The sequence below is a fragment of the Peromyscus maniculatus genome, chromosome 5 (genome assembly GCF_049852395.1).
Source record: "Peromyscus maniculatus bairdii isolate BWxNUB_F1_BW_parent chromosome 5, HU_Pman_BW_mat_3.1, whole genome shotgun sequence".
In the NCBI taxonomy this organism is placed as follows: Eukaryota; Metazoa; Chordata; class Mammalia; order Rodentia; family Cricetidae; genus Peromyscus; species Peromyscus maniculatus.
The window spans coordinates 15,409,048-15,481,136 of NC_134856.1; positions in this window are offsets into that span (position 1 = coordinate 15,409,048).

A 72,089-nucleotide genomic window follows, 5' to 3' on the forward strand; every position below is an offset into this window, starting at 1 on the left:
GTCAGGACTGACTCCCTTCCACTCTCTGGGAAATTCATTTTAACAACATCCTAGGGGATTTGCATATCATTAACATTCAAGAACACCATCCCAGAGAACTCCATAATCCTGTGCTCCCTCAGAGTACCAAGCACATCATATATTAATTTAATAAACAGAGGCAGAACCACCTGCCAAACACTGGATTAAGAGTCAAGGGTTAAAAGATGACTAGGATGAAAACCATGTAATGTGAGACTGCTTACAAGGGTGGGTGGAACTTTGGAACAATTAGAAATGGCCAGATCCACCTGCCTGGACTGAGTCTACCAGGTCAACCCCGGTCCTCGGGGGAGACCTTGATCTGGAGGAGGTGGGAATGGGGGGTGGGCTGGGGGGAGGGGTGGGCGAGAGGGGGAGAACAGGGGATTCTGTGGCTATTATGTTGAACTGAATGGTGTTGTAAAATAATAATAATAATAATAATAATAAAACCAAAAAAAAAAAAAAAAAAGAAATGGCCAGATCCACCAAAAATCTTAAAAACAACAACAAAACAAACAAACAAACAAGAAACCAGTGTCTCACTATGTAGCCCTGGCTGGTCTGAACTTCACTGTGCAAACCAGGTTGGCCTCGAACTCACAGAGATCCATCCATCTGCCGCTGCCTCCTGAGTGCTAGGATTAAAGGCATGCGCCACCATACTTGGCTCCCATTGAAAGCTTTAAAAAATGTCTAAGGACCAAGTGAGTCTGAAAACCACAGGGCTGGAAGAGCAGTTTTCTCCATGGTGGGATGTCTCAGATCATTTAGCTTTATCTTGTATCTCTATAATGTATAGCATGCCCGAAATTCTTGGACCACACAGTGTTTATTTTTAATTTTCTATTTGCATATTTATTTTTGTTTGTTGGTCTGAAACTGTGTTGTCAAGGATGGCCTCAAATTCATGGTCTTCCTACTTCAGCCTCCTGAGTGCTAGAGTTACAGGTGTGCATCAAACCCAACAATGTATCTACATACATTTGTATGTGTGTGTGCATGTGTACATACAGGTGTGCCCCACTTCAAAAGTGCTTTACGGAGCATGCATTGGCAATTACTGGTGTGCCTTCTTAAGTTTAGAATTCCTTTATTTGGTTCAGTTATGACTTATCACTACTGAACATATGAATCTGTCTTAATCTCATTGCCACTCAATCAGCATTTGTTAAAATGTATCCCAGGTCTGCCTTTAAACTGAGCCAAAAACCATGGGAAGGAGATTGATGAGTACCTGACTGACAACAAGCCAAGAGGGGTGTGACTACCATAGGATAGACACTTGACTAGTCTTGTGTTCCTGGCTCAAGCATTAGGTCTTCTGATTCTGAGTGTGTCATTTACACCACTGGTACCCAGCGTCCAATTCATCTGCCATACACAGCTGCTCCTCACAGGGCCTATGGTTCCTGAACCTGGACTAGTATGAGACTTTAAAGAGCTATTAGACACTACTCTGGAAGCTTCTCTGTATATTATAAAGGGAAAAAGTGATGTCTGAAAATTAGAATGAGTTGACATATCAGTATAATGTAGAGAAGTGCCATCTTTAAAGCCATGAGGTAGATAGGAAATCTTGAGAGGAGCCTCAGTCCTGAAATCCTCTCATCTGTAAAATGAGAACAATGACATCTGCATCCCTCTAACATTATTCATTCTGAACTTGGCTGAATCAAGGAGATTAGCCTTACTAATTCAAAAAGCATCTCCTAGAAATTCAAGTAGACTATAACCAAAACAAAAAATGAACACGGTTTACATTCTAAAGCACTGACATTATAATAAAAAGAAGTGCTTATATAGCCTGGGCCTTCCAAGCTCCTCAGAGCTTCATGCTCATTATATGAATTGGAAAAACTTTCATGTTCTATGTGGGGGAGCAGAAGCCCAGTGGAAAGTTAGTTAACCCAAATCCCAGCAATTGCTACAGAACCGGTTTTCCCCAGCCTAGCCTTTCAACTAATCCCCAGAGAGGCAAAGAAAGTACATTGGCCCTCCAGCCTGGATGATAAAGCTGATGATAAAGCTTTATTTGCTGTGCAACATGGAATTGTGTCTTGAGAGCTGCACATGTGTATGCTTTCCTGAAGCCTGTAGATAAACAGGATAATTGGAAACGGCCAGTTAGCTTCAATACAACTGAAACACTTCCATTATTAATAGTAGCTTCTAAATTTCCTGTGATCAGCAGCCATCAGTTACCCCAACTGAGGGCTTGAAGTAAACTGGTGATTAGCTAGGGTTAATTATGAGGCATGTCTATAAATCTTTACTAATGGTGCCATGGGCAGGTCTGTGGCCATCCTGGATCTTCGGTGTGCCTGTACATGTAAACAGAGACAGATGCCTGCTACTCCTCCTCCCTGTAAGGTCCATATCTTCCTCCTAGTTCCTAACAACCAATTGCATGCATTTCAAACTCCATTTCCATCTCAACAACATTATGTCCAGTACTACTGAGCCTTCCCCAGGCAGGGCCCATCCACCAACCTTCCTGTTATCTCTCCCTTGGCCTCCCACATCACAGGACTTGTAGCTCTTAGGATCCACTAGGCATTAATATTCACTAACTTGCTTTAGGGAGCTACGCTTCGCAGAGCGCATTTTCACCTGAAAGGAGTTGTTTAATATAAACATTTGGTTAATATTCTGTACATTTGAAAGTATTTTATCAGCATCGGTGTAGGACCAAAAGTCATTTAAATTCAATGGGAACTGATTATGCGCCAAGAATTGGTCCTTTCCCAAGGAGTGTGTTTTCCTGCTAATATAATGTATACATTATAAAACTCACTTACACGGTTGATGGGAACATTTTGCGGACAGCAGCAGCCCAGCATTTCATCTGACTGCGTATTCATCAGCTCCAATGCTGTTGTCAAATGGGGGAAAATATTATACAATATTGCTTTAAAAACTGTCTAAATATAATTATCAGCATCTCTGGAGTGATAATAATTATCATAACAAGAGCTCATCAGAGGAGACACAGTTTGATGAGGAGCTTCTGCTACAAGCCCCTCTCCCGGCAGAGAGGGACTACGCAGTATCCCCCTTCCTTCCACCTCCCTCTGAAACCTGGTGGAGCTGGTCCAAGCTTCCTTTACTCATGTCTCTACAAAACTCATTATCAAAGAGTCATTTGATAGACAATTTGAGAAGAAGAGTTAAAAGACATGAATGGGAAACAGATGCCTAGCTGGCCACTGAGAATTGTTTAAGTACACGCCATGCTTTTGGATAAAGTCATCCCATAAACAAACTATTGTTTGTTTCCACTGAGGGCCACTGTTGGATATTTTTAAAAAGAGTAGTGGAAATTGAATCAGGGCCATGTGTATGGTAAGCCTAACACTGAGCTACATTCCCAGCCCACAGATGCTGATTTTTTTTAAAAGAAATGTTAAAAATAAGATTGATACTAGGGATTGAATTTAGGGCATACATCTAGGTAGGCCCTCTATCACCGAGTTCCCTCCCCCAGCTCAAATAGTTTTTAACAGGAAATATAACTTAATGAACAATAAATAAGATAGAAGATAAACAAGTAGGTATACACCCATATATAATCTGTATGCTTATATGCAGATTTATTTGTTCATTCTAGTATTGACAAGTATTAGAGGAAAATTCTGTTTTTATCTATTACATACTTTAGAGTGTGTCTGCCAGGTCAGAGTGTTTGCACTCCTTTTTTTTTTTTTTTTTTTTTTTTGGTTTTTCGAGACAGGGTTTCTCTGCGTAGCTTTGCGCCTTTCCTGGAGCTCACTTGGTAGCCCAGGCTGGCCTCGAACTCACAGAGATCCGCCTGGCTCTGCCTCCCGAGTGCTGGGATTAAAGGCGTGCGCCACCACCGCCCGGCCCTTTTTTTTTTTTTTTTAATAATGTTCTTTCCTGTTTTTTTTTTTTTTAAGTGGTATCACCAATTTTCATCTCTCCTGGCAGTATATGGAGTGATGGATGCTCATAGCTCCCACTGTACTTGCTATTGCTAGACTTTAGGTTGAGACAATCTGGTGGGTATGTGGTGGTATCTTACTATAGCTTTACTGCATGCAAAAGGAGACTGCACATTTTTGACTCATTAATACTCCATGAGAATTGCTCTGCGGATGTCTGTAGCTCCTTCCCGTATGGGTAGTGCTTGTGTGAATGAGTTGAGGCACTGAGACAGTGAAGCTGCTCAGTCACCGTGTCCATGTAGAAAATACACAGCACTGGAATCTGGAGCTTTCAGATAGTTTAATCATGAGAAAGGTGTCACATCAGTGTAAATTGTCTCAACAGAGTCTGCTATTTCTGGCATTGCTTTGGATTTCCACAGGAAAGACAATATGGATTATTCAAAATGGCCATTGGAGATCTAACACAGTATCAAGAGTCCTTTCTTTACAGATGGGTGGCTTTGGAAGGACTCAGAATCTTTCAAGGATCATTTACATTGTGGCAGGGATTTCATAAAGCAGATTGTAGAAATCCACAAAACAGTGTATTCCTGCTTGAACAAACAGCCAACTTCTTCACAGATACTGGAAAAATATCAAAAAGAAATCTCCTGGAAATTCCAAATACTCATTAGTGTTCTGACAACAAGGGCATCTGAGTCTGAACCGGCAGTACAACTTCATATCATCACATGGAGTCAGACTGTGAAAATGTCAGCCCAGTATGCTTCATGAAGAGAGAATTTAGGCAAGAATCTGCCCAATTCATCCTTTCTGGTGTTTCTGGAAATGGTCCAGATTTTATCAAACTCTAGAACATAATCAAGATTTATCTTCTACAACTAAACATTTCTTGATTCTGTTTTAACCAGAATTCACAATCATAAAGGAATCTATTGCCTTAAATGCAACTTTAAAAGCTTATGGGTGGCTCCAGTCACATCCTGTCCCCAGCCCCAACCAGAGGAGGTGTTCCTTCCTGAGCACACATGCTTTCTAATTGCTGTGTAAGCTAATTCTCAAGGTAGAGAGAGGCTGTTTAGGTTAGGTCCCTGGGGCTGCTGTGTAAAAGTCCCTCAAAGACATGCCTAAGACAAGGAGGTGGCATGCATCTAATAGCAGGCCAGGAGCAGAGGGTCACATGACAGCTCAAAGCAAACAGAAATGTTAGGATAGGCTCCTCTGTTCTCGCCTCTGCTCACTATGGATTCTGCCGATTTGAGGCTGAACATATGGCAGCTGCCATCGTAACCCAGAAACCATTCCCTCTGTCATGGCAACGGCATAATCAATGCACACTTATGGCTGGGACTCAATAAATGCAAAATGGTACAACATGCAATTGATGTATCTGCTTGTTTGTTTTCTTGTTTTCAGAAGCATTCAGAATAGCAATCAACAATTAATACCTGTTCTTTCAACACACCTGTCAAGTCTTCCTAGGATGTCTGGGCTTCCTGAGAATCTTGCTTTCCTCATGTCAGTTACAAGATCTTAATGCAGCTCTATCTCTTCCCCTAATTTCAGGGATGTCATTCATCCTTGAAGACATTGGATCCAATTCCATTTTCTCCCAAAGATCTTTCAAATTGATTTGAATCAGTATTGTTCCTAAGTTCAACACCCAGGGATCAACATGGAGATCCGAATTGCCCCAATGCATCTAACATTTGTAGACTAAATAATTCAGCTTGTGACAGGTACACCAAGCCATGCATTCTCCCCTATGTTTTAAGGGCAAATGTCTTAGTTTTGCCTCATTGTTCTTGGTAGTGAGTTCTCTCCTTGCTCAGCCCTGGGGGAGAGGGAGGAGTAATTGCATCTTACTGTCTACATCAAAGCAGTTCTGTCATATAAACTGTTGGAGAGGAAAAGAAAAAAAATAAAGATATTTTCTGCGAGCAATCATTGCCGGGGGATGTTACTTCAGACTTCACGGATCCTCATTCCAAGAAAAGCCATGCTGAAGAACGGAAAGGAGCTTGGATGGGGAGTAGGAGGCAGAGAAGTGTGGTTCCCATTTCTGCCTGTGAGCTGCCTACAGCTCCTCCCACAGGCCGGGTAGCACAGTATGGTGTGGATTGCCTCTAAGCTCCAGCCCAGGTCTGCATCTCTTTGCACTATGCAAGCCCATTAGCATTTTAATTTAGCTTCAGATGCTGCTGCTCTGCGGACAGATCTGGTTTCTTGCTTTTGTTTATGGTACAAGTGACAAACACAAGGGCATTTTCAAGATGGGAAATAAATGATGCAAAGTTACAAAAAGGAGATGGCTTCCCTCTGTCAGGTCCCAGGAATGTGATAGCAGAGATGACTCCTACAAAGAATTGCACATGCCCCATATGTAGCATAATCATGAGACTTGGTGTGACCAAAATGAGGCCCAGAGACGTAGACCTTGAACTTCTCTTTGCTCCGTGGGATGTAATTCTTGCAAGTCACCCAGCTGATTTCTGATTGACATTCTTTCTTTGGATTCTGAACACAATTTGCAAACTGGACACATATTGCTAGGGGTAGAGGTAGGGCTTGGTAGCTGGGCAGGCTGTTCTGTCTTACACAACTCCATGTGACAAAGTCATCACTTCCTGAGGCCAGTAGATTCACAGATCTACCTGATAATACCCAAGCATTACCACTTTCCAATTAGGTTAGAAGGCGACCTCCTCATGAGAAGTTTTTAAATTATAGAAAAGGGCTGGAGGGATAGCTCTGCAGTTAAGATCAGTTGGCCACATTGTATCTGCAGTCAGGAAGCACTGAGATGAGTGCTACCACACAGATTCCTCTCCCCTTTTTCATTCTGGGTAAAATCCCAGTCCGTGGAATGGTGTCATTCACACTTGGGGTAAATCTTCTCATCTCATTGTAGTGGTATTTGCTCTGCCTATGACCTTGGGCTATAGGGCCCAAAGGAGGCAGTGCTTCCTGTTGTATGTGACCTCTTAAAAGGAGAGAGAGAAAGGTCACATGTCCCTTCTCCCTGCTCCTGCCTGCAAGGTGGATTCGTTCCTGGTTAGATCAGAGGACAACTTCAGCTGTCTACCCATTCTGTATTCATGAGTGTATTTCCTCAATTTACGTTAATAAATTTACCTAATACTTCTTAAACAGACTCCTGTGGATTTATCGCTTTATCTGGCACCCAACTATGTGTATCTGAACCCCACTTGCTCCTACTGGGACTACTCAGGTGGCCAAACCCTAACACCAGCCGGCAGCTGCTGGTGAGTTTCTCTGCCCTGCAGAGCTCATGTGAACCCCCGGGAAAGTGCCTGACCCCTGCTCAGGTGACTGCCTGAATACAGAGGCCATGTTGGGAGCCTGTACTCATGGATACCAGGTGCAGGTTGCCTAGGTGAGTGCTTAATTCACAAGAACCCATTCAGGGAGCCTGAGTCAGCTCACACCAGACCTGTGATGCCTGCTGGCCAAGCAATGACACTACATCCAAAAAGCATCAAACAAATCAGCCATTGGTCTAACCTGGTTAATTACACATGGACCATCTAGACACATATGACAATTTTTGAGGATTTTATCTGAGGTAAATTACTTGATAATTTTACACTTTAAACTGATTAATAAATAGAAAAATAATCATTTTTTCTTAACAAATTTTGAATATTTCTCAAAAAATGGCAGACAATTTCACCACTCAGGAATTTTAAAACTTTGTTTGTATAATTAATGAAATATTACAGAACATGTAAAACCTTCCTGGGACATGTATAATGTTCACCACAATAGCAATTAGCATAGTGATACATCTGATATCATTGAAAAATTGTCTTAATAATAACAGCAAAAATGGGACTGATATAGGACTTAAATAGAAGGATTCTTTCTTTGAAATCAGCTAATTTATGACAAGAACTTTAGTCTATTAATAATAACTGGGCAACCAGATTTAATTCTATTGATAATAAATGTGAATACTTTTTGGATAAACAATAACTCTTTAGAGCAATCTTAATGCCATTCATATAATTTCTAAGGAGAAAAGATCATCACTAATTGATAGAATAAAGTCTGTGGAATCATATGTTTTTTATGAACATAAAAAATATTGTATGATTCCAAGAAATCTCTAGAAGCCTTTACAATAAAGGAGGTACAAACATTGCAACAAGTAGTAATCAATCAATTTCAAGCTCTGGAGGAGTCTCTTAGTAAGGATAATAAAGAAACTAATAAACAGAAGGGCAGAGCCATGCAAGTAATTAATAACATCACCAGATGGCTCTTATAAAATGGCTTATCCTGTCACCATCCACGAGAAGCCAGCAGATGATACACATCCTGAAGAATGTATAGAATATATCTGGCAAACTATTCATATAAAGGATTTAAAAAATATTAAGGATATGGTAGTCACCTGTGGAATACATTCAACATATGTAAAATAGATGTTAAATACATGGTCTTCTAGAAATAGAATCATACCAGATGAATGGAATCAATTAATTTCAGCTGTATTAAAGTACAGCCAGCAGTTACAATGGAAAATCTGGTTTAGAGAAGAGCTTAAGGCCCTTGAACAGCAAGATAAAATCAGAGGTTTTGAGATCTCTCAGGATCAAATTCTTGGTGAGGGCTGTTTCGCTGATTTAAATGTACAACCGCTGTACAGCAGCTTTAAATTCTTGGAGAAAAAATTCCAGAACCAGGGAAACCATCTGAGATATATACAAAGGTTTTCCAAGGGTCAAAAGAACCATTTACTGATTTTTCTTTTTTACAAAGGCTGACAATGGCTGTAAACAAGGCAATATCAGACCCACAATCAAGACAAGTATTAATTCAATCTGTGGCTTTTGATAATGTTAATATAGAAGGCAAAGGAATCCTTACACCTTTAAAGGTCAGGTCAGCATCTTTGTAGGAATGGATTCAACATAAAAATGGTGTTGAGTCTCTTAACTATGGTAATGAGGCTTGCATAGGAGAGGTGATTTCCACAGGTGGGAGGAAGCACCAAGGTAACAAATGTTTTAATGTGGTGCATTAGGTCATATAAGAAGAAATTGTACATAGGGTGCTCCTAGAAGTAATGCTTCTTATAGTAATAACTCACACAGGAGACCCCAACCTTCTGAATTATGCAGAAGATATGGCAAAGGCTGACATTGGACCAATAAATGCAGATCAATAAGAGACATGAGGCAAACCATTACCAGCAGGAAATGCCTGGGAAGGCCTCTCGAAGGCCACCAAACCGAACATGGTCCAAACATTTCCAGTCACTGTAGAGGAAATTCCTCCCCAGGACAATTAAATAACCCAGTGCCTAATGTAAAGAATGAAACTGCACTGGATGATAGAACAACTTTGATAGACAAATAAAAAATTCCAAAAGAACACCATAAAATAAATATTTTGGCAGACTTCCATAAATGAACAAAGACCAAAGCTTAAAGTACAAATTAATAACATTGTCCTTGAAGGATTAGTAGACACAGGTGTGGATGTGGTGTAATTACACCAAAATCATAGCATCCGAATTGGCCTCTTCAAGAGGTAGATGTCTAATTTCTAGGGTTTGGAAACCCTATCTCTGGTAAAACAAAGTTTGAGATGGGTTGAATGCATAGGACCAGAAGGAAAGAGGAAGGCTGAAGCCATATGTGGCAAATGTAGCAGTGAGTCTTTGGGGCCAAGATCTGTTATAGCAATGGAATACCCAAACTAAAATTCCTCCAATCTCAGGAGTGGAATATAGACCAATTTGTGTTTCTGTGAATAATATCATAAGACACTACAAAAAAACCCCCACCAACCATTCAGGCTGTACATAAACAGAGCATAACTGCTGTTGAACTCTCAGAAGTACCAACAGTTCTACCTTTAAAATGGCTAACAGATAAACCTGTCTGTGTTGGACAATGGCCTACAATACAAGAGAAACTATAAGCTTTAGAACAGCTGGTTCAGGAGCAGTTAAATGCTCAACACATTGAAGAATCTAACAGCCCTTGGAACTCTCCTGTATTTGTTATTAAAAAGAAATCTGGTAAATGGAGAATGATGACAGATCTGAGAGCCATAAACAAAATAATTCAGCCTATGGGCTCCTTACTGAATGGGATGCCCTTGCCCTCTCTGTTACCTAAAGAATAGCCTATTGTAGTTATTGACTTGAAAGATTGTTTCTTTATCATATCTCTATAAGAAAAGGGTAGAGAAAAATTTGCCTTCACAGTACCTACTTATAATAATTCTCAGCCAGTCAAGAGATATCAATGGAAGGTCCCCACACAGGCAATGTTAAATAGCCCTACTCTGCGCCAATATTTTGTCCAAAAACCATGAGAAATAATTCATGCAAAGTTTCCACAATATATAATCTACATTATATGGGTGATATCTTATTAGCTGATCCAAAGTTAGGTACCTTAGAAAACATGTTTGAAGAAGTAAAAAAGTTTTGTCTCACTGGAGATTACAAATTGCTCCTGAAAAACTACTAAGAGGAAATTCTATTAATTACTTAGTATATAAGATAGATCTTTAAAAAAAACCAGACCACAAAAGATACAACTCAGGAGATATCAATTGAGGACTCTTAATGATGTTCAAAAATTGTTAGGAAGCATTTTCAAGTTACAGACCATGACTGGAATACCTAAAGATGGACTAGTAAATTTGGCCAATACCCTAAAAGGTGACAAGGACTTAAATAGTCCAAGAGAATTATCAGCTGAAGCTGAGAAGGAATTGGCTCTAGTAGAAAAGAAAATATGAGAGGCACATGTAGATCATGTGAATCCAGAGACTCCCCAACAGGGATTTTGATGTAAAGGGAAGATATTATATTGGAATTATATTTCTACCATGTAAACTGAGTAAGAAGTTGAAGATTTATGTAGAAATGATCTCTGATTTGATTCTAAAAGGAAAATTAGGGCTTTGTCAGCTGACAGGAATGGACCCAGCAGAAATTGTATTATCTTTAACTAATGAGGAAATTTCCTCTTTATCAGAAGATAATGAATAATGGCAAAGAGCAGTAAACTTTTGGGAGAGATTAACAACTGTTATCCCAAAAGCAAGAGAATAAAATTCATAAAAAGAACTGAATGGGTTTTTCCTCACATTGTATGGCAAAAACCAATCTCTGGAGTCTTCACATTCTATACTGATGCAAATAAATCAGGAAAGGCAGGATATAAATCAGGAGATTTAAGTAAAGTGGTTCAAAGACCCTGCAATTCTGTATAAAAGGCAGAACTATATGCCATTCTTATGGTACTTATGGACTTCACGAAACCTCTCAATAGAGTTACTGACTCTCAATATGGAGAGAGAGAGAGAGAGAGAGAGAGAGAGAGAGAGAGAGAGAGAGAGAGAGAGAGTTGTTTTACATATTGAAACTGCTGAATTTATTCCTGATAATGCAAAAATGAAATTTGGCAGGTGGATGTGTTTCATTTTGCAGAATTTGGAAGATTAAAATATGTACATAATACCATTGACACCTATTCAGGATTTCAATGGGCAACTCCTATGAGTTCTGAAAAGGCTGACTCTGTGATTACACACCTATTAGAAGTTATGGAAATCATGGGAATACCTGTACAAATTAAGACTGACAATGCTCCAGCATATGTCTTAAATAAATCGAGACAGTTCTTTGCTTATTGAAATATAAAGAATGTTACAGGTATAGCACACAATCCCACAGGACAAGCAGTCATAGAAAGACCCAATTAAACTTTAAAGGATATGTTTAATAAATAGAAACAAATAACAATGACTCCTAGAAATAGATTATATAATGTGTTATTAACCATGAATTTTCTCAATGCTGATGAGAAAGGAACAACAGCTACAGAGAGACATTGGACAACAGAAAAAATTTCTGAGCTAAACCAACCAATTCAAAGATGTGTTGACCTTGGAATGGAAATGAAGATAAATCCTATGTTGAGAATGAGGTTTTGATGTTGTTTCTACAGAAGAAGAAAAGCTATGGATATCAACAAAATTAATAAAAATTTGCTTCAAACAGAGAACCCCCTTGATGAGAAGTAATAGCTCATCTACCAATATGACAACACTATAAGTTGTAAGAAAAATTCAACAAACAAGGGTTGGGGCAGGGTTCTGTTTTTATGTCTTTACAGGATAATAGAAATACTCATCATCAAGAAATCATAAGGCCTTGGACTCCTAATGTATACCACATAAAGGAAGGACCTATTGGTACCAATATACTCTACAGGGTAATATCTCAATGCCTCACTTCTATATCTCTTTAACTGTAGAATAGTTGTGGTCCCAATTCAATTATAAATCAAGCTAACTTTGGAGTTGGAAGGTGGCTCTCTCCTTCTCTAAACCCAAGCATATTGCTAAAAGAAAAATTAGGAGATTCTGTCTCATATCAGAAGAACCAACTGGTGTGAGACAGAGGACAACCAATAATCTAGGGACCGTTGGTGTCAATTTTATTTTTTTCCACACTTGTCCTTGCTTTCTGGGAATCTCTTCTTGATCTAGTGTAAATCCAAACTTTCTATTTTTATATTAATAATGTTCAAGTATTCCTCAGTGAAAAATAAGTCTTTCTAGTAGCAATCTCTGAAGTCTCCAGAAAGAAGATGGGGCCCCCACAACAATGACTCTACTCTATCCAGAAAGATGCCATTGTACCTAAGAACATTACTCAATGATCAGCTTTGGGCTGAAAACTCTTCAGGACAGTTCTAAGGTGAGTGAGATGGTCCATCATACTACACCTCTATCCAGAATCTCAATCTTATCCACTACTCTGAGACTGGTTGCAGACTCAACAGCTAGCCCTTTTGAGACTTAACTATCTAAACTTTCTTACAGGACCCCACAGAGATACTGTCACCCCCTAAACAGCAGGAAGCAATTCTAAGAAAATGACGCCCCTCTCCCAAAAGTTTTATTTTTCTCAGGGTTATGGATGGATGGTTATAGGGTTGGGGGATGGGACAACAAAATTTAGACTCAGTATTCTCCTTTAGAAAAGAAAAAGGAGAATGGATAGGTATAGTATATTAAGGTAGTGTATTGTATCTACTGGTAAACTGATTTAGCAAACTATCAGTCTTGGATAATTTGCACTGATATAGATTCTTGTATATTTGATACAAATATAAACGATTCTTATATTCCTATTTAAGATAATTTGCATATTGATACAAACACAAAACTATATTTGTTGTATTGTACACATATTCCTACTCCTGTTTGAAATATTTTGTATATTGATACAAATGTAATATTATATTTATTATACTGTATATATATTCTACTTCTGTTGAGGATATTTTGCATATTGATGCATATTTAGGATATTTTCATATTGGATATTGCATTATACATTTCTACCTCTGTTTAAGATATTTTGTGTATTGTGACAATTGTGAGTTCATTGTCTTTATATGGTACATCTACTTACAGACTGTTTATCTTGTTAATGTGAAGTTTTAGTCCTTAGGATTTTTATGTAGATGTGACTTACAGAACTGTAGTCACCCATGCTTGTCATTTCTATAGTTATGTTAGTTAGGTTTAAAGAAACAGATTTAAAGAAACATATAGATAATCTTCAAACACTTCATAGACCTAGAGAATATGGCATTTAAATGTTTCAATAACTTAGAATTCTGTTGATGTGAGGCATGATTACTCCTGGCAGCACTGATCTGATCCTGAGAGAATGTTGGGCTTCTAAGACATTTCTGTTTGGAAGTTTGTCTTCTTCTTGGCACAAAATGGCCTGCTGGTTTACATTAAGTTTAGAACCTTCTTATTTAGACAAAAAGGAGAAATGTAGCGGTATTTGCTCCACCCATGACTTTGGACTATAGGGCCAGAAGGAGGCAGTGCTTCCTGCCTTTGTACATGACCTCTTAAAAGGAGAGGGCAAAAGATCACATGCCCCTTCTCCCTGCTCCTGCCTGTGAGGTGGATTTGCTCCTGGTCAGATCAGCGGACAACTGCAGCTGTCTACTCCTTTCTGTATTCATGAGTGTATTTCCTCAATTTACGTTAATAAATTTCCCTTACACTTCTTAAACAGACTTCCATGGATTTTTTTGCTTTATCTCATTTCTGGAAGAAAGTTCCTCACAGGCATGCTCTGATGTTTGTTTCCATGTCTCAAATTGACAATCAAAATTAATCACAATACTAGTAAACTGTGTTGAATCTCTGAACTATGAACTCCTTGAGATGATATATTCATGCCATGTTAAACAACTGAATAGGTGATAATATTACATGTCTGTGTATGTACAATTACTTATCAATATATTGTTAATGTGTGATAGATAAATGTTCCAGACAAAATACAAACTAGAATATTGGATTGTCTTCTTGGCCCTTTGGGCTGTGTTTCAAAGTCAGTAAACAATTCATTTTGTCTTAAGAATCCTACTCCTTTTTCCTGTGAAAAATTGACTACAACACAGTGGGCCCCCTACTTCTGTGGGGTGAAATTCTATGTCATCATTTAAACATACATTATTAATGGAAGTCCAAAATTTTTGTTTTGGACAGGAGTCAGAGAAAAAGTAACTAAAAGGCATTGAGAAATTCCTGAATTAAAAGGAAGAAAGACCTGACTGAGATTACAAAGAACCTTCCACATTTTGAGCCTATATCATGATATATCCTAGTAATAAACTTTAAAGATTAGAAATAAAAATTTGGGGAAAATAAGGCAGGGAAAGAGGAAGAACTAGAAATTACAGGGGTGGGTGGGGGTGGATAACTCAACAGTTAACCAAATGAACATCTGTGTATTATCCAAAAAGTTCCGTTACTTGGGATAAGTTATTTGGGATAAGTCACTCAAAAAAGTCAAAAGGCAGAGTGGGATACAGGAAACCTCTATCTTGTTAGACCAATGGCAGATTCTGGACAAAATCCAGGCATGATTCAAACCAACAGTCTTGCTTACCAACCTCCAGTGGGTTCACTTTCTCAAGGTTTCCTAAATGCCCATTATTTGCCGGGAGCATGCCAATCACTCCATTGTCATGACAACAGCATTTTAACATCTGGCCAGAAACATCCATTCAAATCTTCAATGAACTTTCCTCTTCACCAAGCCTTTGTCTTCCTCGTTAAGACTGAGCATCCTGTTGCTGGCATGCTGGACCTTCTCACTTCTTCCCTCCCTGTATCTAAGCACACACAGTCCACTTTCTAACACGTGTTTCTTTTCCCAAGCTGGACTGTAGTTTGTAAACTGCCAAGTGGCTTGAGAAGAAGGACTTGTCTGGTGTGTATTTGATCTTTGGAACTTGCTTCGGATGTTTTGCTGAATTGAAGCTTTTCATTTGAACACTGTCAAATCCTTCAGACTTCTCCTTTACAGTGTCTGGGTGACTCATCTTTCCTGGGAAAGGTCTTGCTATCACTCTGAGATTGTGATGTTCTTAAACTTCTAACTGTTCTGTGGCTGAGTCTCCAGAGTCATAGGAATGCAGACACTTCTGACCCAGTAATCAGAAGAACCCTGGGGAAAGGATGGATTTTTATGAAGGGCTAAAGATGTAAAACACCTATTATATAAACCCCAAATCAGAGCACCCTACATTTTGTTAAGTGTAGAAAGCAGCATGGCCAGGCTGACTTGTCATCTGTGTATAAAGAAGAGCACAGAGACACACATGAAGGTCCCCACTCATCTAAGCTGAATTTATGGGTGGCACATTACGCATATGCATATTTATATGTGTGCTTACTTTATACATATAGAGAATCAGCCCTCAGTATGTGGGGGAATATTGCTTCCAAGATCCATGAACATATCTTTGGGGATTTGAATGAGAAATGCCTCCACAGCTCAGGCATTTGATCATTTGATCCGCTGTTAATGACACTGTTTGAGGAGTTTAGGGGGTGTGGCTTTGTGGGAGGAAGCAAGTGACTGAAGGCAGTCTTTTGGACTTTAAAGACTCAAGCTATTTCAAGTCCTTGCTCTCTGATTCATGCTTGCAGTTCAAGATGTGAATCCTTAGCTGCTGCTGCAGCCGCCTACTGCCTGCTGCTTCCACTCCACCGTCGTGGATTCTAACTACCTGGAACTGTAAACTCAAGCTCCTTCTTTTCTAAGTTGCCTTGGTTATGGTGTTTTATCACAGCAATAGAAAAGTAACTAACACAATATCCGAATCCACAGATGCTCTGGACCTTTCCATAAAATGACCTGTAACGCCCTCTTGTGGGCTTAAGTCACCTCTAGATGACTAAGGATGCTCTACATAGTTCAAATGTCATGTGGATAACTGCTCATGCATTGTTTAGAACAACGATGGGAGAGGGAGTATATGTGTTTGGGAGAGGATGTGCATGTCCATATAGATCCAATAGTTTTTTAATGCTTTTGACTCATGAGCAACCGAGCCTACAGCTATAGGACTAATGGATAAAGAGGGCTGACTGCGTACACAAAACTGGTAGTTTGAGGTTTTAAATAGTCCTGTGTGCCTAGAAGGAGAAGAAACTCTGTTGGGACCCAAAGTCTCTCCAATTTAGCAGAATTCCAGGTACCCAATACCCACACCCCATTATCTTCCTCACTGACTGAGACTCTCAGATCTGATTTCCTAATTCTACAATTTTATTATAACCATCCATTCAATTTTCTTCCCTTTCCTTTGCCCTTAGCCTAGAAAAAACCCAAATCAGAGACTCCCTCTCTGGACTTAGCTCCTCTTGACTGACAATCCTCACTATCTGGTAGCACCAGCAAATTAGCTTCTAGTTACTACTCTGACTCCTGAGCCCTACTCACACACACACCTGCATGAGCAGAAACCTCAGCCATTTTTCCTCTAATTGTCTCCATTGCAACATAGGAATCTGGACATCAGGGCTTCAGTGCTCTGTCAGGTCTTGAATCCTTCTGGATACATAGGTATTTCATAGTAAGTACAATAATAATGATTAGAACTTACTAAGTGTGTATTGTGGTTTTCATGTTGCAAAAAACATCATGCATTTCTTCATTGAGCCCTCATAGTAACGTATCCCAAGTAACAAAACTTTTTGGATGGTATACAGATGTTCATTTGGTTAAATGTTGAGTTGTCCACCCCCACCCCACCCCTGTAATTTCTAGTTCTTCTTCTTTCCCTGCCTTATTTTCCCCAAATTTTTATTTCTAATCTTTAAAGTTTATTACTAGGATATATCATGATATAGGCTCAAAATGTGGAAGGTTCTTTGTAATCTCAGTCAGGTCTTTCTTCCTTTTAATTCAGGAATTTCTCAATGCCTTTTAGTTACTTTTTCTCTGCCCCCCACTGTCCTTACCCCTCAAAAACTGTAAGTCACTGCCCATGTTGGGTTTCTTCTTGTTCCACAGATGTTTCATGGATGGCCACTACTTTACATCATGAACTCCTGTGCTACAAGGGAGACATTTGGCCATTTCTAGAGACAAGTTAGTGGCCTAGTAAGTCAGGGTGAGAGGAGATGCTGAACATCCTACAGTGCACAAAGCAGCCAGTACCACAAAAAGAATTTTCCTATCCAAAATGTCCATAGGTCCAGTGTTGAGAAACCTAGTTCTGGGGTCAAGGGTGGTAATATGGCTGATAGGTCTGCAAGTCAAAGTAGTTTCAAGTGATACAGAAGAAGCCAGAGCATCTTTGGGAGATGCAGATGTGTCCCATATTGACAATGTCACCTGATTCTTTTGCTGTCCTCAGGAACACTCAGTGTACATAAGCTATGCATTTAGCATCTTATTGAAGGGATAGATACAATGATAAATCTTGATTAAGCCTTTTGGGACATGCTCAAATTTTGTGCTAGTTGTGTGGCTTGCATTTTCTAATGAATGGAAGCTTAGTCTCAAAATACACTTGTTTTAAATATGTTCTTTAGAAGGATGATATTTTATGGCCAAGACTTATAATGTCTGCATTACAAAGCAACCCCAAACAGACAAGATTGCTATAAATGTAGCAGGAGATTGTTAAATGGCTATTGGCACATTTACTCATATATATTGAACAAAATGGCAACAGAATGCACTTCCTAAAAGTGAATTTTTTTAAAGTCAACACTCCAGCAGTATTGCATTCAGCTAACATCTAACTAATATCACACCTTGATCACGTGAATATCAGTCTTACAGTTTCAGGAAACTGAAAAATGGATGGTCTGGTATTCACTTTATCTGGTTTCTCTGAGAAAAACCATTATTTTGGTGACTGCTCCTCTAATTGTTTGCAAATTTATTTTCACGATTTCCCTCAATATTTCATAGAGCTTAAGAATTAATGACCTGATCTCTAAGGAAAAGTACCCTGTCTTCCCCCTTTCTGATGTATTAAGGCTAATTTAAAGGGAGGAATTTAATTCAATAGAGTCTCATTGTTTACTCAAATTACACATACATAATGAGATCTCTGTAGGAAAAGATGTAGAATTCCACCTTTGAGACTCCCTCAAGACCTTAAGGCAAAAATCATGCTAGTCTAACTGTTCGAGTAGGTACCTGGGCAGACATGAGCAGAATGGGGGAGAGTGCCATGCAGATCTACTGGTTTTTGTAGTTAGGTGGACCCCATCATGTAGGCAGAGAGTTACAAGTGGGATAATGAAAAAAGTTACATCTGGATCCTGGTAGCTGTGTCTGCAGATGCGCAGAGTATCCCTATGTCCCTATGTACTTGAAGTCACATCTGAGTTCTTCCTATCAGATTAAAAATGAAGACATCTTGCTATTTTCCCAATGACCACACATGGTCAGCAGCAAACATCCTAATAAATAATGAAGGAAAACCCACAGAGACAGTTGGGCCACTAAGCAGGGACAGTTGTGGAATGAAATGAAACTGGAACCCAAGGGTGGGGAACTAAACACTACAGAGAGGACAGGCCATGAAAAAAAAAAACTTCATAAAAATCCACAATGCAGAGCCCAACAGGCTGATGAGTCCCTTCTGGTTAAGCAACGTCAGTCCTCTCTGGAGGGTGCTGCAGCTTTGCATAACCTTATTTTTCAGCCCAACACATGAGAAAAGAGCAAGCCTTCACCCAGTAACATCATAGTGCAGGCACTCAGGCTTTCCAGAGAACAGCCTCGGAACGGCCAAGCCTGTAGATGCCCTTCTAATTGCTAGAAGTCAGCAGAAGGCAGTACCAGTTCCATCCTTAGGAGGCAGAAGCCTCTGTCACCCTCTCTGTGGTGGGTTATCTGGCTGTCAGTTTCCAAAATGGTGTTCTACACTTGATGAGGTAATGTGGTAATCTAAAACAGGACACAGAAATTATTCTCACGCTTGGTCCCTTTTCCGTGTTCATCCTTTGATTTCCCCAAAGCCCTCAGGACAACAGTTGAAGTAAAGATGAAAACTGACATGTCATCTACTTGGAGCGAGTTTGGGGTGATATTTTCATTTCTTTCTTGTTGTGTGTGTGTGTGTGTGTGTGTGTGTGTGTGTGTGTGTGTGTGTGTGTAGCACTTACACCTCAGTCTCTCTTGCTCCATCACTTTACTTTTAAAAGCTGAGTAGAATAATTTGAAATATAACGTGTCTTCAAAGACATTCTTAAGTTTAACAGCTATATTTTTCTTTATTGAAGTAGCTATTTGAGTGGTTATTCAACCCATGGTCTGTGGATGCTACAACTCTCTTCATTCGAGGTTGCTGGGACATATTTGCTTACACCTAAAAGTATGTCAAAACAGACTAACCAACACACAAAATTAAGACCGTACCCACACTTCCATTTCATGCAACCCAGAGGGCAACTGAATAGCATATGTTACAAACAATCTTTGGTCATTCTAGAACATTCCAGGACGTTGGTTGCAATATGTTGTCTCAGCACTGAGCTAGACCCTTCAAGATACTGACATAGTACCTGGTAGATTTTACCAACTACAGGCAATTCTGCTACCTGGAACTCAGCTATCCAGGAAATTTATCTACCTAGGAAGTAGTCAAGAGACCAGCCCAAGTAACAGGATAATATCTCCGGCCCTGACTCGACCTGGTGACTCATGCTCTGCAGGACCGTTTCCATAACTTTAGAAGTAGAGAGCCAGAAGACAGACGGAGTGTTTTAAACACTCTCACCTTCAAACTTTTCCAAGAAGAGATTGAAAAAAATCAAATAGATAAAATATTAAATGTTCCAGGGTGTGGAAGCGTCACAGGGACACCTGTAAAGAAGCGAACTGTCTTCCTGCACTCAGAAAGACAGAGATATTTAAGGTAACCCTTGATGTACATCTCCCAATATGTTTATGCTTACTAAAATGCCTGGTCGTAAATACAAAAACCCTCTTTATTGATGAGGCAGCACTAAGAGTTTGTAGCAAATGAACCTCAAATCCTCAAATGCTGGATGTCTGCAGTCTCCTCTGCTGGGCTCTGAGGGAAGCAAGCGACAGAAAGGTCTAACAGTGGGAGAAGAGTGCAGAATGTGCACAGGTGATGGTTTACTGCAGTAAACACAGAGCAAGGTTCGGGTTTGTCTCTTCACTCTCACTGAACCTCTGTGAGCGCTTGGGGCTAGAGGTTTGGAAAGGGGGTGGTAGCCATAGCAATGCAAACCCTTCTATGGTCAGCATATTCCTCAGCCCCTTTTCATGCTTTCCAGCATCTTCCATCCTTCAGCCATTCCAAGTCAATGCGTTGTATTCCAGTGTGATTTGGAACATAGAGAAAGAATCCAGTTCTGGGCTTCAAATTCCTGTCACCCTAGCTAAATGACCTTGACCATGGACACTGACTCTGAACTCCTGAGGATGATGCCAATATCTACAAGTCATGAGCCTCCTGAGACAAGTCAGGAGGACAATGCCAAAATCTTAGGAATGTTATTAAGTGTCAGTTTTACACTGAGTGTTGAGATTCCTCATGACTCCTCATTTCAGGCTGGAGAGATGGCTCTGTGGGTAAAAGCATTTGCCACCAAGCTTGAGGACCTGGGTTTGTTCCCTAGAACCCATATGGTAAGAGGATACAGCAGATTCCCAAAAGTTGTCCTCTGACTTCCACATGGATGCCTGGCCATGTACACACTCTCTCATAATAAAGAAATTTAAAATAACATAAATAAATGTAAAGAAAAAGGCTCCACATTTCTCTCTGTGTAAAGCTAGCACCTCATTATGTTCCACTGACTGTGGGAGCAAACTGCCCTTTAGCACTGGAGTGACTCGGAAGCAATGGCACGGCAAAGTAATGGCCACCACCACACATGGGAAGCCAGTGCTCACAAGACATGTTTTTTTTCTTCCAGCATATGCTATAGGAAAGTAGATGAAAATGGGTATTACTTGGTTGACCAAATGGGAAATTATAAAAACGTAGATGACATGACTGATTAAGAACAGCTATCATGATATCAGCTTGCCTAGTGCCTGAGGAGAGTATGATAATGACTGATGATTGGAGCCATCATGGCCTGTTAGGTTCTAGTTTCCAGGCTAGAAATGGGAATGGATCAGTAAGATGGACAGTGTGGTCATTCCTATAAGAGGAACTTATTTCCATTCCACTAACCAGGTTACCACTTCATTTACCAAGAGCAAGGCTTGCTGTGTCTCACTGTGAACAATACTTCACTCAAGTCTTGCTCATAATGAGAAGAGCTCACTGTTCTAATTGGCTTGCGAGTGAATCCCACTTTGTGGACCCTTGGGAAATCTGCAGATGCCCAAGGCTCATCTTGTCCTCCCTCATCACCATTCAGCCTTATCCCCTTGAACCTTCCTCACCACTGGAGCCAAATAAGCTATTTAAAAATGTAAATCTAACCACTATCTCTTCTATTATTGTCATACAAGACCCGTAGTGTGTAGCTCAAACTCTGAAGCCTGAACTAGGGTCCCCATGATGCTGTCCTCAGCTTAAATGTACAACCCTACCTCTTGACAGTTGACTGGAAGTTTCTGTTTGAAAGTGTTAGAGTTCTTATTACCCAAGCATACCTCCTTCAATACTGAATACCTCCTCCATTCTGGATGCTCCCCACATAGTTGCTCTTCCTGTACCTTCAAGAATTTGACCCTTCCTCCAATAAATCCCATCCTTCTGGCTCCAGAGTAGAAGAGGAAAATTTCCTCTGTGCTCACATTGGTCATGATGCATGGCTCCTCTTCACCAGACTTGGAACAGGTACTATTATGTGCTTTTCTTCCCATTACAAATATTTGATTTCATGGACAAAGACTGCATTTTATCTCAAAGCTATGAGCTCTTAGCACAAGACTTCATCCACTGTGTTTCTAGAACCTTCTAATAAGGAGGTCCATTGTAAAGTAAAAGGAGAAATCTACATTGACTACCAAAGGTGAGAAATAGAGTGTTTATCAAGCCAATATAAATTAGCTGGCAGTTGTCCATATTTCCCACTGAATAGAAATTCCAATCTCCAAAGTCCCTGTAGCATCATTTTTTTCCTGTATCCCAGTACAGATGATACAGGGTTACTCCAATATGTTTCACTGGGGGAAGACCAGAGGTAGAGTTGGGAAGGATTCCAAAGGATAGGAGGCTCTCCAGATAGCTTTGGAAAATGGCCAAGAGCTTGGAATTTAGAGATGGGAAAAAGTCAAAGGGGGAAGAGGAGATGGTCACCCTAGTGAAAGGGCTACTAAAGGAAGATGGAGAAAAGCCCTATGTGTACTTAGGTAACCTGATAGCTCGCTCTCTAATGGGAGCCATTCATCTCACTTCCTCCACTCCATTCCAGAACCTCCCTTGTTCCTTCCTTTACCTCAGGGAAGGGGCACAGACTTGAGTGAGTAGCAGAAATGTTGGGTCAGGATGGCTACCAGTTCTCAACTTCCAGTCTAGCAGGTCAGAAGGTGCTGAGACTGAGATGTGGAGTCATGATATCGTGAGATCATGTTTGAGAAAGGGAAATTATCCAGTTGACACCATCATGACAAAGACCTGTAGGTCTGCCTCTCATCTCACCCAGGATCCTACAGGAGATGGTTCTAAGACTGCTTCCTCATCCCTGAGCCTTGGGTCCCCTGAAGTCAGTACAAATAGTTAGCTCTGGAAACTAGAGCATGGTGCCCATGGGCAACGTGGCCACCACCATGTGAGTTACAGAGCAGGCATTTGTTCCCAAGCATCTTGGCAAATGAAAGACTAACTTGGGCCATCTGGTTCTCTAACACCCTCCTACAACACTGCTTAAAAGCAAGCGAACATATTTTCTCTTACATTTTGTCAATAAAATATTGCTCCCCCAGGCTGTCTGCTTGCCACGTTCACAGCCCTGCAGCAAAGCTGCAGCAGTTACTGGTGGCAGCAGCAGTAGAGGGAGTGAATGGAGGGGGACTTGGGACTTCGGCTCTTGTGCTCTGCTACCTGTTCTTCTTGGGGCGGACTCTCTAAACCGAGATCTTAAGGTAACTTTTCAAAGTGGGACCAAAATACTTCAAGACCTTTGCTGGCTGCCATGTCATTTCTATTGATTTTGCTGTGCTGATGGCAGAGTCGACGTCTAGCATTTCTAGTGGCCAGGTAGAGTCTGTACACATTTATTAAGATTAATTAAAAAGGAACAAATTGTAAAGTAATAACATTAACAACCAGTGGAAAAAGTGTAGACATTTTGACAGTCCCTTTGAATTTCATTACTAGATGGTAGTGACAAAAACCCCAGAGACTATTTCTGCTTTACTAAAGAAATAGGTCACAGATTCAATTACAGCCAGTGAAGCATGGACTCAATCTATCATGGCAAATTAAGTACATTTTAGCAACCTACTTTCCTTTAAAAATTTTATAGACACTTTCAGTGGAAGAAGAAAGACTATAGGGGGAAAAAAAGGAAGAAAAAGAAATAGCAGAAAAACAAGCCCCACCTTTCCTCCCCCCTCAGCTTTGAGTAAGCATTTGGCTTATTTCCTTTGGATACAAGACAGAAAATCATTAAGAAATACTCGGCTTGCTCACAATTATTACCTTTCCCTTGTTCGTGGTTTAATGATGCAGATTTGGAGCCGGGAGTGAGAAAATATTCCAAATTAGAATCTTGAGTCTTCAAGGGGTAGCTTTGTTCTGTGGGCCCCGCCCTGCCCCTTTCTTTTCAAAAAGGGCTATTTGTACTTTATAGCATTTATGTAATGTTTGCCTTCCACTCTAGGCAGGCACATCGGGTTCATTTCAGGAAAGATAAATAAATAAATAAACAGACAAGAACTCCTTCAGCCTGTGGATATGGTTTAGTCAAGCGCGAACACTGGGACAATGAAACAGCCTTTTGGCCCATCCTAAAACTGATTCCATGCCAAATAAAATGTACGAAGGCCCCCTTGCAGTGGACTGGTAGGGACTATCTGCAAGTTATAACAGCAGCAACCGCAGTCTGGAGTCTGGAGTCCTTAGCTTGCCTTTTTGCAGCTGAGAACCGGGTTGAGGAGCTTGATCTCACCAGCAGGCTTCAGGAGGCCAGGGTTAGTTTAGCTGCTAAAAGACAGAGCACTCCCCCACCCCAGCCCCCCTCCCTATCACAGACTCAGTACAGTACTGGCTCCCCTTAGTCCTGCAGCTCTGCCTTTCCTTCTGGAACTCTGACAGCCTTTTTTCTGATGTCCAGGTGCCACCACACACAAGCTAGACAAGGGTGTTTGGTCCTCAGGGAAGCAATGGAGGTCTTCATGCATCAGATTTATCTTGCTATTGTCGTTTTCTAACCCTGAGGATGAAGGTACTGGCAGAAGGCCAGGACAATCGCATGCCTAATTTTAACTACAAAACTGCAACTCCTTTAGGAATTGTGTTTAACAAAATTGGTCAGATGAAGATCGCATATGCTCAATGCCTTTCTTCAAAATGTTGCAAATCCAGGGCTGGGGAGAGAGCTTAGCAAGAAAAGGCACTTGCTTCCAAGCCCGATGACCTCCAGAGTTTGAGCCTCAGAACCTGTCTTGAAGAAGGGAAGGACCAAATACCACAAGTTGCCCTCTGATCCCCACAGGCAAGCATACTGTGAGTGTAGGCGTACACTAAATAAAATGTTAATAAAACCTTTAAGACTATTGTAAATCTGTTGGCATTCACAAACTTCTGGTTTGGTGGTGAAGAACTAAGAGAGTTTCATCTCGCTTTTGCTTTTTCTATCCAGAGGAAAGACAAAAGTGACTTGCAAAATCCCAACTGTGGGACAGTGGAGATTTTGAAGGGAAACAGGTAGAAGATTGGCAGCAGACTGTGCCTATAGGCTCTCCAAGTGAAAGTGACGAGCACACAGCAGTGCTTATCTGAATAAACTATGCTAATCCTGAGTGGATAAGAGACAAAAGGAGCTGTGCACTTACGTGTTTGCTATGTCTTTACCCTAGGTCTGTACAGAGGGGATGTTTCCCAATCAGCTCAGTGCAGTAGAGAAGCATTTCCTATCTCTTGAGTTATAACTTATACCATCGCTCTGCTGATGTAAATGCCATAATACCCAGTACATATATGTGCAAATGTGTAATATGTGCAGAAATCTATATATTAAATATGATTTATAATACAGTCTTGAAGTTAGAGGGATTAAGACATGGTTTTCCGATTTTAACGGTAAGAAAATGATACTCAGTTGAAGCTGCTTTTAATTTTGATTTTTGTCTTGGAAGGTTGATATTTGTTATTAAAGTCTCTCCTAATGCTGGGCAGTGGCAGCTGGAAATTAATTTCCGTGTAAGTTAGCTTTTTGTCATTGTGACAAATACCAGGTGTAAATCAACTTAATAAGGGGAAAGGTTTACTTGAGGCCAGGTCTCCCAGGTTCAGGCCACTGACTGTTGACTCCTTTGCTGTTGGCCTATGGGGAGGCCGAGCATCATGACATAGCATGTCATAGAGCAGGCTTGCCCACCTCACGGCTTCTGGGAAACAATGAGGAATGGAAGGGTCTGGATCTCAAGATCCCCTTCAAGGGCGCATCCTCCCCCAATGACCTAACTCCCTCAGCCAGATCTTACACCCTTCCCATGCTACCACAGGCTTGGGGCCCACCCTTCACTACACAGGCCTTTAACCAGCATTCACATCCAAACTGTAGCAATTACATTTTCTTTTCCCAGCTTTAAGGACAGGAAAGAGAAAGCCATATTTTCAAGCTAACGTATTGGCTGGCATCCTCCTCTGGTAAACCATTGACAAGGCAGCACAGAAGGAGAAGGTCCCCACCGCCACTGTTCAACAGCCTGTGCCTGACACTGGCCACGACGTGAGCACTGTGTGACCTGCATGCAGTTAAGTGCAAACACCAAGTTTTCAATTTTCCTTGAATCTTCTGCTTGGATTCTCCTTAGGGACCAATGGAAAATATCTCCATTTACAATACCCTTATGTTACCCAGAGCTTCTCATGACTCATCACAGTTAAGCCTCATGTGAGCACTTTGAGAAATATACTATTTCTAATTTACAAATGAAGGAGGGATGGAGAAAGGGCTTGGTGGGTAAGAGCTCATGCTGTCCTTGCAGAGGATCTGGGTTCAGTTCCCAGTATCCACATAGGGGTTCCCAACCATCTGTAACTCCAGTTCCAGGGGATCCGGTGCTCTCTTGTGGCTTCCAAAGGCACCAGGTTCACAAATGAAGGAGAAGCCAAGACGTTCCAAAGCCACAATGTTAGCCAAGTAGCAACTACTTAAGGCCCCCAAGTTTACTGGTATTTCTCATAGGTGCTTTGCTTTAGACAGGAGCTGCATGGGAACGCGACTGGGGGCTTACAGTGGTGTAGTAACTTGAAAAAATATTACAGAATTTCGAGGTGTTCAGAGTGGACACGGGTGGCAGGTTGTGTGATGATTTGAGAGCATTCCCTTTGATATCATAAAGAGAAAGTCGCCACACAATCAATAGTGTTAAATTGTGAGTCAGTCCTCCCATCCCTCCTCAGTGGTGAAGTTGGTACCCAAGTGACTGCAACCCCAGATGGATAGGAGAGATTGCATATTGTTGGTACCTTTAAAATCATCTACTTGACTTAGTCTTAGTGGCACACCACTGACCTATTCAGCACTCATCTTTGTCCTCAGGTACATTAACTGATGATGCTCTCCAAGATAGCAGTGAGTAAGAAATCATGCACTAGGAGGCAGACCTCTGGGAGGCAGACTAGGCAGAGTTTCTTGGTTGAGTTATTGTTTGCATCTGAGCCTCATTCTGCCTCCCCCTACTCCTGCTCCCCGAGAAGCTCAACTATCTCTTGATGAACTTGGCATAATATCCATGCACAGCTGGACCGCAATATGGCTTGAGAAGAAGTACACTCACAGCCTGCGGGGCTAGAGGAGCTTCAATTTGTTCAAACTACTTGCTGTGTCAGTCGGACTCAAGACATCAGTGTGAAAAATGGGAAATGTAGTTCCTTATATAGATAGTAATAGCAACAGTCATACCTTGAAATTCTGTCATATTTTTCAAGTTACTCGCACATGCACATACATTCCAGGAGATTCTTAGAACAGTTGGATGAAATAGGTGGAATGATTATTCTAAGTATATGGTAAAGAAGCTGGAGAGTCTGGGGAATTTTAGCTGGTCAGGGCAGAGTCATACGCCTTTATCAACCCTATGTTTTTGTGTGGATACTGTTTCATCTGCTCAGGATTGCCACTAGAAATAGGCTCTTTTGTTTTGGTATCTCCTTTTAACTACAAATATTTCCTTCCAGCAACAATGACTTAACAGACCTTATTCTCCTGGTTGTACTTGAGTGCTACAGAGTTGGAGGTTGGATCCAGTGTCAGTGAATCTTTCCTGGAATACTTTGATTTGGAAATATGGAAAGAAGCAGGAAGCTCCAGTGATGGAGGCTTAGGGTGCAACCTCCCCCCAGGTGTGCGTTTGTGTGTGTGTGTGTGTGTGTGTGTGTGTGTGCCTGCACATGTGTGTATGCATGCATGTGTGTGTATGTTGAGAAGGCCAGCTTGCAAGTGTGTATGTTGAGGAAGCTGGCTTGCAAGGAAAGACTAATGTTGACAATGAGCTAGGGAAAAGAAAGAATTTTAGTGGCATTACAGTCCCTGCTGTTCCTAAGACATGATCCATTGTGCAAATGAGCCTTGGATATATTCCATTATCCTCTAAGTTTCTTTGAGCTACAGTTTCTGTTATATATAACTGAAAGCATTCTAATGAACAAACATTCTCTCATATTTCTAGATAAATAAAATAACACATCTTAAAAATCATTTTGTGTGTGTATCTGAAAAGAAACTCAGATTTTCCTCTTTGCCCTTAGCAGCTCCTTAAGTAATTCATCTGTGAAGTTGTGGGTATCATTAAATGTGACTCAAAATAATGGATAAACTTGCTAGTTAATTAACTTGATCATATACACTTCAGGTTTCACTGTAGACACTGGTTGGTATGTAGATAAGGGTTTCCACTACTCTTCACACCCAAATAATTATGACATAGGCAGATAATTATATTTCTAACAGATAAGAATGACAGTTCATTTCTCTGCTTTACTAATCATGATTACAAATCCTTACTGTTATAGGAATATTTTTTGTTTGGAAGCAAAAATATGGAGTCAAATGGATAGGTTAAAAATATCAGTTATAGGACCAGAGAGAGGACTGTGTTAGGCTTTCTATTGCTGTGAAGAGACCATGGTACAGCAAACATTCAGAGGTTCAGTCCATTACCATCATGGTGGGGCATGGCAGTGTGTGGGCAGACATGGTGTTGGAGAAGTAACTGAGAGTCCTACCTCTTGCAGGCCACAGGAAATGGTCTGTGACACTGGGCGGTATCTTGAGCATATATGAGATCTCAAAGCCCACCTCCACAGTGACACACTTCCTCCAACAAGGCAACACCTCCTAATAGTGCCACTCCCTGTGAAATCATGCCTGCCAATTACATTAAAACAACCATAAGAGCCCAGAGGGTAAAGGCACTTGATACTAAGCCTCATAACCTGAGTAAGATACTTGGAACCACTGTAGGAAAGAACTGATATCCACAAGTTATCCTCTGACCTCCATATGAGAACCATGATGCACACACACACACATACACACACACACACACACACACACACACACACACACACACACACACACACACTGCACACACAGAGGAGAGAGAGAGAGAGAGAGAGAGAGAGAGAGAGAGAGAGAGAGAGAGAGAGAGAGAGAGAGAGAGAGAGCCCTACTTTCTGGATAATGTTAGGCAACTGTTCATTCACAAATTATTTTGGGCAAGTTTCTTCATTCACAAATTATTTTATCTGTAAAATGGGCTAATCGCATAATCATTTGTAGTTATGTAAATGAGAACTGAGTTGGTATCTGAAAAGTGCTTAAAACTGTGTTGTAGGGCAGAGGTGAGATGGCTCAATAGCTGTGTAAACATAGGGATCTGCACTCAAATCAGTAGTATTCATGTGAGAAGTCAGCCACAGCAGCTTTCGTCTATAACACCAGCACTGGGGGTAAAGGGGTCAGGACAGGCAGATCCCTGGACCTTCAGGCCAATCAGTCCAGCAAAAAAGGCAAGTTTCAGTTTCAGTAAGAGACCCTGCCTCAAAAACTAAGGTGGACAGATGTAGAGTAAGACACCTGATGTCAATCTCTGCCTGTTAATGTGCATACGTGGTCAAGCATGTGTGCACACACACACATACAACACACACACACACACACACACACACACACACACACAATTGTGTTTTTGACATAATGTAATTCTGTATAAGCACAAGCTATTTATGTTGCTTGATGAATTTTTATTTTGTAATTATTGCAGATGAGTCTGTTCTAGTTGTTAAGTGTCAAGAGAAAAAACACGATGTAGAAACAAAACATTTGAGCATACTTCTCAGAATCTAAAAACAAAAGATGTTGAAGCCCATAGTGGATAATTTTTATTGGTTTTCTGTGAAGCACATTTACAATACTACTGAGCACACAAATGCTAGAGGAGAGAGGCAGGTGACAAGCTCCTGGAAAGTCTATGCTTAAGAAAAGTGTATTTCTAAGGCTAGAAATAAAGTATGTGATCATAGATTTGGAGATGACTTCATTTTGGTTTGAGCTATACTGAAAGCAAAGGTCAACAACCTGTAGATGAGAACTGACCTATGCCTGTATCCCCACCACCAGCAAAATGCTTGAAGAACACGAAGCTACAAAAGATGGAAAATACTTCTTTTTGGAATCCATATTCTTATCACTGGATAGTGGTGGCAAAGTTCCTATGTATAGCTGGGATGGTGGGAGTGATGCCTAGATGGTGATGGACTCAAACAAAGATTTTCAGGCCTGAAAAGAGAAAGGAGGACTTTCATGTAGTTTTTTTCTTTGTAGTTTAAAAGTATTACAGGTGTGCAAGACTAACATTTTTCCAGAGCTTCAGATATTGAGAAAAGAATCAGAGTAGGTTATTTTTGCCATAGAGAAATGATGACCACTGAGATTTAAAGAGAGATAGCCTTTCATGAACACCAAGAACTCTGTTTCTCCTAAGACTGACTCCTCACATATGCTATTATGTCTAATAGCACTTAACTGTCAGTCACATCAAACTACATGTTTTACTCAGGGCTGTGATAATATAAATACTGATCATACCAAGTAGACACGATGCATGCACATACATTCCAGGAGGTGCTTACAACAGTTTGGTGAAGTAGGCAGAGTGGCTATTCTTAGTATAGAGTAAATAAGCCTGAGACTGGGGGAGCTTTGGCTGGTCTTATCCTACAGTGGGTCCAGGATAGACTTGTGCCTTTTTCCAACCCTGCCTTTTTGCATGGCTCCTCTTTTACCTGCTCAGAATTGCTACTACTGTATTGGCATCACAGAAGTGAATTTCAAAGTGTTCTTTCCCTTGCCACCCATCTGATTCAGCTCTATTATGCAATATGTTTCTAAACTTAGCTTTAACAAAGTATAATAACATCTTGCATTCCTACTGGAAAATTAGTAATAGTTTCCTCTGTGAATGGAGCCAATGAATCCCATCATGAAGCAGGCATGCAGATCTACGCATACTCAGTGTTTACACAAAGTTCAATGTACCCACATTGGGTGCAGGTTTTTCCCCCCAGACAACATTTGTTGTACTGGGATATTTAGGGTTGGCAGAGTGGAACGAATGGAAGACCATCACCCATGGATTGTATGTCATGTACACCTACTCATTTTGGGGGAGTCAGTATAGAACCTGCTCTCTGGAGGTATATCCTGCTTACATAGCAACTATAAACTATGTATAGAATTATTATGTTTGTGGGAAATTACATTGAGGAAGACTGCTGTATATACCATTGCCTTTAATTCTCATAAGGGCCTATAAGAGAAGGAGCCTTAGCACCTGGACCCTTGCACTAAGGGGGCCCCTTGCACAGAATGAGCTCAGACATTCGATGGGTAACAGTTCCTTTCTTCACGGATGTTTTTATGAAGGATCTAGCAAGTTTCCAGGCCAAGTAAGTTTCTGGTTTAAGCAGTTTTCCCTCTTATAGCTTTTTAACATCTGCTCTAGAGGTCTGAACTCTCTGGGGTTACCTTGTGAAGCCCTACTTTTGGGGTACTAGGTATCAATCGGGTACTATCTGTGAATTTGGCTGTTGAACTTTCTAAAGCTAATGCCCAAGACTCTCTGCAGGATATTTTATAATGGTGTGGGTTTTTTCCCCAGAATTGTGCATCAAACAAGATAGGTCTGAAATGCTGAAAGGGTTTTATTTATTAAAATGGCAATACTTTAGAATCTATCAACTTCCAGAAAAACATAGATACTTGTATTGTTTTCCAGAAACACTTTTTTTCCTCCTGTGGCTTTATCTTTAGAGCCTACCCTATTCACCACTCTCAGTGAGGAGGATTGTGTGAGAAAGGCTTTAGTGTAGAGACTGGGATTGGATTAGGCTGATAAACCACGCCCCTCTCCCCAGCTGAGACTGGTGCAGATTGTGTGAGAACGGCTTTAGTGTAGGGACTGGGATTGGATTAGGCTGATAAACCAAGGCCCTCTCCCCAGCTGAGACTGGTGCAGAAACAGTCACCGCTCAGTCTGAGCCAAGGAGAAGCAAGCCGCCAGTGAGGGAATTTTAGAGGAAGGTACCAGTTTTTCTCCTGGGCCACACACATGACAATGTGATTTAGTGGGACTTGGGGAACTGGATCCCTGACACTGCTGTATTAGCACAAGGAGACTCTGGAGCTACCCTGGGAAACTGGTGCCCAAACTAGGACCTCAAGGACTGGGCCTGTGATGCCGTTCTCGATCAGCGTCTGTTCCTTTCTATCTTGTGAGCCAGGAAGTATTTATTACTCCGGTATTTGATTTTGAGTCTGATCTTTTGTGTGATGTGTTTTGGCACAGCCTGGCTCCCTTGGTAAATCTTTTCCTCTTGTTCATCATTCCACTACTCTTAGCCGCCATTCCACTACTCTTACCCATGGGAGTTTGAGAGCTGGAGTTCAAACATCCGTGCCCATGCCTTTTTTCTTCCATGTTGACTTGAATAAGTTAGTAATGTATACTTGTGATAGAGTAGTGCTAGAAAACAACAACAACAAACAATATTTAGGCTATAATATAGTCAGATTATCAAATGAGTGAATGGTAACAAAAAAAATTCCACACAAATAATATTTCCAAAAGTGCGTGGATTTAATCTACAAGCCGTTGCCAATCCCATCTCCCCAGGTTCTTCCTAGAGATAAATTTATAATGATCTGCTAACAGATCTACAGCCAGGTAGAGGCAGAGAAGATTCTGTACAAATAGGTCAGAGGTAGACTAGTAAAACTCGAATGTCATAATTATTTTATGTAGGGTCTGATTTAATGCGCTGTGGAAAATTCCACTGAACGAAATCATTGCAGGCTGTAAGTAGCAGGCTGAGATACCGAAAGGCAGAGTTCATTCACTGTGATTGGGCATATTAAAATGATCTGGTTCAAAATAGAAATCATCATATTATACATTATGAGGAAATATTTCCGCATGGTAAATTTGCTCAATTTTGCAGCAGCTGTTCCTGAGCTCGACACCCTGGGGCTGGAATTCTGGGAGTTCCGAAGTAGAGCGGTCTCTTACACATCACCATGGAATGGGCGGGGCTCCCAGGCTCTCCTGCGTGCTCTATGCTCTCTCATCGGCTTTACCTGTTGTCTACACAAGGCTAATACTTTCAGGAAATGCTGGACGGTTCTATAAACAAGTTCAAAATCAGCTTCATTTTTTCTGATCTGACAGAATCAGGATGTCCTGACAGAAAAGACAGCCGCCAATGTCATCTCCTTTGTAGTTCAGCTCATTCCGATTGCTCCATCTTGTGGAAGAAAGAAGAATAGCCCGAATTTTCCCCCTTTGATTATATATTCCAGAAGAAACTGAACTCATTTGTCTTTCTCCATTGTTGCCTACAATCACTTCTCTTTTACACAATACATTTCAAATAAATTACTCATATGTAGCGTTAACTCTGATTATTAGTAAAAGAGGTCCATGATGGTTTGCATCCGTCTGTGGCTGCACTGGAGCAGACAGAGCCTAGCATCATCTAGGCTCATTTGAGACTACACTCTGGAAATCTCTTAGCCTATTTAGTTATCATCAGAACCCCAATGAAGTAGGAACACTGTCCGTTCCTCAGACAAAACTGACTTAGATTTACTTCCTTTACACAAAAGCGATGCTTTCTAGATGTCACCCTATTTTCTGGGCCACCAGAATTTGACAAGGTCAACTCTCTATTCTGGGCTCTTCTGTTCCAGCCCCTGATTCATAGCTACATCTTTAGAAGAGGGATTCATAATTTTTCAAATATACCTTCTCTCTCTCTCTCTCTCTCTCTCTCTCTCTCTCTCTCTCTCTCTCTCTCTCTCTGTGTGTGTGTGTGTGTGTGTTATCTACGGTTTACTCAGGATCTAAGAGTGATACATTTGTGTACATAAAATCACTGTCGATTCTGTCTCCAAGCAACAAAAGATGGCTTGCCTCTTGAATACTCAGCCTGAAAATTGCACAACACTGACATCTGCTGCTTGTCTGTGGTTGAGATTGGACCAGACCAGAAGGAGTCCACAAGGACACAAACCTAAATGTTTGAAGTCACTGTGTGCCTACAAAAGCTAAAGACTTTGTCTGGAAATTCCTCCTTTTTAAAAAATACTATACATAGATAGAAGGCTACTTTCAACATGATCTTTCCTTAGCATTTGCCCATGAGTCAAGATGTTCATATTATCATCATATGGTCAAAGGTGAAGTCTTGCTTGGCACTGTAGGAAAACAATTGATGACAAAGTAAATCGGTGTTTTTATCTTACATATGTTACCATAGGGAATAGAGTTAAATGATGAAAGAAGGTCTCTTCATCATAAAAGCAACTTAAAAAATCGTAATTTTTATGGATAACACAATATCTGCATAATATTTTTATAATTTATACAATTTCAAGATATATTTCCACATTCCTCATTCATTCACACAATGCACTCTCTGTGTGAGTTATTGGCTCAGGCTGCAAGGAGTCCCTTGATGCTGAATCAGAAAGTAAGAGAGAGTATGATGCAGCTCTGAGTTAAGTGTGCTGTAGATTCAGGCTTTCTGCGCTGAGTGTCTCTACTCCTGTATTTTAAGTGTTCAGTGACATTTGCAGAGTCTGTCTCATGGAAATGTTGCATAGTCTACATTTTAAAAAGAAGCAAAATGCTCCACAGTGCCCAGAGTAGCACACACTACCAGTGACCCATGCCTTCGGGTGCACTGGAGGTGGTGCTGTTTCCAGTTTCCAACTTGGGAAACCACTGATTTTCATCTCAAATATGCTTAGTTGATGGGAAACTAAAACCCAAGCATGTAGCTCATGGTTTGTCAGTCTGGAAAGACATGAGGGTTAATGGAAAGAGTCAGAGGGAAAGGCTAAAAGGGAGGGCTGGCCAGACTGTCAAGGAGCTCTAGAGTCTACAATGGTTTGTCTTCATTCTGTAAGAGGAGGTGGAGGAAACGCTGTTGTCTGTGTACTGCTTCAGAAATAGGTTACTGGGGTAGAGTAATGAGTGGTCGGAGGTGGAAGGCACAGTCATCAGTCACAGGGCACTTCCAAGGGTCCTGAAATGAACTGGGCCTTGGAGCAGGCCAGGGAGGATGGTGGGAATGTCAAGAAGGTGATGGGAAGTATCATGAGGAAAGACTTCAGATGACAGACTAGTACTGCACTGTTTGAATGAAACACGCTACTAAAGCTCACCCAAGAAGAAACAGATCCTCTGACTACACCTATTGTCAACTCAGCAAACAGAATCAATTATTAATCACCTCCTAGAACAGGTACAGATTGGATCAGACAGTATGGTTGATTCCCAGTCTACATGATTGGAAAACGGAAACATAAGCAGTGCTTCCTAGTGCATGTTGTGGGCCCAATACTATCCTAATATCAAAACTAAAGAAAAAATTTCCAAGGAGGAAAACAAAAAGCAAAGGACCAATATATCGTGTGAACATGGATGCAAAAATCTGCCACCAAATATGGTCAGGTCAAACCCAGTAGTGATGGAGATGTGGATTCTGGTTTGGGATAGAGACATGGCATTCAGATGTTCTCTGAAGAGCATATACTACTGTTTCCTCCCTTAAGAGTTAATCCAGTTGGGCCTGTCAATCATTGGACACTCCTTACCTTTTCAGGTGAAAGCAGATTCACTTGAAGATGTGCTAAGGATGTAGGAAGAATAACTGTCCCCATAATGATAAAAGAAATCTAAATGGAGTCACCAAATAATATGGGAGACAATGTTCCAGCTAGACATCTTATGCCACCAAGTAAAACCTCCAGTGCCAGGAATGGGTTACATCTCCTTGAGTCATTAGCTGAAGGGGTCTGATGGAAATCAATAGCCAGGGCTATTGATTGTCCTCTATAACCTAATGGTAAGGCCATATTGCTGATGACAATATGTAGCAGGCCTTTTTGGATCACCAGCCCCCAAATCATGTCACAGAGACTTATTATTGATTATGAAGTCTCAACCTAGAGCTTAGGTTTGTCCCACTTGCTCTTATAACTTAAATTAACGCATTTCTACTCATCCATGTGCTGTCATGTGACTCATGACTTTTACCTCTCCTCCTGTTTGTCTTGCTTCCTCTGAGTCTGGCTGGTGATCTTGTTTTTCTTCTTCCCAGAGTTCTGTCCAGAAGTTCCAGCTATACCTCCTGCCTAGCTACTGGTCTTTTAGCTTTTTATTAAATCAATCACAGTGACATATCTTTACACAGTGTAATCAAATATCTTGCAGCAATACCTATACATCTCATTGAACACAAAGATGTTGAGCTGGTGCCTCACTAGAAGCTTCACCTCTACTGACTAGCATTCACAGTCCTGGAAGGTGCTCTGCACAGTACCAAAGAAAGGCAACCACTGAATTACCCAGCTACAAACCTTGTGACCTACAACAACAGCATTTACTGGTGCAGTACAAATGTTATGGGAGTAACTCATCACTTTTTAATCAGATTTATGGCCTTCTCCATGAGATGGAACCTATAACTGATACTGCTAAAGTGACCACAAACATGAGACTGGATAGGTTTTGAGCCTAGGAGAAACCTAATGCTATTGTTCTGCTGAAGGAAAATAACCATGAAATGCCTTCTACTGACATTCTGCTATCTCCATAGATCAGTGGCTCACTCAACCCACATCAAAGAAGCTTTTATTGCAATAGATGGAAACTGACAAAGAGACCCAACAACTGGACAATGCAATGAGGGTGTGATACTTTGGAACATTCTGTCCTAAATGGGATGTCTTCATCAAACCTCTCCCCTCAAGGCTCAGGAGTATATGCAGAAAAGGAGGTAGAAAGATTGTAGGAGCCAGTGGTAATGGATGAAACAAAGAAAACAGTGTCTTCCAGACACTATGCACATGTGAACTCAGAGATTGTGGCAGGATGCACAAGCCCTGCACAGGTTCAAGCTAGACTGAGCCCCAGCACTGAGAGGGGAAAGTACACATGGGCTCCCACTCCTAACCAGGAACATATCTGCAACGGAAACCTGGTAGCAAAAGGAAAATCAATTTTCTCCAGTGGAGTCTTCAGGTATACAAACCACACTCAAGGGTAGGTGCCATGCTCAGAACTAGGTGGTCAACAGAAAATGAACGTGGTATTTTTGTGGACTTTAGTTTTGGCTTTATTTTTCTTATTGGTATTTTGTTCCTTTGTATTGATTTTAATATTTGTGTTTTTTGGCGGGGGGAGATTGTTGTTGTCTTTTGTGCTTGCTTGTTTCTTTTTTTCTTGATAGAATGAATATGGAGTTGAGCAGGTAAGGGGATGAGGAGAATCTGGGAGGAGTTGGAGGATGGGAAAATACAGAAAATTTTTAATTAAAAACTAAAAATGTAAAATAGCAAGCACTGTTATGCTGCAGCTGTCTGCAGCAGTTAACTGAATACAAAAATTATATCAAAAAAGATAAAGATGTCAGCCCTCAAAGAATGTAAAACTCATCTGACAGGAAAAATACTAGCAGTAAACAGCACAAGTAGATTCAATTTGTTAGCTGTTTGTCTGACTGTATTTATTTGTGTCTTCTGCATTACATATACATGTGTACATATTCCTACCAAACAAAGATTTCAGGATATAAAGTGTGGTGGATAATCTTCACTGTCACTTTTAACTGTAATTGAAACCACCAAGGAGGTAAAGGTACACCTCTAGGCATGTCTTTAATGACTGTCTTAGTTAGGGTTTCTGTTGCTGTGAAGAGAGACCATGACTCTCTGTTGCTGTGAAGAAAGACCATGACTCTTAGAAAGGAAAACATTTCATTGAGGTGGATCACTTACAGTTTCAGAGGTTTAGTCCACTATCCCTATGGTAGTGTGCATGGTGGTGTGCAGGCAGACATGGTACTGGAGAAGGAGCTGCTACATCTTGACTGACCCACAGGCAACAGGAAGTAGACTGAGTGTCACACTGAGTAAAGCTTGAGCAAAGCAGACCTCAGAGTCTACTCCCACAGTGGCACACTTCCTCCAACAAGATCACACTTCCTAAGAGTGCCACTCCCTATGAGCTTATGGGGCCAGTTACATTCAAACTACCATAAAGGTTCAGGAGAGAATTACCTAACTGGGGAAGGGGGTTTTTCCAGCGTGGGCAGCACCATCTCACTGCCTGGGGCCCAAACAGGAGAGAAGGGAGAAGGGAGAGAGGGACCCTGGCAATACCCTCCTTCTGACCATCAGGACATGAACTCTTATGCTCTAACCTGCTTCCCTGGTGTGATAGACAGACACTCCCAAAACTGGGAGCAGAATTAACCTTCATCTTGCTGCCTGTGTCAGGCATTTTTGTTATAGTGATGAAAAGCGAATCCAAAAGACTGTTAGACAAAAGCCAACTGCTTTGTTATGCACCAGCGATGAACACTTGAGAGTTGAAATTAGAAACTGAACACCATTTAGAGCAGCACCCAGTACCCAAACAGGCACACATATGACACAGTATGTTCAGAATCTATGAAAAGAAAAATTATAAACTGTGTTGAGGGAAAACAGAGAAGTTAAAAATAAATGGAGATAAAGTCTATGGATACGAATAGGAAGACAGTATGTCAACATGCCATTTTTTTCCTCAGATTTATTTATATATTTCAAAATATCATTGTGTTATTTTGTGAGTGTTGACAGATCCTAAAATTTATAAACAAAGGCAAAAGACCTAGAAAAATGACTGGTGATGGGAAAAACTGGCTATCGAGTGAAAAAAAAAAAAGGAACCTTGACAAAGACTTTTCACAAAAAAAGTAGGATAAAAATTTTATCTAAACTATAAAATTCTCAGGGAGGTAAGGGAGTCGTCTCCATGGTAAAGTGCTTCTTGTGAAAGCACGAGGACCTGAGTTCAGATCTCCAGCACCCACGTAGAACGCTAGCCAAGAGACACATGCGTGCACCCAGCACTCTGAAGTCGAGACCGAGGGCTCTGCAGGCTTGCGGCCTAGTCCGTCTGGCTTCCTTGGTGAGATTCAGATTCTAGAAGTGACTCTGACTCTAGGTTTGGTGAGAGACCCTGTCTCAAAACACAAGGAGGAAGTGACAGAGGGAAACATCCACCATCAAACTCTGGCCTCCATATGCACCCCCCACTTAGAAGGAAACCCAGGATACATATAGGTGACTTGGGGTTTGGCTCTCAGTCTTTAGATGTAACAAGTATGATTACATTATGATCTATAAAACAATAAAATTTGGTAAGTTGTACTTCATTAAAATTAAAACCTGCTCTGCAAAAGACACTGTTGAAATAATGGGAAAAATACATAATGGCAGAAATATTATCTCAGATATAAAAATCTCTTAAAATTCAACAAAAGCAGAATAGTTCAATTAAGAAATGGGCAAGAGCTGGGCAGTGGTGGTGCATGCCTTTAATTCCAGCACTAGGGAGAAAGAGGCAAGCAGATCTCTGAGTTTGAGGCCAGTCTGGTCTACAGAGAGAGTTCCAAGGCAGCCAGGGCTACACAGGGAAGCCCTGTCTCAACAAAACAAAACACACACAAAAGAAAGAAAGAAAGAAAGAAAGAGAGAGAGAGAGAGAGAGAGAGAGAGAAAGAGAGAAAGAGAGGGAGGAAGGGAGGGAGGGAGGGAGAGAGAGAGAGAGAGAGAGAGAGGGAAAGAGAGAGAGAGAGAGAGAGAGAGAGAGAGAGAGAGAGAGAGAGAGAGAGAGAGAGAGAGAGAGAGATGCACAAAAGATCTGAGAGACACTAGGGGAATGCTGAAGCAAATGTACTCAACTTTGTGGAATGCTATGTTACTGCTTAAGAATGGAACAAAGGGCTCCCAAAACATAAGAAAACATGCAAAAGTCATGTTACATGTCTATAGGAAAGGAAGTAAGTCCATGAAGGCTGGGTATCATATGATTCAATTCTAGATTGATTTGGAAAGTTCAATAAAGAGATTGGTATTTTCTGGTAGCCGGAACTGAAGGGAGAGCATTAAGAAGGGATAGCCAGATGAGATTGGGTTTTAGGCAGTGAATCTATTTCATACAACTTGTAATGATGTATAGTTTTCTTGGGCCCTGCCCAGCCCTGAGGACCCACATTGCTTATAAAATAATCATTTAGAGGCTTAATATTAATTACCAATTACATGGCCAATGGCATGCTTCTGCTAGCTAGCTCCTATAATTTAACCCATTTATAATAATCTATAAATTGCCACGTGGCTGTGGCATTACCGGTCTGCTGGCATCTTGCTGCTTCTTCAGTGGCTGGTGTCTCTCTCTCTCCTCTCCTTTCTTCTCTCTGTATATCTGCTTTGGTTTCCCACCTGTCTCTAAGCTGCCTTGCCATAGCCCAGTGCAGCTTTATTTATCAAGCAATCAGAGCAACACATATTCACAGCATACAGAAAGACATCCCACAGTACTTGCCCTTTTCTGTCTAATCAAAAAAGGAAGGTTTTAACTTTAACATAGTAAACTTACATATAATAGAACAGTTATCAATCAGGAATTACAATTATAATATCTAGTCTATTTGTATTTGGCAAAATTAAAGAAAATATTCTATCTATCCTATATTTGCAAGTCTGAGATTTCATATCTAATTTATCTTTTATTATAACTAAGAAAAATTTTAATTGTAATTATAACTAGTCTTCAACTACATCAAAGACTCCAGAAGGATATCATATTACCTAAGTAAACAGAAAGTGCATTGTAAGCAACTCCCAAAAATCTAGAATGACAGAGACATCTGGTTGCCTGGACAGTCATCCAAAGTTCCTCTGCAATGTTGGGGCATCCATTTTCAGCCTATAGGCCTAGAATCTCTGGCAGACTTTTTAGAGAAGCAGGAAATTTTAAGGATTGTCTTTCCTATTGTCAAAGTTCATCAGTTGCTTCTCCTTGTGTCCTGCACAATGTTTGGCAGTCTTCTCTGTGAAGCAAGAACCCGAAGGACCATCTTGCCTTGTTTAGGCAAAGTTTAGTGGTGACTTTTCCATGGGTCCTGCATGTCCAATCTATACAACATACTGTCAAGCAGTCAAGGCAAAATCAATTTCTTGCCCAAATGGCCAGTTTCGCCAAGAAGAAGTTAAACTCCACATGGTGTATATTAGATGCCCATCTTCCTCTTTGAAGTAAATTGGTGCTGCCAGGAGTAGATGTGTCTCATTGTCCAGAAAAGTCTAAGTTTTTAAAACATTTTAAATGCCATATTCTATAAGTCTTTGAAGTGTTTGAAGATTACCTACTAATGGAAATATATCTATGTATATCCAGAAACTTAGCTAACATGTAACATATATACATGTCATATATACAACATGACAAAATCAACTTCAAATTTGCATCAATAAACCAAAATCCATTTTAAACAAGTTGTTGCTCTTTAAAAGTAGATTAAATAATCTACTCGTTTATCCTATCATATCCATATCCCCTTTTCTTCTTTAGAAAGAGATTGTGTTTATAATCAACCCCCTTTAAATAATACATTGTCTACTTGGACATCCCACAGCAATGATGGATGCATTTCACCACATATTTGTCAAGTCTATCAAATATACCGCTCAGGACCAAACTCTAATATGAACTATCAAACTATCAAACTCAGTTAATAATAATGGGTCAGCAGTGGCTCATCAGTGCCAACATAAATACCACAGTGATGCAAGATTCAAACATGCTGACAGATATACCACAGTGATGCAAGATTTGAACATTCAGGGACTTGTCTGGACTGGAGCAGGCAGTGGGGGCTAAAGAGAACTCTACTCTTTCTCCTTAGCTTCTCTGTAAACATACAAGTGCTTTTTGAATGAAGAACATTAATTTTTATTTTATATAAGAAAATATAACTAAAAATTAAAAATATACAAGGCATGAATAGTTTTATGAGGTTTTTAAATGCTTGGAGGCAGCTAACACCTCCATTACTCAAATAGTGTTAGCATATGGAAAATGGAAAATCTTTTAAATTCTTTAAAAAATTGGTCAGAAATAAATGAAAAATCCTACTTGAAAACAATAAGCTAGAAATAAAGATTCCAGAAAAACCACCATTTTCATGAAGGTAATGCAGCCCTGTGTTGAAATAATAGAACTGCAAATTCCCCTCCCCCCCAAAAAGGTGTTATTCTCCATCTTCCAGAAAGGAGCAGTGTTGAGAGATGGAGGTCAGGAGAGCATTGAGTCACATCTGTTCAGGAAGCCTGTCTTTGGCAATTCACCATGCATACTAACATTGAAGACATTTTGAAATTCTACAGGAAAGGAACCTGGGTTTGGTTTAAGTCAGTTTTTCAAAGTTATTTGACAAGAGAACACTTGGTTTATTTTATGTATTACCCATAAGTAACTCAGGATAATAACACTCTACAGAACACATCACTCAACACAGACATGCTTCAAGTTTCATATGGTACTGTGATAAATAGACTAATGCCTCCAGATACCCCCGTTATAATCATGAAAGCCCATGCATATGTCCCCTCATGTAGAGAAGAAGAATTGAGGTTGTAGATGGGGGTGAAGTTGCTGATCAGCTGATTTTCAATAAGGCTGATACCCAGAATTATCTAGAAGGGCTCAGTGTAGTCACAGGACCCTTGAATATGGATGAGGGAGAGCTGGGGTGGTGGTTCAATGGTTACAGAGCCACACAAGCTTGAGGACCTAAGTTCAGCCTCAGCACCCATGCAAAAGCTGGACCTATGGGCCTATGCCTATAACCCTAATACTGGGAGACAAAGGCAGTGGATTCCATAGGTTCAGTGCCCAGACAGTGTAGCAGAAAAGAAGAGGTTCAGGTTCAGTGAGAGATCCAGTCTCAAAAATTAAGATAGAAAGCTACCAAGGAAGATACCTGCACACATGGGCAAGTGCATACACACATACATACACACAACCGAAGAGGAAACAAAAGAGAGAGTAAGAGAGGGAGAAGAAAATGGAAAAGTGTAGCTATCACTCCTCATCAAAAAAGCCCCTCTTTATAGCAAATGCAGACCATCACAGAAAAACACAACTAGACACAATGCAGATATCAACAAATCGTGGGAAGGCCAACCCCAACATACACATCTATGTCACAGCTCCTGTATCTATGGCTCAGGGAACATCAGGGAGTGGAAAGACTGTAAGAGCCAGAATACCAGGAAGTCTGATGTCAAACAGTCTCTCCTAGAAATGGATGCATAGACCAGACTGGAACAATGGCAGAATCCATAGACATTTTAATGTGGAATGGGAAATCTCATGGGGTCTATATTAGTCAGGATTCTCTAGAGCAATGGTTCTCAACCTTCCTAATGCTACGACCCTTTAATACATTTCCTCATGTTGTGGTGACCCTCAATCATAAAATTATTTTTGTTGCTACTTCAAAACTGTAAATTTACTACTGTTGTAAATCATAATGTAAATATCTGAATTTCCCAATAGTTTTAGGCAACTCCTGTGAAAGGGTCATTTGACCACCCCCCCCAAGGAGTTGCAGCCCCACAGGTTGAGAACCATTGCTCTAGAAGAATATATCTATCTATATCTATATCTGTCTATCTATCACACACACACACACACACACACACACACACACACACACACACACACACACACACACCTCTTCTTTCTCTGGAATTTATTAGAATGGCTTATAGGCTGTGTGGTCCAGTTAGTCTAACAATGGATGTCTACCAATAGAAAGTCCAAGAATCCAGTAGTGTTCAGTCCATAAGACTGTGTGTCCCTGCTGTTCTTCAGTATATGCTGGTATCCCAAAGAAATAAACGTTAATGCCAGTGAAGGAATGAACTTGTGAACAAGAGCAAGAGCAATCAGGCACAGAAATGTCTCTCAAAGGGATAATAATCATCTACAGATTATGGTAGAGTCTTGCTCCAAACTCTCAAAGGTCTCCTCAGACCTCACCTCTAGGGGTCTGCTAAAGGCTCTAAACAGGATCTCTATCTGCCACTGGTATCTCAAGTACCATCAAGTCTGCTGGGTCATATGGTCAAAGTAATAGATCAGACTGTACAGCAGCCTGGACCTGTTAAAGAGCCTTCTCCTTTTCCAGGCCCCACACAAAGCTACCAGCTTTGGGTTCTACCCATAGGCAAAGAACTACAGGGAACTAATCAATCACGGATAATCACTGTCCTTGATGTCTTATGTGTATTCTATATTTATCTTATGAAATTCAAGACAAAAGTCAGGCACTCATAGTTTACACAAAGGGTGACATTTTGCAAACATCATACTGCATCTAACTTTGTCACTTAAACATTTATCTTGAAGACTTTTCTCTATCTGCATATAGCAGTCCTTTTATTGTTTTTATTTATTCCACCTGTGTTGTATTTTTTATTTAACTGCCCATAATTTAACCTTAGGACACAATGCCACTGACAATATTTTTTGCCAACAGTGATGAAGTGAATGCTCTTGCGCATTAATAATTTTATATTTTGCAAATAGGAATGCAGGAAAATGTTCCAGATGTGGGATTGTTGAGTCAAATTGTTTGTACGTTGTGGTTAATAGACATGGGCAGTAAAGGTAAGATCTCCCCTCAGCTGAACTCTCCTCATCTATAAAGGAAGGGGTGTAATGATAAATGTACTTCACTGACTGATTTTGAGACTCAAGCAATGTGTGTAGAGCAGTTAGGATTAAACAAACTTTACCTCTCATAAATTTTCATATTAGATAATATCAGATCATAAATTGCAAAGGGCTAGTCATGAGAGATTTTAATCTAGAATACTAAAGCTACTAACAAATTCTATAAATGCTAACCTGGGCTCAACACATACAGCACCTTAATAACTCACCTGATATACAAGTAGGAATTCTTTGAAGTTAGCATATTTATGTGTCAAATTTCTTCTAACATATTAAAATGAGTTTTGTTTTAAAATATGTTAATGGCTTTCTAAGTTATAAGAAAATGATGACAGTTGAGAATACTGGACTGCTAATGACAGGCTGCTTTTCTTCCATTAAAGTAACTGAAGTAGGACTTGAATTCAAACAGCAATGAGTATTACCCAGCTCTTAAAAAACAACGGCATCATGAAATGTGCAGGCAACTTGATGTAGATGTGGATGGGACTTGAAAAAATATATCCTGAGTGAGGTAACCCAGACCCAGAAAGACAAACATGGTTTGTGCTCACTCATTAATGGATACTGGCTGTAAAGTAAAAGATAACTATGCTGTGGTCCACAAATCCAGAGGTAACAAGAAAGGATTTCTCCCTGGGAAGGGGTAGATTGGGGATGCTGGGGTTGGCATTAGGAGGAATCAACTCACGGGGCGGGAAGATGGAGGGCGTGTTACTGAGGAAAATGACTGGAATTGGGGAGCATTTCAGGGGCAAGGTGGAAAAGCAATGCAAAGGAAACTCAAATCTGTGAGAATAGCCCTAGCAAAGACTCCTAGTAACGGAGGGCACAGAGCCGGACCCCACCATCTTCTGAAAACCAGGCAAGGCCTTAAGTAGAGGGATTGAGCACCAACCCATCCATAAAATGGTCAACCTATAGTTTGTCCTTCTTGCAGAGTGTTCTGGGACTGGAGCCTAGGAGAATTCTCATCAAAGAGACCAAAGTGACTTCATCCAGCAACTGATAGGAGCAGATGCAGACCCACAGCCAAACATTAGGTGGAGATCCTAGAGTCAGGGACACCATGAGAACACGGCTCACACAGAATCAACTGGCCAGGACTCACAGGGGCTCACAGAGATCAGGGAGCCTGTAGGGGTCTAACTAGGTCCTCTGCATACATGTTGGTGTTCTTCTGATGAGTATATGCATGGAGTTCTTGTGGGATTCCTAACAGTGGGCAGGGGTGGTCGCTGACTCTTTTGCCGACTTATGGGACCCTTTTCCTCCTACTGGGTTGCCTCGTCCAGCCTTGATGTGATGGTATATGCCTGGTCTTATTGCAGCATGTTGTGCTCTGTTTGATGTTCCTGGGAGACCTGCTCTTTTCTTTTCTTTTCTTTTTTCTTTTTTCTTTTTTTTTGGTTTTTTGAGACAGGGTTTCTCTGTGTAGCTTTGCACCTTTCCTGGAACTCACTTGGTAGCCCAAGTTGGCCTCGAACTCACAGAGATCCGCCTGGCTCTGCCTCCCGAGTGCTGGGATTAAAGGCGTGCGCCACCACCGCCCGGCTTGACCTGCTCTTTTCTGAGGGGAGATGGAGGGGGTATGGATCTGGGGGAGAGGGGAGATGGGGGGAAGACTTGGGGAGGGGAGGGAAGGGAAACTGTGGTGAGGATGTAATATATGAAAGAAGAATTTTAAAATATCTTTTTAAAAATGTTGTCTAAGAAAGAAGTGTAGCCCGGTGTTTTCAGGTGGTTTTACAGTCCTTAGCATGGCAGGAAATGTTTTCTGAGTTCAGAAGATGACAAATAATTCAACTGGAAAAGAGTCCCAACTCAAAAAAAAAAATAATCAGTTCTCCACTGGAATTGCTTCGATCAGATAATTTCAAATTCATAAAATTTACTTAGCCACCCTACCTTTCATATTTTTACATATTGCATTTGAAGTAATACACCAGCCCTGGGTTTAGGAGTCACATTTAGCGCTTAGCTCTCCACAGAAGGTAGAAATAAACTTTATTGGAAGGACTGAGGGTGTCTCTTGAAGCTCACAGCAAGAGTAACAAGCAGCTTTCCTGAACATGACCAAGTGTAACTTTGCTAGCACATGCACTCTCCTTTGGGCTGTTTCTGCTCTCTGCTGCCATCTCTAGCCTTCTCCCAGTAAAACAGGCTTTTCATGAAATGATGCTTTTCTACGATTTTGAGTGTACCTTCCTAACTGCTTGAAACCTCTACAAGTTTAAAACAATAACTCCATAAATGTCAACAAAAATGATTCAATGACAGAAAGACCATTGGACAACAGAGCAGCCAGGGACTGCGGGCACCTGGCTACACCAACTATACTTTTTTGCAGTGTGACCATGTTAGTTTTGCAGTGTGACCATGTTAGTTCTGCAGTGTGACCATGTCAGTTCTGCAGTGTGACTATGTTAGTTCGGCAGTGTGACCATGTTAGTTCTGGAGGGTGACTATGTTAGTTCTGCAGTGTGACTGTTAGTTCTGCAGTGTGACCATGTTAGTTCTGCAGTGTGACCATGTTAGTTCTGCAGGGTGACTATGTTAGTTCTGCAGTGTGACTATGTTAGTTCTGCAGTGTGACTATGTTGTTAGTTCTGCAGTGTGACCATGTTAGTTCTGCAGTGTGACTATGTTAGTTCTGTAGGGTGACTATGTTAGTTTTACAGTGTGACTATGCTAGCAATTTTTTCTGGTAGTTGTAACTAGAAACAGGAAGCAGGGAAAAATTTTAGGGCAAGGAAGTCTGGTTTTGTTCATGGTTTCAACCTTTTTTGGGTGCATACTAATCACAGCGATATTGCAGATAATCCACAGATTACTGATAAAGGAACTATTTATTAAAAGAATTATATTGATGAGAGCAATTCATTAAACAAGTTAAGGCAAATTTGTTGCAGAGTCCTGATACAACAGTTGCAAAGGCTGATGGCCGATCCCACACCCCTTCTGCGGCCCACCAGGGAGAGAAGAGAGGGCTTGGCTGCGTATGTGCCCCTTAGGTCTTAAGCTAGCTCAGAGGCCACACCCTAGGGACTGATACCTCAAGGTCATAGATGGACCAGGTACCCACTACATTGCATTTGTGTTCATCTCTGTTTTAAATCCTTGCTTTCAATTCATCAGGTACCAACCTAGAAACAGAACTGCTCATGTTACAGTGCTTCTGGATTTTTTTTTTTTTTAGAAATCAACAAGTTATTTTCCACAGTAATGCACAGTTTGCATTCCCCACCAACAATGCACAAGTGTTTCCATTCTCCGAGTCCCTGTAATGCTTGCTATTGTCTGTCTTTTGGATAACAGCCATCTGAGTGAGCAAGGAGAGCTTGCTCTGTTGTTTGAACATAACCCTTCATAAGGTACATTTTCAATGCATCATGATGATGGAGCACCATCATCACCCAAGCTCAGGGAGAAGCTGTGCCAGGCCACATGGGACTCTTGGTTTCTTGATGTCACCAGCTCATCTGGCCTGTTCTGCCTAAGGAGAATCATAAATCCCCTGGAGAACAGGAGAACATGCTTCCTTTTGTATCCAGAAGGATGGACAGCTCATTTTCTGTTCCTACAACTCAAGCCACACTGCCACTCTGTTCTCTTATCAGTGATGAAATATGGGGGGAAGCTATGGGCTGGCAGAGGGAGGGAGGAGCAACTGCCAGTGCAAGGTCACCGGGTAAATATGAGATACCCAGTTGGCTTCAAATTCACAGGAAAACAGTGGGGGTTTAAATTTGTTTGCCATGGCGCGCTGGCTACTGAGCTTTCTTGGGGGCAATGCAGCAATTCGAACTTCCAAACATTTAGAAGGAAGTTCTAGGAAGGGCCACTGTTGCTGCCGTGTGGCCCAAGGCTGCTTATAGTCTGCAAATGCTGCAAGAAGCCCCCAGCAAACTTGTACTTGAACTAATGAAGTCCAGAGAACCTCAACAGGCATTCAAAGATGGCCTGCCAAAAGAATGACAGCCCGTCCAAAACTCAGCATCTCAGTGAACTTCTATACAGTTGGAAAGGCCACTCTGAAGTCGTGAAGATTGGCTTAGGGTCTTACACACACTGCCAATGAGATTTTAGTGCACTTATTGACCACGAAAAAGAGGGGCGGGAGGATGAAGTGGAAACTAGAATAACTAGCTGCAGATCCACTCTCCCAATGGAGTCCTCTTGCCTGTGTTTCACCAGCCTTCCACACCAACTGATGTCAGCCCTCCTGGTCTCCTTTCTAAATGTTGTACTGCACTCGCGTTTCAGCTGTTCATTCATAAACATGAATACTTTGTAGGCTAGAACCCACATATGAAGGAGAACATGGTTTTTCTCCTTCTGAGATTTGATCCCAATATTACCACTTGCAAAGCCATCATTTTTCTGCATATTTCATGATTTCATTTTTTAATAGGTGAATAGTATTCAATGCTGATGCTTATTCAAAAAAGTGGTGGCAGAGCCCTGTGTGCCCATCCCATACTCACTCAGTCTTTTTTGAGTAATGTGGTAGCTGATAGGCTGAAGTCTACAAATTCTTCCTTTCTCTGTTCCCCTTCCCGATGTGTGTGCTTAAATTCACATTGAGTGGTTATTTGGTGCCACCCCACCAGGACACCAATCAGCCTTTCATGGTGTGACAGGCATTGCTATCTTAGACATGCCACTTGGAGTATCTGGCTTACTTTGAACAATAAATGTATAAAGACGAAGGTGATTTCCAAAGACCACTTGCTTACCGCCTCTGGAAAGCCAGCTAAGATGATCCTCATGCCCAACCTCCAATCATGCATGATTTGACCAGGGTTGTTTCTCCCAGCAACTGAGCTAGGAGAGGCAGGGGTCTGTGGGAGGAGGCTTTAGCTCAGTAGAGCCTGTAGACGCAGGGACAGCGGTTATTAGCCAGCTTCAGCCATTTGAAAGATGAACAGCTGAGGGTAGGAGACTGAGAGCAGAGAGGAGCGAGACCATCCCCAGAGACAAATGGTAGCTGCCATTACTATGAATTAACAAATTCCTTTGAACCCTAGAGGAACCTAGGCATTCATGCTCCAAGTGGTTCCCCTTGTACACACTGCATCTTTCTCTTCTGCAAGCTTGAGAGAGTTCTGTTGTATCCAGTCTTGGTGAGAGCTCAGGCCCACATTATTAGAACCCTGGTTACATTCATAAAGGTCAGATGTATATTGTCATAGGAAAAGAGTTTAGTAGCAGGAACACCAAAGATCCAGGAATAGGGAGACTGTCCATTCCCTCATTGTGTGACCATGGGCAAAGAACTTGCCCATCCTGGATCTCAGTCCCCTGGTCCATGAGATAAGAATAATTTTACTTGCAACGTCTGCTTCATGGGAGGAAGATAGATAAAAGTCGTATTATCAGGTGTTTTAGAAGATTTAATAACATGTCAATGAAAGTTATTATTATTACCTTTTTATACTCAACCAGAATGAAAAGAGATTTATAGTTTGTTCTTTGTCCTGGTAACATTTCTAAGGGTTTCTCAGGGGAGTCCATTAAACATCCTTAGATATGCTCAGGCTGATACGGGACCAGAGGCCACATCCAGTTTTCCACATCTGTGACCTTATACCTTGTCTCTAGCCTAGCTTTTAAGGCATCTGAGGGCAGGAATTCTGTGTTACATGTATTTACTTCTTGCTTAGAACCATCACAATATTGATGCTTGCAAATAAGCACTGAGGGCATATCTATCTGAAAGGATGGAAAGGTGGAGGGGGGTCAACCATCCTAGGGAACTTCATCACCTGTGGGCATTCTAGACACTTAAGTTCTCTATGACTATTTATGTTAACTGAACAACAGAAAATACATTCCGTGCCCATATCCATATTGGATGCTGTGTATGTGTGTTTCACTAATAGCTTTCATAGGCACAGCACAAATAACGTGAATGTTATTGATGCTTCCAGCTGAGTGAAAGGCTGTTTTGAAGTCTCTGTGCTAAGTGCGAGTGCACATAGGATACCTGTACAGTACTGCTCAGGAGAAAGCAAAATTCCATGGTGCCTTTGTTGTTGTTGTTGAGGGGAACAGAGTAGAGGGTCTAGATTTCAATATTTGGAAAGTTAAAAATGTATTGTTCCATTGTGGAAACAAACAGGAATATGACAGCAAAAATATCATCAGGTGCCTGCCTGCCCTTTAACCAGGACAGCTACCTGTGCAGAACGAGCTTCCTGGAATTTAAGCTGTGGCTAAACAACTGTGTTGGAAGGAGGTATTTTTTGAGAAGGGTGGAGGTTGATTCCTACTGTTTCTCTCCTACATGGGTTCTGAATAATAAGCATTTGTTAGGAGCTTACTGTATGTATCCCTAGATATACTGGGGTGGTATGGGACCTTAGGGAAGCTATATGTCCAACAGTGGTCAGTAAATGGTGGCCATCAGCCAAATTTGCCTGTCAATTTATCATTCAGATAAAATTTTATTCATCATTCATTTACTTACTGTCTACACCTACTGTTGCTGCCAACAGCAGAGTTAGTTATGACAAAGAACACCCAACCTGCAAGCCTGAAATAGTCGCTGTGAGGTCATTTATGGAGAAAAAAAAATGCCAATTCCCATAAGAAGTATAAGGCAATGTCAAATGTGCAATTCCCTGTCAGGTTATTAAATGTTTCAGGACCTCATACATATCTACTTTTATCCTTTTTCCCCTTTTAGACAGTCTCACTATGTGCTCCAGGCTGGTCTGGAATTCTAGATCATCTTCCCTCAGTCTCACAAATAATGGCATTGTGCTCAACTATTAATTTATTTTTACTTTCGATTAGTTATAATGGAGCCTTATTTCTCTCCCCTTTAGAGGGGGAAATCAGTATTATCTAGTTCACTGGGTCAGGGCAAAGAAGAAAGAGAGACAAAATGGGGTGGCCTGCACCTCGTTCCTAACCGATGTACCATGGTCTCTCTGACAGAAGGGACAACAAGGTGCAAGGCTTGTTGTGGAGGAGTGACTGGGAGAGTGTGAGGGCCCCATCATGAGGATGCTGTCATGCACAGCCACAGGGAGGTGCCTAGCCAACCCACCTCCTCCCAGGGAGGCCCCCACCATCTCCACCACGTGTTGACGGCCAGAGTGCTTCTGCTTGCTAGTTGTTCTCTTGACCCAGAGAAGTAAGTGCCTCTAATTTCAATCTGTGCTTTCCATCACTAAGATAAACTCGTAATGATCTGCCAATAAGATGCAATTATAGTACCTGCCGAGGTCAATATTCAATCAGCAGCCCCATTCTGAGTGCTGCTTTGATCATTTGCTCAAAAATTTCCTGTCTTTAGATGCTTTGTAAACCCACGATTGATTGAGAGGTTTAAGGGTTTAAGATTGGGATGTGATTTCATTTTTAATTCAATTTTTAAATGGCACGTCACATTCTGGCCAAATGGGAGTCTCCCTTGGGAAAAGGCTAGACACTGGAGACCAGAGCTGGCATCTCTTCACAGGCCTCCTAGCCTCCCCTGTCCAGGCAGAGTCAGACTCTAAAGCCTGATGGGTGGGGGTGGATGTTCTCCAGGGTCTGAGGGAGATCGAGAAGCCACCCTGCAAATCCTTAGCAAATGTGTTTTTCTGATCAAGCACTTCAGTTCTTGGGGTGAGATGCAGCTCAGTCGATGATTGCTTGCCTACCATATACAGGAGGCTGGGGCCCATACCCAGCACTGAAATAAACAACAACAACAAAAAAAAAAAAGAAAGAAAAAAAAAAGAAAATGCAGTTATTTTCCAGTCTTCCTCTGTGTGTTTGTTTGTTCTGTCTGGTTTTGCCTTTCCCCTGCTGATCTTGTAGTATTTCCTTTGGAAACTAGAAAGCTAGGTTTCTCTCTTTCTTTGGGTTCTCAAGCAAACTAGTGAAGCCCTCACAGATAACTGAATCATGCCATTGCCTTTTACTCTGGCCATGTCCCTCCTTGGGAGCAGCCGCCATGATCGGCACCCTAGGGCTCTGGTGCTGGTTCATGGGAATAAAGCGTGGCTGAGAAGAAAATGAGTAGTTTGTCAAGACTGCTGCCCACAGACCTGAACAATGGTGCTTCACTGAGCCTGGTGTTCAACTGGTTCCTAGTCAGAGTGGAAGGCTACATGTTTGGGTCCCCTTCCTCTTCTCCCTCCCCACCTCTCCTCCTCTTACGCGCCCCCCACCTTCTCTCCCTCTGTAACTGAATTTACCTGTAAATTTAACTGAAGCTGAGTTTAAAGGTAGACTTTCCCTCTGGTTTTGATCTAGATTCACAAATCAAGAGAGACTTGAAGTAGCTGTTCCAGGCTCTTCTGTGAAACAGAGATTTTCTTATTTTATGTTTAAAATTTAAATCTTGAAGCTGGACATGATGGCGCATACCTTTAATCTCAGTACTCAGGCTGAGGTAGGCAGACCACTATGAGTTCAAGGACAGCCAGGACTATATAGAGAGACCACCCCCATCCCAAAAAATTATATATATATATATATATATATATATATATATATATATATATATAATTTTTTAAATAAATATATATATTTAATAAATATATATATTTAATTACTCTATAGATAATAAAAATATATAATTTATATATTTAAATATAATTCTTATGGATTTTACTTTCATAAAGGACATTGTATCTTCAATTTAAAAAACACATAGCTTTTTGTCCCAGAAGTCTCTCCTTACAGGAATCAATCTAATGTTGTTGCAGTCCCTGGAGTTTTACAAACAAGCATGTGAGTTGTCATGGCAAAAATGAAACAAAAGCACATGTATGTAGAGCACATACTATCAATAAGGAAAGATTGAACAAAGCCTGGTATAATACTATGTGTAATATTCAATGCTCCTTAGCATTAATGATGAATTAAATCTCCATTTATTGTCAAGAGGATGGTCAACAATGTATTATTGTTGTATGAGAAAAGTACCAAGTGAGAATACCTACTCGAATATCTCATTATCGGTGTTTTTCTTCTTAATACACAAAGATATGAGTAGAAACATGGGCCGGTATAGTGCATACTTATATATCACATGGGAGACGATGGACAAGTTCTTTGCACTCATTTGTATTTTGTTGAGTTTAAGGTAGTCATGTCAGTTTTGTAAACTAATGAAGATTACACATGAGAAAGGAATTTCTAAAAGTACAAGTAGAAACCAGGGAGATAGTTAGGTAAAGCAGAGCTCTGAGTTCAGATCCTCAACACTCATGGAAAATCCAGGCAGGCACAATAGACTGTACTTATAATTTGGGACTCAGGTGAGCAGGCTGGAGGATCTCTAGGCCTCACTGGCCTGAACTGATGAGCTCCAAGACCAGTGAGAGACTCTGGCTGGGATCACCATATGAATGCCCATCCATTGGGTCTCTGCAAGGCAAAGTCTGTGGAAGACGGTCTCTCCCTTGGCAAGGACCAGTGGACTGCAGGGTTGGGCAGGACTTGGCTGAATTCATGCAGCTTGCAGGCTCTTTTCTCTCTAATTATATTGTTGATTCTTTGGGAGGTTTTTAGTCTTATTTTGTCAGTCACATGTGCAACAGCTGTAATTTTCCCTGAAAATTCTGTTCTTTCTCGAATTAATGTTTTCCCCTTAGAATCAGCAGAGGGCTAACACTTCTCAAATTTCTTATCTGGAATTACTAACTACAACTCCTAATCCTGGGAGGTTTTCTGACTCAATAGAGACGGGTACATACGAGAAAACAACACTTGGAACATTAACCATATCTCACAGTTCTGGAAAGGAGAGTAAGGCATGTATACACAGAATAGGAAAAAGCCTCAGGAGTACATTTGTGCCAACTGTTGAGAGAAAGTTCCCTGGACACCAAGCATATAGAACCAATGGTAGGATCGGCTATGCTCCAAGAGGAAAAATTCAATACAAAATATGGGATAGATAGATAGATCCATTTTTACCATACATAGGAGCTTATACTGGTGGAAGAAGTTTGGTGTAGTGGGATGGGAAAACAGTGCTTTATCAAAGTCTGCCTTTTACAGAGAGTTGGAGACACAGGACCTTCTTGTAGAAAAGGGAACTGTGTAAAAACATATCTTACAGACATTGTAAAAATTGTCTGTGTTTGAATATTGCTTTCCTTAAAGCATTGTGCCCATGTCTATTACTTTTTAACTTTGTAACCACAAGTAGCTGATATAAGTGATATAAGTTGATATAAATGCTGCGAGAGCAGGATGTGTCTGGCTCGATATTTAGCTAAGCCTACAGAAATGCTGAACTCGGTGTCTAGAATAAGATTATGTAGGAGGTGGGAAAGTGTGTTTGGGGAAACATAAATGGAAATAATGGGGCTTTTATAATGATTATGATGTATTTCTTAAAATATGATGTATTTCTTAAAAGTCAAAAATAGGAGCCAGTCATAAAACAGTTCATGTAAGCCTGTATAAAAAAAAAAAAAAAAACTCTGTAAAGGATAAATAAAGATAGCTCAAGATATCTGGGGTCACTAGTGTACAATCTGCCTGGTGGTCAGATTTCTTCCTTCTGTCGATGCCCCTTGCATGTCTCAGGACTTGAACAGAGCTGAGGCTGGACCTGGCAAAAGCTAGAGAGTGGCTGAGGAACATACCCAAGCTTGACCTCTGACCTTCATGCACACATACATGAACACACACACACACACACACACACACACACACACACACACACACACACACACTACCCTCACTTAAAAAATTCAGCAATGGAATCTTTGTCCAAAGCCCTTCAAGAGCTATGTGGAGAAGAGTCTGGCAGAGCATCCTGCCCAGGAGAGTGGGGATGGTGCAGGCTTTGGGTGAGAGATGGTGACAGGACACTCCTAGAGCTGTTGCTTTTGGTCACAGTGGCTTTGCCTTGGTTTCCCTTAAGATGAAGTCTGACTTGGGCTCACTTGTCTGGTCACTCATCTGTCAATCCACAAATGGGTTAGATTGTGCCAACCAAACGACTCCATGGCAAGTGCTTAATCTGCTTCATTCCTGACATTTCTTGAACATGAGTGTTTTTGTTTGCTCCCTGTTGCTGTAATAAACACCATGACAAAAAGCAACTTGGGGAGGAAAGAGTTAATTTTGGCTTACACTTTTCAGTCCATCTTCAACAGAAGCCAGGTCAGGAGCTCAAGAAGGGCCAGGACTGAAACAAAGACCGTAAAGACAGCTATTTAATGACTTGCTCCCCATGGCTTGCTCAGCCTGCTTTCTTACTTTGGGAGGGGAGTGTTAAGACAGGGTTTCTCTGTGTAGTTTTGGTGCCTGTCCTGGGTCTCACTCTGTAGCCCAAGCTGGCCTCAAACTCATAGAGATCTGCCTGCCTCTGCCTCCCAAGTGCTGGGATTAAAGGCGTGTACTGCCACCGCCCGGCACAGCGTGCTTTCTTGTAGACTTACCTGCCCAGAGGTGGCATCACCTGGAATGGGCTGGGCCCTCCCACATCAATCATTAATCAATCATTAATTAAAACAACTCTCTAACTTGCCTATAGGCAAGTTAATAGAGGCAATTCCTTAACTGAGGTTCCTTCTTCTCAGATGTGTCTAGCTTGACACAACATCTAGTTGACAAAAAACTAATCAGCACGTTGTGTTCTTACCAGAATTTGAAATTTTTAATAGTAAAGAATGTTAGACTTGGAGTCAAGGTCTGTGTTGAGTCTACTGGTACCTGATCTTGAATAAAGGTCCCCAGCTTCAGCTTCTCAGCTCGGGGATGTTGACAGGAATGTCTCCTGAGCACATCTCGCTCTGGACAGTGGGAGGCTTAAACAGTGGATCTTTTTTTTTTTTTTTTTTTTTTTTGGTTTTTCGAGACAGGGTTTTTCTGCATAGCTTTGCGCCTTTCCTGGAGCTCACTTGGTAGCCCAGGCTGGCCTCGAACTTACAGAGATCTGCCTGGCTCTGCCTCCAAGTGCTGGGATTAAAAGCTCAAACAGTGGATCTGGCTGGCAGAAGCATACACATCCTACTTTAGAAATTCAAAACACTCTCTCCTTTCCATACAGTTATCTTTCTCTTGGAAGGAAAATAATCCATGATCTTCTCATGAAAGATCTTGGATGGGAGTGGGGGACAATGTCTTTCTGCCTCATGCAGAGTGTCGGGTGGCTGGTGAAAGGAACAGTCCACAGCCCTCCTGCCCTCACCTAAGAAGGAATCTTCAAACTTCTGGTCTGTTGATCACAGGATGAATGTTCCTGTGGTCTCCTGTCATCACCGGCAACAGGGCCCCTGATGAGACAAACCAGGAGCTCCGCCTCTCTGGGGTTGTTTTTGTTGTCTTCATTGTTCACTGGTGAACAAACAAGTGATCCATTTCTAGAGTATTTTTCAGTTTTATCTTGGATGTTCAATTTGGTGTTCCTCCCATCATGCTTTCGAACCCCAACACACCCAGGTGCTCCCTCTTTAAGGGGCAGAGGCATTGCCTAAATGACAGCAACATCTTCTACTTTAGAGAACCCAAATCTACTGTCAAAGCCTGCCTACCAAAGGTCACCACCATTCCTCCATTATCAGCAGGCAGCTAGCTATACAGTGTTTTCAAATGGGATGCTCAAAGCTGAGGTCCAGCAGGGCCATCCAGCTTGCTCAGGGTCGTATTGCTAGTGAATGGCTCACTCACTGTTATTAGGTGAGCACTGATTTTTATTATTGTTATGATGATGATGATGATGTTATCAGATTTAGCTGATTTAGCACAAAGTAAAAGGACCTTGACAAAGAATCTAACATCTTACCAAATGGACAGAAGGGACAAGCCTGGTCAATTTCTGTCCCACATAGCCTAGAGCTTCTTCTATGTGGGATTTCACAGTCAGACCCACAACCGGTCCCACTGCATCCCATTCACTTGTCAAACTCTTCTGAATTCCACTGCAGGGGAGTGTATTCCAAAACCCAGGCTGTTTCAGCCACTGTGAGCCTCTGGTGCCAGCCCAGCCACTCCTCCCTCTACATCCCTTGCTAGAGACCCTTGGTTGGCTCCTAGAGGAGGCGGCATTTGAACACGTCTTCTTGATCCCTTTCAGATGCATGAGCTATTCATTCATTTCAGTTGTAAAGCAAATGGGAACTACCATGTGTCCTTTGTACTTGTGCTTTGGTGTTCTTTTGTCAGAAAGCACTGGGGCCCATTGTTCTAACTCCCCTCTGGTTCACATCAAATTTCTCATGACAATGCGTATTTTTTATGTGCCATCCAGATTTTGAGTCGTGTTTACTGGGACTTAGGGCAGTTGCCTTCTGTGGAGGAGCAGCGGAGAATGGTTCTGCAATGACATGCTCAGACAAAGTTGATGAAAATGAGCCTTGTGTGTGTGAGTGGGATTTTCTAGTGCAGACACTAAAGGCACAGAAGAGTGTTCACTGCACGGATATTAATCTTCTCCCCCTGGAAAAAGCAACAAGGAGATGGATCACCGGGTGTTTACCTAGCACAGAGCATGTAGTTCACACTCATCTGTCTTCTATTCAGTCTCCTTTCAGAGAGACATTATGGGCGAGCCCCACTCTTCTGATGGCAAATATCAACAGTGACAGCTTTGCAAGTGGCCTTAAGAGCTTGTCAGGAAACTAATCAATGTAGCTTTTCACAGAGGAATCTACTTGATCAATATCACCAAGCAACCCCAGACCTAACAAACAGATCACATAAGAGCTGTCACGATCAATAGAAGTCACACAGAAAATAAATTCTTGGTTTTTTTTTTCTTTTCTTTTTCAATGAATGTATCCTAAGTGTTTTATGTTGATAACTCTTTCTCTGGGAGTTTCCCAAACATAACAAAGCAATAGGAGAGATTGTGCATAGGTAGCCACAGGCTCTCCCACACAGGGTTTTGAGACAGGACACACATACAGCGTTCACTGGGAGGAAGTAACTCTGATTTTGAAGGAAAATGTATTCCAATGCGTCCTCCTATTTTTGTTTTCTCACCAATTAGATATCGAATATTTTCCGGAGTGGGATTTGTTTTGAAATCTCAGGACCAAGGGTATGGGGATGCCATGGGAACACTAGTAAGTGCTTTTCGAGTTGATCCCCATTCCTCAAATTTCTCCAGGGACACACAGAGATCAACCCTACCATCTCAATATCTGCCCCCCCCTCCAGGGTTCTTAGAGAAACCCTAAATGTAAATGTTCCTGAAAAATAATCTGAAATGTAGACATTAGAAGATGTTGAAATCACTACATATTAAAATTTACTCCTAAAGTAATAGTAACACATTGAGAGACTGTTCATCTTTGTTGAACTCTAAGGTACATGTCAGTTATCTTGTTTTTTACCAAACTGCTCCACGGTGCAATGAATGACTTAAAACAATGGTAACTTAGATGTGAGTCTACAAATCATCAGTTGGGCAGGGCTCAGAGGTGATATTTCCCCCTGCGTTCGACTGGGGTAATGTGTCTGCAGTGACTGAATGGTCTAACAGCACTCAAGTCTAAGGTGGCCGCAGTTCATGCCTGGGAATTGGCCCTGGTCTCCAGGTTTCCATCTACACATATTTTTTCCTCTTGAGAGAGGCTACCTGGGCTCCTTTGGGTTATGCTACCTTACTGCAAGAGAATGGAAGCAAAAGCTGCTAAGACTTGGAGGACTCACCTTGAGAGTCACACAGTGCTAATATCACCATATTCTGGGGGTCTGAGTGAGACAGGATCAGCCTACATGGAAGGGGAGGAGGTAGGCCCCACACCTGGCTGGAGCAGCAGCAAAATTACATTATAAAGGAGTGGAGTGGGGCTTGAGAGATGGCTCAGTGGTTAAGAGCACACACAAGCCGCTCTCCCAGAGGTCCTGAGTTCAGTTCCCAGCAACCACATGACGGCTCACCACAGGATGGCTCACAACTATCTATAACAGGATCTGATGCCCTCTTCTGGTCTAAGGGCATAGATGCAGATAGAACACTCATACATTTAATAAATTAATTAATTAAAAAAATAAAGAACAGAGTGAAGGTGATGACAAGGAAACCCCACTGTCCTCACAAAACACCTCTACCGCTCCTTTCTTCTAACCCCTCTCCCATCACCCACTTCATTCAAAGAAGCTGGCTTTCTCTGCCCTCAAAAGGAGCTGTTGTTGAAGGAAATGAAGAAGAGGAGAACAAGTGAATCCTTCTGAGGGTCTTCTGTCTCCAGGGCTATGACTTCAGAGACAGAAACAAGGAAAGGCTAAGAGGCAGGAATGAATAAACCTTGAGTCTGCTCCTCTGCGGGCTGTGTCTGGGCTCATTGTCAGGGAAGAAGCAGAGGGATGGCTTGAGATCACTAGGAGAGGGGTCTGAAACAGGTTCCCAGAGATGGTCATGCTCCATTGTCATGGAAGAAACAGAACAAATCCCCTGTGTCAAACGTGTTCCAGGGACAGCCTGAAAGCCACCCACATGACAGGTGTCGTGAGGAGAATGGAAACCACTGTAGAGCACTGGCAGAGGAGCAGGCATCTTCATGGTTAGAGAATGCAGAGGACGAATATCCTTCCACTCTTCAAACCAGATGACAAAGCAGACAGTGTTCATCTCGTGCATGCTGTCTGGTCCAGAAGTTCAGGTCCACTACTTAACTTGAACAAATACTTTTGAGCATCTGTTATGTACCAGGGACTGTGGGGATGTAGTGACATTGATAAACAAAAGGCCTGATCCTTGACACTTCAGAGTTTGATGGTCTAGGAAGAGTCCCTTAACGAGATCTCTCAGAAGCTCCATTCTAGAAGATGAGTGTGTGGTCTTAAATGGGCCTGACTAACTTGTGAGACAGAGGTACCACAGACTCCCCAGAGGAGTCTTTGAACCTCACTCACTCTGACCTTTCCCAGGACAAATCAGAGCCAAGTAGTTCACCTCCGGAAAGAACTTCCAATTTTTATCCAAAAAGAAAACAGAATTAATTACACTAACGAGAAGGGTTAAGGGTTTATATCCTTCAATCTCTTAAACACACCCCGTGTCTGGTGCCTTCTGATTCTGTGCCCATCTCACTTTCCAAGTGAGGGTCCACTTAGGAATTAGTCAATGTAAAGAACATTTTTTTATCGCCCATTTGCCTTAAGCAAGTATGATTTTTCTAGTCCTATTAACATTTTTTTTCAGAACCTTGTTATCTCTTGGGTATAATAGAGGCTGATCTGATAAGCAAATGGAATGTGACAATGGGTAATCACGATTCAGTGATGAAAGCAATGACTTTCTCACATGTTTCCGAAATGTGAGACCTGAGCTGGTCATTCATAATCACCCAGGAGTGGAAGTGGTATGCTACAGAACTTGTGGAGTTCAGTATCAACAACGCACTAGTGTATTTTATGACCTTTGTTTAACCCCACTCCAAGCCTGATGAGAACTTGTAATTCTTCTTCCTTTTAACTTTCTGAGAAACCCAGCAGTCAGCTGGAAAGAGCAGCTGCACTGACATTTGTGAATGAGCACACAGCCCTCTCTCATTGATCATCTCTCCCTGAGCATCCTCCGAGAGATATACATATACGATTCTCAGGGCAAAAATCTTTTCTCTGACAATGAGCAATCTGTAGTTATATCCTGGATAAGCCCAGCTAGACTCAAAAATTGGTTACATGTCAGATAAGAGCTTGGAGGGCAACTTGGAATTTCTCAGGGATGTAAAATATCCCTTAGATCTACACCAAACCAAAACAACCAGGAGAAAAACCAATCCATTAATCTGCTTGCTTGTCATCAGAAAAGCAACCTTTGAAAGTTTACAATATTTTGATTTTTTTTTCAAATAGTAAATCAGGAAGAGAAGTCCTTGAAAGAGTCAGCTTACAGATTTGTGTGTGTTATTAACCTGGGGGTTGGCACCTGTGGGGAAAACGCCCCACATTGAAATGCTCTTGGCTTTATTTCTCTTGGCATCGAACAGCTAAATGCAGTCAAGTGCTAACTCTGAGGCTGGCAAAGGGGAGGTGATGCTCTTAGGAGGTGTTAGTCCCCTGCCAGGAGCCATTTTTATACACTTCCCAGACCTTCAACGTTTGGGTAGTTCTGAACCATTAAGCACCTTGAGGAATCTGTAGGATGTACAGTGCCTCTGTAGTGTTTGGATGAGGCCATTACAAAAGCAATGGAACTGGGTCTGGCCACTGGATGACTATGTAGAATAGAGGCTCTTACTGAATCCCATGAGGCAGAGACTTGTGTTAATGCAAGCATAGGTCCTAGTCCCAGGATCACCTCTTTCTGGATGCTGGACCTAGGATAGATCTTCCTTCTGGTTGGTGTAAGAACAGTGAGGATACTCATCTCACAGGATTGCTGTAAGAATAAAAATGACTACCACCAGTAAAGTAGCATCAATAAGATGTCAAAAGAGGAGGTTTTAGCATCATCTCTGTAGAAAAGCAGGGTGTTTAACAACTGCCATGGAAAAAAAGCACTCATGTGAAAGTTGAGTGAAGTCCCAGCATACCACCAGAGCCAAGAACGCAGCAACATATTGATGGCTGTAGGGCAGAGTGTAAGGAGGACTATTTACGTGCACCCTCATCCTCCAGTTGAATGCCAAGAAAGAGCACATGGGCCTCATTTTTCCCATGGCAGAAAGTAAGAGCCTGGCAAGGAAACACTTGACTTCTGCAGCTACAAGAACCTTGCCCCAAAGCCTGCAGTGTTCCACTCCACACAAAATAGGGAGGTGTGGTGATATTTTATTTGTACTGAAATGTTATTTTAATTTTATGTTAATAAATAAAGTTGCCCTGGGGTCAGAGCTATTAGAGCCATAGTAAGAGCGTAGTGGTTAGAAGAGCTAGGTAGATTTCTGTGTGTTCAGGGATACAGCCAGTATTGGAGACATACGCCTTTAAGACCTGGAGGGCGGTACTTACAGGCAGTGATGAGGCAGTCATGTGGTTGGGTTTACAACCAATGAGAAGGCAGAACAGAAAGATTATTTAAACAGGGACACAGGAAGTACCTCCCTCTCTCGGGGAAGCTAGGAGCACTGCAGGAGGTAAGATTTTATCTCTGAGCTCTGACCTCTCGGCTTTTCTCTTTTACCTTGGCTCTGTGTTTCTTATTTTAATAATACGATTGGTTACATCTACATCTGGCGCCCAACGTGACAAGAATCCATTAAAAACTGCTTGGGGCCGGCTCCCTAGCCGGAGCAGCCGGCTCCCTAGTCTCGGCCCAGGTCTGGGCTCAGGCTGGACTGTGAGCTGCTTGCTTAAAGCCAGTGCTACAAACAGCTCAGGCCTGCCCTGCTAAACAGGGCCCCTGGCTGTAAAGCCAAGCCTTGACTCAGCTCAAGAGTAAACAAGTGGCTGGCTTTAAGCTTTAGCCGGCTACCCCTTCGCTTTCACTTTCACTTTCGCTTTCGCTTTCGCTTTCGCTTTTGCTTTCTCTCTTGCTTTCTCTCTGTCTCTCTGTTTCTGTCTCTCTCTCTCTCTCTCTCTCTCTCTCTCTCTCTCTCTCTCTGGATTTACACCTAGGACTCTAGGTGGCTGTTTTGAAATTCGCTCGGATTTCTACTGTTCTACGCAGATTTGGTAAGTCATAAAGGAAACTATTTAAAAGACAAATTTTTTCCACATTTAAAAAAATGGGTTTCCTGTGTACATTGGAAGAAAATTGGGTTTTGTTTGAAATTTTAGGCAGTCTGACAATGGAACAACTATATGAAAAGATTAGTATTATGGGAATTATGCAGTTTATCACCATGCTTATTCTCATTTTACTATTTAAAAAGATAGTCGATTTAAGTGCCAGGATAACAGCTTTAGAAAAACCTGTTAATTTTAACAGGGAAGTTGGTTCAAGTTTGGATCATAAGGTTACAGAAAAAAAGCCTGTTTTCACACAGTCATCCTTAATTTATCCTGTAACCGTACAGCAGATGCCTGATCAAATGGCTACACAAAATATCTGGGCTCCAATTGAACTGATGGATTTTAAAAGGTTTAAGGAGGCTATAGTATCTTATGGCATGCATTCCCCATATGTAAAGCAAATGTTAAACTCTTGGTCAACATATAATAGGATTATACCACAGGACTGGCGGGACCTTGCACAAGCTGTTCTGGAACCCAGCCAGAGAATTCAATTTCTAACGTGGTTTAAGGAGGAAGCTAGAAACGTAGAAACACAATGGAGGGATAAAGGAATACAAGTTTGTCAGGATCAGCTTATTGGAGAAGGCCAATATGCTTCAATACAAACACAATGTTTATATGATGTTCAAACCGTAATTTTATGTCGAATGGCAGCCTTGAATGCATGGGACAGAGTTGATGAACCAGGAAAAAATCCTGAGTCATTCACAAAGGTTATGCAAGGCCCAAAAGAATCTTTCACAGATTTTTTAGAAAGACTGGCTTCAGCAGTAAACAGAATGGTCTCAGGATCAGAAGCTAGTAAGGCAATAATTGAAGCTTTGGCATTTGAGAATGCGAATGCAGCATGCAAAAGAATAATCAGGCCGTTAAGGGCAAGATCTGCACCTTTGGAAGATTGGATTAGAGAAACAATTAATGTTGAGGTTGATGAGCATGATACGTGGGTAGGAGAAGTAATTTCAAAAGGTTTGAGGAGTGTTAGATGTTTTGGGTGTGGAAAGCAAGGACATTTTAAAAGGGACTGTAAACAGGTCATTCCTAGAAGCAATGTTTCTTCAAGGAACAATGGCAACAGAATGCCCCTTCCTTCTGGAGTATGCAGAAGGTGTGGTAAGGGAAAACACTGGACCAACGAATGTAGATCAACAAAGGACAGACAGGGTAATCCTTTGCCTCAGTTTTCGGGAAACTCCCGGAGGGGCCTCATGCAGGCCCCCATAGCAAAACCAGTTCAAACCTTTCCTGCAGCTGTAGAGGAAATCCCTGCTCTGAGCGATTAAATACCCAAATGACTATTGGAATAAATCATGCTGGTCAGGATGATGAAACAGAGAGAATAGAAAATTCAGGAGAAAACATAAAGAAAATTTTTTGACAAACTTCTATTAATGAACAGAGACCAAAATTAACGATAAAAATAAATGGTGTTTTGTTGTCTGGTCTGGTAGACACAGGTGCAGACATTACCATAATTGCACCAGAATTTTGGCATCCAGCTTGGCCTCTTCAGGAGGTAAACGTTCAACTGTTAGGAATTGGGACATTATCTGGAGTGAAACAGAGTACAAGATGGCTCGAATGTATAGGTCCAAAAGGACAGAGAGGAAAATTAAAACCATATGTCGCTAACATAGCTATGAACCTGTGGGGTCGAGACTTGTTGCAACAATGGAATACTCAGATTAAAATCCCTCCAATCTCAGAAACAAATCATAAACTAGCACATGTTTCTGAGAGAAATATTAGAAGGCATTATTTTGAGTGGTCACCAGCCATCCATATTATACAGAAACAGGGCACAACAACTGATAATCCTCCAAAAATACCAACAGCTCTACCTTTAAAATGGTTAACAGACAAGCCTGTATGGGTTCAGCAATGGCCTTTAACAACAGAGAAACTCCAGGCTTTAAAAGAGCTGGTAGAAGAACAGTTAAATGCTCAGCATATTGAACAGTCAACCAGCCCTTGGAATTCTCCTGTATTTGTTATTAAAAAGAAATCTGGTAAATGGAGAATGGTAACAGACCTTAGAGCAATTAACAAAGTAATTCAGCCGATGGGCTCTCTACAATCTGGAATTCCTTTGCCTACTCTGTTACCAAAAGGATGGCCTCTCATAGTTATTGATTTAAAAGACTGTTTCTTTTCAATACCCTTACAAAAAAAAGACAAAGAAAGATTTGCTTTCACAGTGCCTACTTATAATAATTCTCAACCGGTTAAAAGATTTCAATGGAGGGTCCTCCCACAGAAAATGTTAAATAGCCCAACTCTGTGCCAATATTTTGTACAACAGCCATTGGAAGTGATACGTAAAAAATTTCCTAAATCTATAATTTATCATTATATGGATGATATTTTACTAGCTGACTCAAATGCAGATACTTTAGAAAGAATGTTTAAAGAAGTAAAGAAAATTTTGCCTTGCTGGGGATTACAAATTGCTCCTGAAAAAATACAAAGAGGAGATTCTATTAATTATTTAGGGTATAAAATAGAGCTACAAAAAATTAGACCCCAACACGAAACAAAGGACTACCAATTCCTGCCAAAACAAGTGTGGTTATGGCTTTATCAAAAGGCGTCTTCTGAGGCCAGGACAATATGGCACCATCCCTGAAGTGGACTTCACAATCCGGAAAAGGTACAGTGTCCTTTTCTTTAAAGGCAGCTGAACAGGCAGTGGGCCGATGGCTTCTGTTGTGCAATGAAACAGCAACTGAAAGCTCACGCCTCTCAATAGTAGACTGGCATTTAATAGAGGGATGTGGAGAAGGGCATGCTTAGATGAAGCCATATATACACAGCCAAGAAGAATGGACAGCTAAATTCAAAAACCATCAACAATTTCCAGAATTTAAAATCCTGAATCATGACATGACACTAGTGGAATTCAGGTGTTTCTGGTACATGGACTGCTCTCACCCAGTGTGAGGTTGAACTGTTGACCTTGTGTACAACCTACTTCACAAATGAGTCTGTCAGATACGATAAGCCTATAGGCTAAAGATGATGCCCCAACACTGTGGAGAAACCTCAGGTGACTGTCCAGGCAGCTGGCTGTTTCTGTCAACTCACAAAATTTTTGGAAGTTGCTTTTGTGCACTTCCTGTTTTTATTTTTGTTAGCTAATATTATTTCCTTCTTGGGTCTCTGAGGGAGTTGAAGATTAGTTAGTTATAGTTAAAGATTAATTAGGATAGAAAGTGAATTAGATACATTTTGGACTTACTAAAATAGGATAGATAAGGGAATTATTTTCTCTGATTTGTCAAATACAAATGGACTAGACATCGTTTAGGTATTTGTTACTTGTATATATTGTATATAGTTATTGTACTTTTGTATATAGTTTTTCTTTTGTTAGTTATAACCTTTTGCCTTTTTTCTTTTTATTAAAATAGAAAAGGGGAAATGTGGTGATATTTTATTTGTACTGAAATGTTATTTTAATTTTATGTTAATAAATAAAGTTGCCCTGGGGTCAGAGCTATTAGAGCCATAGTAAGAGCGTGGTGGTTAGAAGAGCTAGGTAGATTTCTGTGTGTTCAGGGATACAGCCAGTATTGGAGACATACGCCTTTAAGACCTGGAGGGCGGTACTTACAGGCAGTGATGAGGCAGTCATGTGGTTGGGTTTACAACCAATGAGAAGGCAGAACAGAAAGATTATTTAAACAGGGACACAGGAAGTACCTCCCTCTCTCGGGGAAGCTAGGAGCACTGCAGGAGGTAAGATTTTATCTCTGAGCTCTGACCTCTCGGCTTTTCTCTTTTACCTTGGCTCTGTGTTTCTTATTTTAATAATACGATTGGTTACATCTACAGGGAGGTGGTCAGCATGGTCAAAGAGGCAAGAAAAGATCTGGAGCAGGGGAGAGAGGTAGAGACTCATGAAAACCAGGGCTTGGAACTCAGCAGTGCTCTATGAATCATGCTCCTTCCTCACTTAGTGGAATCCTGCCTATGACTGACCCATAGGAGTTCCCCAAGACAATGTACTTATACATGCTGTCCTGTGTGGTTGGCTCCTTGCACATTTTCCTGTGAACAAAAAAGAAGAGCAAGTATCTGCAGATGGCTAGTGAGCACACACACACACACAGCCAGCTTGCCTAGAGCTTGGAGGAGGCGCACAAAGAGCGTTTCAGGATACAACTCTGGATAAAGCCAAATTGAGGCACCTAACCCTTGACCTGGATTTGCAAGATCAAGGGAAAGCACACAAATTTAACAGCTGTAGATCATGTGTTTCCATGCAAAAGGCCTGTGAGAGCCTCAGAACCACCAGCTGGACTTCCTAGTGATGGTGCTTCTCTCCCAGCACTCCTCAATAGAAGGAACCGCTTCTTCACATGAGATGCTAACAACGTAAGACTTAAAAAAAAATCAAAGAACCATGACACTGCAAAGGAACACAATAATCAGATACTGGACCATCATCTGATGAACAGATGAACAAAATGTATTGTACTCAAATAAATGAGATGTTGACATGTTTCAAGATGTCTTAGTCTTGACAACACTGTGCTAAGTGAAAGAAGCTGTCACAAAATACCATATAGTACATAATTCCATTTATATGAATTGTCCAAATAAGGACAAATCTGTACACTAATGGATGCCTAGAGCTAGGAGGACAGTGGGGAAATGGAGAATGAGCACTAATGAGGACAGGGTTTCATTTTGGTTGATGAAATATTCTGAAACTGTGACAGATCCATGACTCCCTGAATATACCAAATCCACAGTTTAAAAATTGCAGGTGTGTGAAGTACATCTCATTAAAGCTGTTACATTAAAATGACCCCAACAGCACTTGGCACTGTGTGGTACCTGTGATACTCCGTGAACCACCTTGTTCTAGCAAGGGAAGACTGCATCCACCCATTTGAGGTCCTTATCTCTAGGGAGGCTGTAAGGATGGTAACTGGTGAGAAAGGTGAGGGAGGGAGATGAGCTCAGGTGTTAAAAAAATGATGCCTCTGATAACTTCTGCCTATAGCCTTGGAGTATGAATTGTTCATGACAAACAAAAATAGTTCTATGTGATTGTTTACCAGAAGAAATCCATGTTATTTTCATATGATACCTACTTTTCACGGGGATCTGGAACTACAATTTATGCTCAGCAGTGCTTCAAATGATAGGACTTATTAATTAACCAGTAGATCTTGTTGACCACCAGTAGTGGTCAGTGAGGACCACTGACCACTATGTGGGAGAATGAGCAGGCTCACTCTAGTAGAGGGTGGGGAGAAATACAATTTTCCTTGCATGGTCTGCTGGTACATCCGGGAAGAGCTGGCCTCCACACCAGTACTATTTCCTCTGTCTCCCTTATGCTTTCTCTCCTCAATGACTACTCAGCACCAAAAATCAGGAAGGAACCAAGAGTTTTGATGAAGTATACAATCCATCTTGAACATTTCCACAGAGCAGATGATACAGAATCTCTACTCCCAGTTAGCGCCTGTCCCTTGTATTTAGAACATTTTGGATGGATGGGAAAGAAAAGTGGATAGTCTAAACCATATCTTAGATCTTTGCAGTAAAACCCTGTCAATGTCCCTATTCCACGAACCCTCTCAGAAGAGGAATGTAATTAGCACCTACTCTATCTCCAACCATCTACACAGTCCACATAGTCTTCCCTTATGGGTAATATGGGGATTCAGGTGTCAATACCATGGCTACACAGATGAGAGAATTCAGGACTAAAAAAATTCAATTTGCTCAGCATCACTCATAGGGTCAATGGAAATCTGGGCTCTAACTATACTCTTCTCTGGGCTCTGAACACACTCTTCTCTGGGCTCTAAACATACTTTCTCTGAGCTCCAAACACACCCTTCTCTGTTCTCCAAACACACGCTTCTCTGGGCTCCAAACACACCCTTCTCTGGGCTCCAAACACACCCTTCTCTGGGCTCCGAACACACCCTTCTCTGGGCTCTGAACACACTCTTCTCTGAGCTCCAAACACACCTTTCTCTGGGCTCCAAACACACCCTTCTCTGGGCTCCAAACACACCCTTCTCTGACTGTGCACTTCAGTTGTTCTGCTCCACTCAAAGCCAATTAGAGAATTTGATTTTATTTTCTTGTCTTCTTTCTCAATAGAAAATGTGATAAGTGTATCAAAATGCTTTGTGGGAAAGAAACTTCACTGGCAGCAATGACATGGGAGCTATACTTTCTAGATGATTCTCCTTGGGTTGGTCTGTGATGGGATTATTCTTTCCAGGAAACAAAGTCATTTGTTACTTTCATGGTGAAGTATTTGAATTTTTAAAAGGTATATACCTGCCTCCATCCTATAAAGTTAAATGTTGTTAGTGATAGTAAAGAATTAATGTTAGTATAAGCAGTTAGCTAAAACTTTCTTGAAATTAGATTTTTTTTGTTTCAGTTTGGTTTTGCTAATTGAGACTCTAATTTGGGGTTTTATCACCTTTGGTAGTCAACTTTCCATTATTTATTGTGACAAAGTAAAATGCCAGGGATAATCAAGCATAAAAAGGAAATGCTTGTTTTGGTTCAGGGTTTCGGAGGTTTCTCTCTAGTGGTATTGACTGAGTCGCTTTCGGGGTGTGATGGTAGAAGCCAGCATGGTAGAAGCCAGGATGGAGAAGAAGATCAGTGTCTCCCAGCCCTCTTAAAAAGCACACCCCAGTGATCTAATATCTGTTCACTGGCCTTCAACACTTCCCAAATAGCACCACAGATTAGAGAGCAAGCCTTTAATATGTGGGTCTTTAAGGGAATGCTCATCCAAATCAGAGCATGGCTCACCCCAGTCAGTGACCTCATCCTGCTCCATGTGGACAGGTCAACTATCTAAGGGTTACCTCCACCTGCTTCAGTCCCCACAGCCAGCCCAAAAGTAAAGTCTCATCATTTCTAACTTCTCAAAGAGGGGGTTTCTATATGTCACTACTCCAAGGTCAAAATGATTGTGATATTTAAAAAATATTTTAAAGATTTTTTTATATTATGTGTATAAATACTTTGCCTGCTTGTATGAATGCTCACTCAGCATGCTTGGTGTCTACAGAGGCCAGCAGAATGCACTGGATCCCCTAGAACTGGAGTTAAGGATAATTGTAAGTCAGCATGTGAATAATGGAAACTGAGCTCAGGTCCTCTGCAAGAGCACCAAGTGCTCCTAACCATTGAGCCATGCCCTGCCCCTGACATTGATGAGTCTAGGCATGAGGCTCTCACCTGCTCTATCAGTTTTTTCTCCCTGACCATTCATCCTCTCTCCTGTCTTTTCTCCGTACTCTAGTCCTTTTTGTTTTATTTCCAGAGATTCTTCACTCATTTTCCTTTGCTGTTACTTTGACAACAATATTCCTTAACTTGGCCTGCAAAGTTCTTGGCTATCTACTTCTTAATACTCCCCTGTCGCCGGGCGGTGGTGGCACACGCCTTTAATCCCAGCACTCGGGAGGCAGAGGCAGGCGGATCTCTGTGAGTTCGAGGCCAGCCTGGGCTACCAAGTGAGCTCCAGGAAAGGCGCAAAGCTACACAGAGAAACCCTGTCTCGAAAAACCAAAAAAAAAAAAAAAAAAATACTCCCCTGTCTCATCCCATTCTCCTCCTTATTTTCTGACTGTCACTTAAACTGATCTTCTTTATTAGTCAGGTCAAGCTAGAATAATAAAGAACCCCCACATCTCAGCTGGTTAGAAGCAGAGTCTCAGATGTTTCTCAGACCATGTGTCCAGGATGTATCAGCAGTGGTAGGACTAGGAATGGTAGGAAAGAGAGTGCAATGAACAGTGCTAAAGGCTTTTGACACTCCCACCCAAGCATCTCTCCCCCCCCCTCTCTCTCTCTCTCTCACACACACACACACACACACACACACACACACACACACACACACACACACACACACGGGGAGGGGGGGGACCTACAGAGCTACACCACCTAATCCTTTTCAAATAATGCTCCTCCTCCTCCTCTTCCTTCTCCTCCTCCTCTTTCTCCTCTACCTGCTCTTCTTTTTCCTCCTCCTCCTCCTGCTCGATGGTGACTAAGCATTCAAACATATGAGGCTCTGGGGGCCATTCTTATCCAAACCACCACACCTTCCTTCCATTCTTTATTAGGAGACACCTCTCACTCTTTAAGATATATATCTCACTCAGCAGTTCTAGGCTTAACAGTAAGGAAGCGTGCCTTAACTAGGTTAAATACCCCTCTTACAGATGATTATAGTAATATATGCATGTGTAAACTTTGCCATTGTTACAGTTGGATCTTTGAGTGTTAGTTAATATCTATCCTCCATATAAGACTGTAGGCTCTATGAAAATGATGAACATGTTGTTTTTTGTTTATTAGTGTAAAGACAACGATTCTAACTTAACATACTTCCTGTGCCAGGCACAGCCCCCAGTATTTGACGTAGTATCATTCATCAGCCTTACAAAAGCCCTTTCACTAGGAGTCATCATGACCACATATTAGAGGAGGAAAAAATGAAAGAACATTCCCTTTCCAAATTCACATAGCTAGTAAATTCGGGAAAGCCAGGGTTCATACCTAAGCCTTCTGACACCAGAAGCACACTATCACCCAGGACCAGTGCCACTCACAGCGCTTTAAGCAGCTAACTCCTCCAAGGTACCCGCAGAGGTTCTTGGGAAATATTTCCTGAAGTAAACCTGAGTTGTATGGAACACACTTGGGAGACTCACATGAAGTCTTTCTCTGGCATGTCGACAGTGGAGGCATCTTTAACAAACCAGGCCTGAAAAGGCTCACATGGTTCCACCATCGTCTCTTAAGAGAGTGGTAAACTACAGCTCCAAGTCAAGCTTGGTACGGAATCAATTCCTGTGTCATCCTTGTCAAGGAGCGGCATGTGGTTCTCATATCTCAGAGTCATCCCCTTTGTGGTC